The 72,089-nt window shown below is 34.1% G+C and overlaps 3 protein-coding genes across 3 annotated transcripts; 1 reads left to right on the forward strand and 2 right to left on the reverse strand.

Annotated features, from left to right (window-relative positions):
• Nucleotides 1-25,055: 25,055 nt before the first annotated feature.
• Nucleotides 25,056-29,893, reverse strand: LOC143544356 (histone deacetylase 14, chloroplastic-like). Its single transcript, XM_077036483.1, has 9 exons — nucleotides 29,828-29,893; nucleotides 28,934-29,085; nucleotides 28,728-28,802; nucleotides 28,532-28,633; nucleotides 27,953-28,024; nucleotides 27,775-27,831; nucleotides 25,837-26,088; nucleotides 25,554-25,735; nucleotides 25,056-25,476 (listed from the first exon to the last, which is right to left on the reverse strand). The coding sequence occupies exons 1-9, from the start codon at nucleotides 29,856-29,858 to the stop codon at nucleotides 25,176-25,178; spliced, it is 1,224 nt and encodes a 407-aa protein (XP_076892598.1). The 5' UTR covers nucleotides 29,859-29,893; the 3' UTR covers nucleotides 25,056-25,175.
• A 24,519-nt stretch (nucleotides 29,894-54,412) lies between these two features.
• Nucleotides 54,413-61,805, forward strand: LOC143544367 (mitogen-activated protein kinase kinase kinase 3-like). Its single transcript, XM_077036493.1, has 11 exons — nucleotides 54,413-54,933; nucleotides 55,583-55,942; nucleotides 56,987-57,074; nucleotides 58,401-58,463; nucleotides 58,967-59,127; nucleotides 59,197-59,272; nucleotides 59,348-59,407; nucleotides 59,902-60,009; nucleotides 60,104-60,340; nucleotides 61,189-61,280; nucleotides 61,360-61,805. The coding sequence occupies exons 1-11, from the start codon at nucleotides 54,443-54,445 to the stop codon at nucleotides 61,634-61,636; spliced, it is 2,013 nt and encodes a 670-aa protein (XP_076892608.1). The 5' UTR covers nucleotides 54,413-54,442; the 3' UTR covers nucleotides 61,637-61,805.
• Nucleotides 61,806-61,873: 68 nt separating this feature from the next.
• LOC143544378 (NAD(P)H-quinone oxidoreductase subunit O, chloroplastic-like) lies at nucleotides 61,874-63,427 on the reverse strand. The gene is made up of 5 exons (XM_077036500.1): nucleotides 63,196-63,427; nucleotides 63,057-63,112; nucleotides 62,256-62,363; nucleotides 62,114-62,173; nucleotides 61,874-62,038 (listed from the first exon to the last, which is right to left on the reverse strand). Exons 1-5 carry the CDS (start codon nucleotides 63,422-63,424, stop codon nucleotides 62,009-62,011), a joined length of 483 nt encoding a protein of 160 aa, XP_076892615.1. The 5' UTR covers nucleotides 63,425-63,427; the 3' UTR covers nucleotides 61,874-62,008.
• Between the last annotated feature and the right edge of the window lie 8,662 nt (nucleotides 63,428-72,089).

Raw genomic sequence — 72,089 nt, forward strand, 5'->3', positions numbered from 1 at the left:
TTATATGTATGAATGCGATAAAGTTAATAAACGAAGGAAAGGCATGGTTGTATGTTCACGAAGAGGGACCAGACCCTAATAATATCTGTGATGTTATGGACCAGACCCTTATAATATCTGTGATGTTAGGGACCAGACCCTAATAATATATGTGATGTTAGGGACCAGACCCTTATAATATATGTGATGTTAGGGACCAGACCCTTATAATATCTGTGAGGTTATAGGGCGAAAGGCTCTTTAAAACGTATGATTATGTATGTAAAGAAAGTATGAAGGTAAGAATGAAAGTATATGCACTTATGTGCGTATGAAAGAAAGTTAAGAGGTTAAGTATGAAATGTAAGAAGGTATTGTATGATTATGTGATTAACTAGAACTCACTCAGCGTAGCTGACTTTTAGTATGCACGCAGGTGAGTAGAATGGGGCAGCTGGCTTGAGCGGGGACACATGGTGGTAGAATAAAGAAGCTGGCATCTGAAGATCTATTTGTTATGTTTTGAACTGAAAGACATGTTTAAGTTATGTTTTAAAAACAAGGTTATGAATGTTTGTAATGACTATTGATGTTTTATGTTATTCCGCGAAAGTTTTAATTCACTCTGATATTTAGGACTGTGTTTATGAGTAAATCCAACACGAAAGTAGGGCTACCGGTAACGGGGCCTTACACTATTATAATCTGCTTAGTAAGGTTATATTAGGTTTTTAAGCTTCAATTCAGTAAGTAGTTGTTAAATTATGGGTTTGGGCTGTTAACAATGGGTTCAAGGCTTTGATTTGTTAACATTTAATGAACGTAATCAAGGAATTAACTCATCAAAAGTCACTTGACTGCACTTACTTTCCTTTGATATTGTTTTGATGTTCGTCTTTTGTAAGCTTATCTTATTTTTTAATAATATTGTTTCCCAAGCTTATCTAAACGAAACTAATCAACTAAGGGGTGTTATTCCAGTATTTTATCGGGCTCTGGGTTCCTCGGATCAGGTTCTTATGATTTTAGCTTAGTGAAAATATTTAACCGACAAATTTTTTTGTTTATGTCCGTTCGTTATGAAAATGTTTGGATTCGTTTATGTTAACATTAACAAGTGGGTTAGTGGTGGGTTACTGACATGTTTATTATTTCTCAAAATTATAAAATGACATAGCTAAATGGTTTAAGCGAACATAAAGAAACAAACAAACGCAAATAAACGAACATATAAGTTCTCAAATACTCAAGATGATGGGATAATGAGGTGTGGGATTTATAATGTTTTTTCTTGAAGTTTCTAAATTATAAAAAAAATAACTGATTTGTATGTTTTTTGCTTCTGGCAGTAGTTATGGCTTGATTTCTTTTCGAGTTCAGATAAACAAATGCCCTAGTCAGGTAATCATTTTTAGGTAAATTCTGATTACAAGTTTGTTTTCTTTTGCCTGACCTCAAAGACTACATCAACTGGTAATTGTAATATATGTTTTATTAATCACACGCACACATAAAATTAAATAAGCATACACATGTACTTACTGGAAACAAAGTTGTTACTTCAACCTCTCTTCTGCAATATTTGAGTTTGATAATCATCGAATCAACATTTCTGCAAGGTATGTATCTACAAATTGTTATCATCTTCACTTATGTTATGTCAATCACAAATTTACAGTTCGTAATTAAGCTTAATTCCTTTTTTTACAACAATTAAATCTTAAGCCTGTCTTTTTATGTCATATAATAACTTATCTTTCTCTTTTGGATATGCTCTTGGCGTAAGTGTTTTCTATTTGGTTCTTCGACCCCTAGATACTGTTGGTATGTTCTGTTATCTCTATGAATAATTATGTATTCTGAGTCACTTGAAGTTTCGTGACCTTTTTAATCAAGTAATTTTGGTTTTTACCTTTTGGGCATAGGATGATACCATGGTTTTAGATACCAATTCTAATGGAATGTCATAGGTCGTATCTATAATACTGATTGGCATTTTGAATGTGAATACTTTAGCTGTTATTTTCTTTGTTTACCTCTCTAATGTAGTGGCTCATAATCTTTGGAACTTGAATATAATGTGATCTTCATTTGCTCAGGTTGATAAAAATCAATCTTAAATGACTCTTATTATGTGAGAGCTCAGATTTGATAACATTTTTTTGTATGCATGATGGATGAAACTCTTAAAATATGTTTTTTCTTAATTACAAGAAGTTAGATATTTAAAAATTGAGTTTTTAGAACATCTATAATGGTGAAGGATAAAAACAGTTACAGAATTAGTCGACCGTGAAAACTAACCGGACTAGAAACCGGTTGGTTCGCTTTTGCGTGAAACAAAGATAGGTTGAGAGTGGGATTGGGTCTATAATTTATGATATGATGTCCCCAAATTAGAGTTTGTTAAGTTTCACGAAATAGTTAATAGTTGATGCGTTTATTAATGGGTTGGTCTCGGGCTAAATGTGAAGTACCAGCCACGTGTTCGTAGTGACTGACTGGTGGTAACAACCAACTAAAGATTTTATTGTATATTACTTTGTGTAATTTTGTTATTGATTAGAATAGAGTGTCATGAACTACAAAACCAATCGTCCACCACCACTTAGCACACAGATATGCCCGCCAAACAATGGATTTTATAGTTTAAACAAATTTTACATAGAACAAAATGAAATTTCACAATACCAAAAGTTAATTGAAAGAAATTGAGAGCATATACCATTAGAGGTGTTTATTATTTGATTAGGGCTCACTCCAACCCAACTCAATTGAAAGAGCTTAAACATTAAAAAATATAACGAACGTAACAACTTAATATATACAATTAACCTTAAATTAAAGCAACTCCGTTGCAAATAAAACAAAATATTACAAAAATTAAAATAGCAAGGCGATTAAAAATAAAAACCTAAATAAACCCTGTAACACGGGGCTAAAAGCTAGTTATTTTATAATTTTGGCCGAATTCCTCAAAGCTGAAACCTTTTTCTTTAAACAACATTTCATATTTTACTCAACCACAATTCAGAATATTTCTAAGCCAATATTAAATTTCTTATGTAACTATCTATATAATTGCCTACTATAAAATCCTATGTGTCGCTCTCAGGTTGTTCCCCCCATTCTCTAGAGCCACCAGATTGCTTGATTTCTAAATGGAGGCTTCTCATGCATTTGACCCGAATTCACGGGTATGGGTCTTACCAAACCCGGATAGTCTTTAAATGGGTTATAACATCTCATATATTTATGAAACTCTTTCATAATCAAACAATAATTTTTGCGGGTCATGGGTCTCACCAAACCCGGATAACTCCTAAACATGTTATAACATCTCATTTATTTGTGAAATAACCCATTCATCATCAAAGAATAATTTACACGGGTTATGGGTCTTACCAAACCCTAACAGCCCTCAAATTGGTTATAAGATCTCATTTATTGGTAAACACTAACATTAAACCCTAATTTAATTTTCTCATTTACATGTTCTCTATTGTTGGTCTATCATCTTCATCGCCGGTTAACTTCCGATACTACCCACCATTGTCAACTACATTAACATCCCCTTTTCATTAGACAAATATTTGTGTTCATGTTTGTTCATTTAAAAAATCAACATGCTCGTGTCCGTTTATGTTTGTTCGTTAAACTCCCGTAACACGGGAGGATCAAACTAGTTTTTGGATATATTCCTCAAATCCCTTTTTTTATGTTTTACGATTATGATTATGGTTTTTGAAGTTGTAACATAGCTGAACTTGAATCAAATCGAATTTATTTCGAGCTTCAAATAAGAATCGAAACAAATTTCGAATATGACATATAATATGAATATGAATTTGAATTGAATAATTTAACTTATAGAGTATGTTTGACAGGAAGCTTTTATGAGCTTTTAGTTTTAAGCTTTTAAGAAAAAGCTCATACTCAATTAAAAGCCTTGTTTGGTTCAATGAGTTTGAAACATTTAAGTTATGAGAAAAAACCTTAAAACTTCTACTAGTAGCGTCTAGAAACATCAACAAGCTTTTATTATTTTAATTTGCTTAAATAACCTTCAAAAATAAATAAATTTACCATTATTGTTTTTAATTATGCTCATTTAGTAATTTTATACATTTTATCTCTAAGAAACATCCAAATAAATCTAAAAATTACCGCTGCCAAATAACAGTTTTAAGCCACCAGCTTCTAGTTACGTCTAGTTTTTCCAAGCATGCCCTATCAAATACGAAGATCAGGAAAATAATTATTCGATTCGATTAATCAAAAATACGACAGCAGATTAGTTGAGTACTAACACTTTCTTTTTTACACTTTACTCGTTTTTAAGGGCATCGTCTTCCCCTAACTCCTCTCTGTCTCTGACAGCCGATCTACCAAAATGGTCGGCAATCTTGGCTGAAGGGATCTATGGTTTTAGCAATCTGGCCGGAGGAATAGGGCTTCTACAATCGTCGCACCGACAACAAAACACCAGATCTTGACCTCTCTTCCGGCGGTTTGGTTGGACGGTAAAACAGACTAAGTTTCCGGCCAATTTTTTTCGACTGTCAAGTTTTCCGGTGATTATTTCCCCACTAGGGAAACCAGGTGCACTCATTTTAACTATAACTATAAATGCGTACATATTATATGCTGCTGAAACATTTTAATTAATCATAAATATCTGGTGCTTTATTTAGTCAGTACATTGCTTTTAATTATGTATGAATAAATAAATACCTGGTCGTCGTTTATGCAATTAATACATTGCCCATTCTCTGGTACATACTTACTGTAGTATGATTCTGGCTACTTTGTGTTCACTGTTATGTTGTTTATTTTCTGTTTCTAGTTGCTTCTCACGTTGTACCTTCTCTGTGTTTTATCGACTTATTGGGTGACTGTGTGTTAATCTACGTATTGTGTGATTTGCTGCAATCATAGACGGTGGAAGGCATGCTTCTTCCTTGAGATAAATGTCCAACGACCATGGGTGTAGGAAAAGGAAATAATAAACAATATAGTTTGCAAATAGCTTCTTGGAATGTAGGAACACTAAACATTAAATTGCTAGAGGCGTAGAGTAGACATAAAATGCCTAGGTGGAAGGGTCATATAGAGGAGGAGAGCGAAATGGATATAAGTTGTTGTACGTGGGGTTTGATGGAACCATGAATGAGGTAGGCTTTTTAGTGGATATAGAATTGTACAAAAAGGTGATTGAGGTGAGAAGACACAATGATACCATTGTGGTGTGGCAGGTGGTAATAGGTGAAGAAGTAGCATTAGTGGTTTGCGCGCATGTAGCACAAGTGTGATTAGGAGATATGGAGAAATGAGATTTTTGGGATTACATAGACTGAGTACTGAGGGCCATACATAGGGAGGATAGAATATGTATAGGAGGTATTTTAATGGCTACATCAGTAAGTATAGCGATGGGTTTTAGTCACTTCATGTGGGTATTGGTTTTGGAGATAGGAATGAAGCAGGCAAGGATCTTCTAGACTTTGCGGTGGCACATGACCTAGGTATTTTAAACTCATTCATTGAAAATAGGGTATGACATTTAATCAATTTTATTAGCGGTGGACATAACACGCAGATTGACTATCTTTTGATGAGGTGACTAGAACGAACAATGTGGAGGGAATGTGAGGTTATATGGGGAGACTTAGTAGTGACAACACTGCTTACCAGTAATAGATATAGACTTGATGCATAAAAATACCAAGGGGGCAAAGAATTTCGACCTAAGATGCAATGGGGAAATCTAAAGGACAAAAAAGTTACAACGTTTAGAGAGATTGTCATCTCACTTAAATTGGCTAGAGTTGATAGCGACACAAACCACATATCACATATGGGAGACTATGGGTCTACCATTACGCACGTGGCGAAGGAGACCCTCGGGTCATGACCGTCTAGGGATAAGGAGTCTTGGTGGTGGACTAAGGAGGTCTAATGCAAAATAGGGTATAAGCATTTGAGGTTTAGAGAGTTGTGTAGGTGGACAAAGGTCAGAAGAGGAGAAAGTGAGATTGTGAGAGATACAAAATGGCCAAAAGGAGGTGAAGAAGGCAGTGGCAAAGTCAAAGAACGCGACCTATAAGAAGATTTATACAATACTGGAAACAAAGGGATGGGGCATGAGATATTCAAGATTGTTATAACTAGGGATCGTACATAGTTATCAAATTGCGTTAGGCGCACTAAAGGTGCATAAGCCTCGCCTAGGGCCTAGGCACAAGGCGTAAAAAAAGCGAGGGTATGAGGAAAAATAAGCGCGCTTAAATAAAACATTTAAAATGTATTATGCATATGAAAAATAATATTGTTCTTCAAGTAAAAAAAAATAAACAAAAGCTATTATATAACATTTAATACCATCTAATTAGTACCAAAAGTTTTAAATTAGTCAAGATTCAAATGTGATTCCAAAACTTGAACAGCAAAATGTATCAATATAATGCCTTTGACAATGCGGAAGCGCTCGCCTAGGAATTAAAAGCACACTTATTGAGCCTCGCCTGAAAAATGGGCCTAGACGCAAGAAACGAGGGCTTTTAATAACTATTGGACCGTAGGAGGTATGATTTACGAGTGGTGAAGTTATAAAGGGTGAGGATGGTAAGGTGTTAGTCAAAGAGCAAGACATCATGTTGAGAAGGCAAATTTACTTTCATAACCTTTTCAAAGGTGGGAGGGTAGATCTCGAAGTCCACGAGAACTCAAAACACTCATAGAAGACAGCTGAACAATTCTTACTGTAGGTGTATCACACCGGGAGAGGTGAGGACAACACTTAGGAAGATGGGAAAGGATAAGGTACTTGGTTTGGACAACATACATATTGAGGTGTGCAAGTGCTTGGGAGGAATCCAATGGTTAACTACTCTTTCAATCTTATTTTCAAACTTGAAATAGGGGTGTTCAAAAGAATCTGAATCAAAATTCGTATCCAAAATTATTAGAATGCCCGTATCTGAACTAACGAACATTTCGGATATCCAAATCTCGATATCCGAAAATATTGGATTCAGATATTCGAAAATTCATATTCGAATAGCAATTCTGGGTTTTATTGGATTGTACGGATATCCGAACTATCGGATATATTAAAATTTACATTTCTAAATTTTATTTTATATAACTAATAGGAAATGAAACCCTAATTCTAAACATACGCAAAGCTAGTCTCCAGTCTTCATCTTTGTGCTCCCACTTTTGGTGATTCCTGCCTCGAAGAGACACCATCGTCGAATCTGATCTATCCTCGCCGGATCGGATCGACCTTTTCCGGCTTTCCCCGCTAATATGTGGTTGCAGACTCGCCCTTTGATTCTATTAGTTGGGTCATTTCAGGTTCTTAAATTTGAAGGAACAATTGATTTGGGTAACAGTGGTTCTAAGATTGATTTTGGGTTGTAATTGATTAAAAAATTTGGCTAACATACTAGCAATTTTGTTGGAACATGTATTAGGCCCTTTAACAACTTGAAATGATAAGGTGAACTTTGGGAAATATCCATTTCTTGAATGCTATTTAGGATTACGGATGTCCATTTCACTTTCCGAACGGATATCCGAAGTATTCAGATAGTGAAATCCACCATTCAAAACATTCAGATATCCGAAGTTCAGATATCCGACTTTGAACACCCTTACTAGTGGAGGAGTGGCATTGCCCCTCTATATAAAAACAAAAACAAAGGAGACGCTTAATGTTATGGGAACTATATGGGGTTAAGTTGCTAAGTCATACTAAGAAACTATGGGAGAGAACATTTGAGAGTGGGAATTATAAAACAAGTATTGTGTTGTAAAGTTATATGATTAAGCATTCCATCACTTAAACACATCTATATTCTATACCTAATGTGTGTATTAACACATAAGACAAACACCATTATGATATAACATATCACAAGCTGATTGAAAAAAAACACATGATAAGCAAGTATAGCATTGCAACTTGCCGTCGCATCAGCATCCTTCGGACACCCTACTAGTATAAATTAAAAGTGGTATGAATGATTCTCATAGCCACATTTCAATTTTTAAGGACAAAATTATTCATCTAAATTAGGATTTAAATATAATGTCTGAAAAGTTAACTTGTGAAATGGTATGAATGCTCGCCATGTAGAAGTCATATGATTACATTTAACACACTTTTTAAGTGTGAAAAATAAGATTGATTAAAATAGAATGACTCAACTTTAATAGTTGATAACCTTTATAAGCAATTTTTTTATTATTTTGAGTCTCCACTTAATTAAACGTTAAAAAGATTGAAATTTGCTTAAATTGCCAATATTTAATTATTCTAACACGCGTCTTTGATTCCCAAATAGAAGTAACATAATTACATTTAACAAACTTTTTAAGTGTAAAAAATAAGATTGATTAAATAGAATGAGACAACTTTAATAGTTTACCATTATAAGCAAATTTTCATTCTTTTGAGTCTCCACCTTAATTAAACGTTAAAAAGACTGAAATTTTCTTAAAATTTCATATTATTAATTAATCTAACATGCATCTTTAATTCCCATACCTAACAGTTAAATTTTCACTTTATGACTCATTTTAGAAAGTGAATGAATCATAGTCACATAAATCGCCAACGCCCACAAATTTTGTAATTGTACGTGATGTACAAATTTTGTATTTGTACTTGATGCACCTAATCCGAATTCATCCAAACACATTGTTTCATTTCACTTTCACTAACATACTTTTCTAGTTCATATCCAATTTCTCAAATGGCTTTCGGAAGTAAAAAAAAAAAAACAGTAGATGAAAGCGAGACACATGTAAGTGAGACTCAAGGTACTTACATTGACCTTGAGGATTATGAGGCTGTTCAAGAATCATTAGCAGCAGCAGCAAGTGGAAGTCAATCACAAAAAAAAAAGTTGAAGAGAAAGATCCATCTAAGCCACTTAAATTGACTTTGTAACTTTGTTCATGTACGGTAGTACTTTCACTATATTAGTAATGTAGATTTTGTTTAGAAGTATGAACTTTTTCCAGATTTTGTTTGTATTTCAATAGGCATAAGAATATATAAGACATATATCGAACCGGACTATGTGGTACACCGTACCGTTTTGTACTGAAATGAACCTACTCCCCTCCGTACCGAATTCGTCTAGCCTAGGGAACCGCGTACCCGTATTGGAGCATACCGCGATTTATGTGACTATGGATTGAGTCGATTGAATGAAAAGCAAGTATAAAAAAGTAAATCAATCACTTTCTCAAATATGAGTCCGAAAGTGAAAATTTAATTGTTAGGTATGGGAATCAAAGATGTGTGTTAGATTAATTAAAAATAGGCAATTCAAGCAAGTTTTAGTCGTTTTAACATTTAATTAGGTGAGGACTCAAAAGAATGAAAAATTTGCTTATAATGGTTATCAACTATTAAAGTTGCCTCATTTAATTTAATCGATCTTATTTTTCACACTTAAAAAGTTTGTTAAATATAATTATGTGGCTTCTATATGGGAATCAAATATGCATGTTAGATTAATTAAAAATAGGCAATTTTAAGTAAGTTTTAGTCTTTTTAACGTTTTATTAGGTGCAGACTCAAGAATGAAAATGCGCTTATAATGGTTATCAACGTTAAAGTTGCCTCATTCTATTTTAATCAATCTTATTTTTCACACTTAAAAAGCTTGTTAAACGTAATCATTTGGTTTCTACGCGACGAACATTTAGACAATTTCAACAAGTTAACTTTTCATACATTATATTTAAATCCTAACTTAGTTGAAATATTTCATCTTTGACAACAACAATGTGGCTTTGAGAATTATTTATACCACTTTTAATTAATACTAGTAGGGTGTCCGCATGATACTGTAACGATAAATGGCAATGCTATACTCGTTTATGTTGGTTTATCAATCAGCTCATGTTCAACTCATAATGATATGCTATATTATTATGTTGTTTATATTATGTGTTAATGCACAAATTAAGTATAGCAAATAGATGTGTTTAAGTTATGGAATTCTCAATCATATAACTTTGTACAAACAGTTGATTGAGTCCCAAACTCCCAATACTTAGAAGGATTTTGATTTACACGATTTGTTTGAATTTTTGAATAAACAATTGTCGTAAATATAATCATTGTTTATTGAGGGATAACAAAATAAAGTACCTGAGAAGAGCCTTTAAGGCTCCAGATAAGCCGAGGCTGAAGCGATACCGAGCCCATTATTTCAAGGGCTAGGAAACAAGACTGTCAAACCTTTTGAAGAGTAAGCTGCAGCTAAAACGTATAGGGTTCTGTTATATTTAGGTTTCCATTGTTTATGTAGTTTGCTATGATCTAGTTCTGAAATGTAGGTTTCCATTGTTTTTGTAGTTTGCTATGATTTTAGTTCTGAAATGAAATTAAGAAACTTTGAAATTTGAATTTATCATGTTCAGTTCGACCAACAATTCAATATATAATGAACTTGAGTCTTGTTAGTGCAATAGCCGTAGGTAGTGAACATAATAATTGCTGTGACTCTGCAAATTATTGTGGAACTGGGTTCATTTGGATTGAAATAATGGCCGGCTCAAGAGGAAATAATGGCCGGCTCAAGAGCATCGACTGTATTTCCCTGTCTTCTTTTAATCATCTTCAGTTATTCCGTAAGCTATAAAATCCCAAAGTTTTCTTATTTTTGGATTTATGAAATGGGATTCTAATCTTATTCTCGATGTTTTTAGGATTTGAAATGACTTCGAGCAATCAAAAGCTGAAAAGTCCACCTGAAGACACCAAAAGTTATGACTTTATACGGTTTGTGAAGTGAGACTGTTGAGAACAAAAGATCAAGGGTACCATTCCTCTTTTCCAACCAACGCGTTGATCTCCAAGTTTGAACGAGCACGCCTTTGTCACAGCCATGGTGTTCCCAGCTGTCTATTGCTTAGTGTCGTACTTCGAGAAAATGAGCGAGTCGGATCGCCCAGACCTTGACACGCCTTTCTAGGCTATGTGTGTATGATGGAATGTGTTTCGGATGCCTTGAAGCAAAGGTCGAGCACCCTATTTTAAAATAGGGCAAAATTTCTGACTATTGAGTAGTACGATGAACTTATTACCCCGCCTCTGAATATTATAATCCGTCGCGTATCACGACGGATACTAGGGTTGGCCGGTGCGTAGCACGACGCCACCCACTAACCTTATTGTGTCGACATGTAGACTTGCCACGTGTCGTCACGTGGTGACATGTGGCTTGTCCCGTGTTGACACGTGGTTGGATACGTGTCACGCTTCCTTAACCTGGTTATCGCGTATCGTGATGAACAAAAGATTTAGGCAGTCGTGTAGCCCGACACCGTCATTTTTGGGGCAATGTGAAATACCTATCGCATATCATGATGGGTGAAATTCAAAATTTTCATTTCAAGTCCTTTGATTTTTGTAATTTACCTTTTTGGCAAAAAATTTAGAGATGTTACAATAAATTTGTGAGTATGGCGTTACTACGTGTTTATTTTTATCTATGTCACACAGTTAAAGACAAGAGTTTTATTCGCAATAAAGTATATAAGTTTCGTTGAATATGACCTATTCACAATAAAGTACCTTTTTTTATTGTAAATCGATATCGTAATGAGCTGAATCGATACCGACCAAGTTCTTTTGAGATTTAGATAAATTTTTTTGTTGCGTCGAAGTGATAGTCGTTACTATGTGTTTGTATATACGTATACTTATACTCAGGACTGTTGCTAAGTTTCCCGTGCAACACACGCGGGGTACACACAAGCTCCATAAAAACTTAAACATTACATTCAAATAGGATTTAAGTTAAAAACAACAAACAATTAGTTGAGCGTAGTAAATGTTTGAAAACAAAATACTCTAGTGTAAGTTGCTCAATCTTTAAAATACATGGACTCATTGGCAACATATTGGATTACACTCAAACTCTAGTGTAAGTTGTTCCTAGGTATGTTTTTTTTTTCTTTAATTAAATCCAATTGATTACTTGGCCGAGAGTACTTCCCGATTAGGCCGAGTACTCGCAACTCTCCCAATCAACCGACTTGATCCATGGCAGAAACCTTAATAAAATTTAATTAAAAACATAAAACATACTAACTTTAAGACAGAGAAAGAGCCTTTTGTTTTGCGTTTTCAGATTACAAACCCACACGTTGAAGTTTGAGAAAATATTTATCAAAAAGTAAAATTAAAAGTCATTAGCTTGCAGATTGAGTGAATGAATTTAAGGGGTACAAATTGAAGGTTAAGGTTGCAGAATTAGGTATTGAGGGTATTTTGTGACTTACGGGGCACTCATAGTTAACAAGGTAACAACAATGTCCCTAAACATCCCACATCCAGAATCAACGTACAGCTTCGCCTTCCACCAGGTAAAAACTCAATGCTTATCTCAATTGAACATAAATGGAACCCATGCACATGAAACCAAAACAATAGAAACTAGAGTTATACCTGTCCGGTGGACGGGAAGTTTAATACTTTAATTCGTAAACATAGAGTATTAAATGCAAACACTAGGGTCGTGCCCAGTCAGGAATTTTTTCCTATGAGTTTGGAATTTTTCGGTGTTCGATTTTATTCCGAGTCCGTCATTCGACCACATAAATTAAATGCAATATCACAACCATAATAAAAATACAGCGTCAACATTAAAATAAAATTCAAAGTCAAATTAAATTAAAACGTTTCATATTATAATTGTTCCGTACAAGTTTCATGTATTGAAAACGAATCATAACATCTTTGATCGCGGCTATCAGAAAGAACTTATTTTCAATATAGAAAATGCAAGCATTGCTCATATAATCGCTACACATCCAATTAGTTCGAATATTTTTAAAGTGATGATAGAAGAAATCAAAATTAAAGGAGTATGCTCTCACGGATAAAAAATAAGGGGCGACAAGAAGAACTTGATTGGTTGAGTTTTTGTAATTGTACATTTTAAAAAAATTGATGTTTGGTGGTGTACGTTCCTCCGTTTCAAGCTTCTTGCTAGGCATTGGAGTTTTTTTAATAATATTCTAGTCGTTCAAAATAATAAAAATAATATAGATGAATGATGACGGCCATTAAACAAAATACGGTGCTACATTTATTATTATAATTAAAACAATATTTCTCTGAACGTATATTTTGTGAGTGCAAAGAAATTGACAAGACTCCTCATACCATCTCTCCATTGACGCCCTAAAGTTAAAGGACATGCACTCAAAGCTAACGAAAACAACATCGTTATCTCACTCTTGGTTTAAAAAAGCGTTAGGCGAGACAAGGCGTTTTGTTCCCGGAAAATAAGGCGAGCGCCTTAAGCGCAATGCGAAAGCTTCACGTAAGCAAGCTGCGGTGTATTATATAAAATTAATTAATATGTTTAAAATACTATTTGCTATGATTTAATTACTTAAATACCAATAATGCATATATAACATAGAACTATAATTAATAGTTTGTAAGTTTTTATTAAAATATTATACTTTAGCTATAATTTATGAAAGGATACTAACTTTTTAGTTATAATTTATTTATTCAAAGTAAACTTAACTTTTAATTATAATTTATTTATGAAAGGAAACTTAATTTTTAGCTATAATTTTTGAAAGGAAACTTAATTTTGAAAAAAAGAAAAAAATATCCCCTCACCTTTAAAATAAAAGGTATCTCCTCAATTATAGGAGATAATTGATATAATTTTTTCTAAAAGAAGGAAACCTAATTATGTATTATAGTTAATTAGGGTTTCATATTCCAGCCGACAACCCAACTTCTCCCAAACTTCATCTTCTCCAAAGTTCCCAACATTTCTTATCCACGAATTCTCCATTTCCAAGTAAGTAAACAATAAATCTGCCCCTGCTACGACCGCTTTCTACATAAAGCGTAGCCTGAGGCGAAGCGCCACCTCAGGCCGCTTCATGTAAATCTGCGCCTTACGTAAAATAATTCTAGTCGCCCTGACCGCCTCACGCCTTAGGCCTGAGGTGCGCCTTTTTAAACCAAGATCTCACTCTTAAAAATCATGTTTTTGTTTTTTTACCGGCGAACAATGAAATCTTTCTAGAGATTTCGTGACACTGGGTTCGCTCGCCGAAAAAAAATTGGTTTAAGTTACATATAAAACCGTAAATGGACCGGGTTCAGCCGAACCCGGTGACTTTTATGTGGCTCCGCCATTGGCCGTGGCAATAGCAGTGCTATCCATTTTCTGTGTAGCTAGACAATGCATCTTTTGTAACAAGCACCAACTAACCAACAATAACCGCCAAAATTATCTTTTGTAACCAGCATACCAAATCGAGACATGTATGAAGCATATAAATGAAGTGCCATGATCACTTAGGTTAACGAACTACCTATGTTGTATGAAGCATATAAATGAAGTGCCATGATCACTTAGGCTAACGAACTACCTGCACGCCGTGATGCACGGGCAAAAAAAATTGTAATAAAATACTAAGGAGCCATGATGATATTGTAGGTATTCCCGACATTTTGTTCTATGGGTAGTATTTAATTTAAATAAAATATAAATCAAAAACCTTGATAAAATGATTACAATTAAATCTTTCATAGAACAACCCTAACTTGGTAAACATGTATTTGTAAACTCAAGCAAACTTGCTGACAAAAAGAACTAATTAATCCCTAATTATCTCTTAAACTCTGAAACCTAGCTACTTGTTATTAGAGTTAACACGGGTGGGCCCACCAACTTGTTAAGGATTTACGTTACGAGTATGATATAATTAGAAGTGCTCCATGAGTAGAATTTCGGTTTTCTACTTTTCATAATATTGAGTTAAGTCATAAACGTTGCATTAGTGATGTATTAAGACCGAATGTGATGGGTTTAAGTGAAGGGTGAAAAAAATGCATGTTGAGATAACTAAGGAATTGTTTCGATTACCAGTGACAACGACAAAGACTCTTAAAACACCCAAAGGTCTTGGGTTTAATATATAGGATGTAAAAGAAATTTGTCTTTCAACGTAACATGTTTACAAGTTTGTGGGTTTACGATTTGTGAGATTTACTACTTTTATAGGTTTGGGAGTTGAGAAGTTTTAAAATTTATATGTTTGCGAATTTACAAGCACATGAGTTTCATGTTGACGAGAGTATATAAGTAGTAGTTTTAGACTACACCTTTGCAAGTTTAAAGTTTATGAGTATATGAGTTCTACAAGTTACAACTTGGAGATTCCATTTTACAACTTTATATGTTTAAAGTAACGAGCACTAAAACCAAATTACCCGGCGAGATTATAATTTAATCAAGCTACAATATTAAGCTACTTTAATCAAAGCTTAATGGCTACTAGCCTACTACAATGATGAACCATCGGCATATGACGCTAACCGATGAAATATTCACTCAATAAGGTATTCAGTTTTTTTTCAAATTATAAATAATACAAATGTTTCGTACACCTAAAAGTTCTTATCAAATTGATATTGATGGTTTTAAGTAAAAATGGCATAAGGAATACAATTATGTGTCCGAAAACACAAATGAAGTATACATGAAAGAAAAGTCAAAATCTGGCAATGAGGTCCAATTTTCTTACCGATCGTAACATCATCATGAACATTCCTAACCTAACCGGTGTTAAACTAATAGAATGTGCCAGTTCGGGCCAATTTATAATCCACTTTTCACAAGTTTCCTCGGGAACTTAGTTTAAGCAATTCTTCACAAGTTTGCTCGGTAGCAAACCTTACTTGCTCAAGAACATTCCTTATTTGATAAAGTGTAGTCTGCTCGGACTAAACACTTGGAAGATTTTAGATGACTATCCTGCTCGGTGTAGAATATCTTGCTAGGAGTGCACTGCCTTACTCGGAATCCACACTTAGCCACTTCTAAAGAGGTTGAGAACATTTCAATTATTCTTCAGACCCTACAATCTCCCCCCTTGAATGAAATAAGCTTAGATGCACCAAACATACCCAGAATGCATAAAGGAAATGGATTACATTTTCAAATTGAAACCAAACACTTGTCAAAATTACACATCAAATCCTGAAAAACGTAAATTACATTCCATAAAGGAAATGGATTACATTTTCAAATTCTGCCTCATGGGCGTTACACGTCAAAATACAAAGAAAAAATAAAGTTACATGAAGAAAAGAAAATATAAAAGACATAACAAATAATCTTCATTGTTCATGTCTATCATATATCCTCTTAATTTCTCTTTCATGCTCGTATCTTTTCTTGTTTAAAACATATGCACCTCTCTATTCAAACATGTCTAATTCAACATGAAAGTTATGAGAGATAGGAAGCTCGATGTCGACAATGTCTTGTAAATCACCTTGTTATTAGAGTTAACACGGGTGGGCCCACCAACTTGTTAAGGATTTACGTTACGAGTATGATATAATTACAAGTGCTCCATGAGTAGAATTTCGGTTTTCTACTTTTCATAATATTGAGTTAAGTCATAAACGTTGCATTAGTGATGTATTAAGACCGAATGTGATGGGTTTAAGTGAAGGGTGAAAGAAATACATGTTGAGATAACTAAGGAATTGTTTTGATTACCAGTGACAACGACAAAGACTCTTAAAACACCCAAAGGTCTTGGGTTTAATATATAGGATGTAAAAGAAATTTGTCTTTCAACTTAACATGTTTACAAGTTTGTGGGTTTACGATTTGTGAGATTTACTACTTTTATAGGTTTGGGAGTTGAGAAGTTTTAAAATTTATATGTTTGCGAATTTACAAGCACATGAGTTTCATGTTGACGAGAGTATATAAGTAGTAGTTTTAGACTACACCTTTTGCAAGTTTAAAGCTTATGAGTATATGAGTTCTACAAGTTACAACTTGGAGAATCCATTTTACAACTTTATATGTTTAAAGTAACGAGCACTAAAACCAAATTACCCGGCGAGATTATAATTTAATCAAGCTACAATATTAAGCTACTTTAATCAAAGCTTAATGGCTACTAGCCTACTACAATGATGAATCATCGGCATATGACGCTAACTGATGAAATATTCACTCAATAAGGTACTCAGCTTTTTTTCAAATTATAAATAATACAAATGTTTCGTACACCTAAAAGTTCTTATCAAATTGATATTGATGGCTTTAAGTAAAAATGGCATAAGGAATACAATTATGTGTCCGAAAACACAAATGAAGTATACAAGAAAGAAAAGCCAAAATCTGGCAATGAGGTCCAATTTTCTTACCGATCGTAACATCATCATGAACATTCCTAACCTAACCGGTGTTAAACTAATAGAAAGTGCCAGTTCGGGCCGATTTATAATCCACTTTCCACAAGTTTCCTTGGGAACTTAGTTTAAGCAATTCTTCACAAGTTTGCTCGGTAGCAAACCTTACTTGCTCAAGAACATTCCTTATTTGATAAAGTGTAGTCTGCTCGGACTAAACACTTGGAAGATTTTAGATGACTATCCTGCTCGTTGTAGAATATCTTGCTAGGAGTGCACTGCCTTGCTCGGAATCCACACTTAGCCACTTCTAAAGAGGTTGAGAACATTTCAATTATTCTTCGGACCCTACAATCTCCCCCTTGAATGAAATAAGCTTAGATACACCAAACATACCCAGAATGCATAAAAAAAATGGATTACATTTTCAAATTGAAACCAAACACTTGTCAAAATTACACATCAAATCCTGAAAAACGTAAATTACATTCCATAAAGGAAATGGATTACATTTTCAAATTCTGCCTCATGGGCGTTACACGTCAAAATACAAAGAAAAAATAAAGTTACATGAAGAAAAGAAAATATAAAAGACATAACAAATAATCTTCATTGTTCATGTCTATCATATATCCTCTTAATTTCTCTTTCATGCTCGTATCTTTTCTTGTTTAAAACATATGCACCTCTCTGTTCAAACATGTCTAATTCAACATGAAAGTTATGAGAGATAGGAAGCTCAATGTCGACAATGTCTTGTAAATCACCTTCATGTAGGTACTGAAGATCACTGTCATTTTCTATTACTATACGGGTCTTCCCCTCACCAAGTAATGCTACATAATCAGTCTTTTGATCATATTTGATCCCAATAATTCTTCCATATGGTATGACTTGAGCGTTTGACCTTGCCATGAACCTTGACATGAACCTTTTCATCATGATAGCTTCCATAATTGACCAACTAACGATGGTATTGCAAACGTATAGACGAAAAAAAGAACATAGCCTTCGTATGATCCCTTTCTAGTACCCTATCATTGCAAACGGATAGACGATGGAATGTTTAATGATGAATCATCGGCATATGACGCTAACCGATGAAATATTCTCTCAGTAAGGTATTCAGTTTTTTTTTCAAAACATAAATAATACAAATGTTTCGTACACCTAAAAAGTTATTATCAAATTGATATCGATGATTTTAAGTAAAAATGGCTTTGAGCAAATTGTATTGGCATGTGAGTTTTATTTATAAACCACATATATGAATCTTATTAATATACACAGGTTCGGTTAATTAAGTCAGTTAACCGGGTCACATATTTACCTGTACTCGAACCCGTAGGACACCATAATCTAACCCATGAGCATGTAGTCACGTCCCACTGCATGTTATTTTAAAATTACTTGTTTTATTATTGTTTTCTTAGTTTTAAATTTTTGAATGTTACTTTCTTTTTTATTGTTGTAGTTAATTTATTGGAGTGATAGGTAGTTTTCTAATCTCTTGTACTTGCATGTATTAAAAGGAAATAGGGGTGTACGTGGACCGAACCGGACCGGAAGAGAGCATGTCCGTGTCTGTCTGTTAAGCTTTTAACGGACAAACGGACGGTTCACGAACACTGTACCGAACGAAATTCATGTCCGTGTCTGTCCGTTTATATTGTAAACGGACGTTAACGGACAATAATGGACAAACGAACATTAATAGATATTAACGGACAAACTAACATGTGAACATTAATGGCCAACGAACACTAATGGACAAATATAAATGGTTACGTATTAATATCAAACATAAATCTAAACAACTTCACCTACAAATTTGGAAGTACACCGTATAACATTCAAATATACTTAACACTAAATATATTAACATAAAGTGGATCACTATAATATAAGAGACATTAGACGTGTGTAGTAATACAAAAGTGTGATTTATAAAACTAGAAATTTCACAATGATATTACAATAATGGATAGATCTAAATACTAACGATACCGGACGAACATTAGCTGACTTAATCGGACAAACATTACCGGACGCTCATGAACACTATCGAACGGACTTGGCCCTTGTCCGTGTTTGTCCGTTAATCTTACCGAACGAAAATTTTTGTCCATGTTCTTCAGTCTTGATGGCAGTTAGTTTCTTTATTTATTACGTCGTTCAGTTCAAAAAGTCATTCTGGCATCTGCTTTCAATGCTTGCTAGTAAACAGCTGTTGTCTCTTTCCTCTCGCCCTTACTTATCTTATAACGTACTCTTTACAAGAGTCGATTCAACAAGAGGAAGAAGAGCTTCTCCCTCAGGTAACTTCGCTACTTTGAGAACAGCGAGAATCAGACTTTAAGCTATCAGGGCTGTTTGCCAGAGCTAAAATCGGCTCAGGGGAAGGGGTTGTTGAATAAGCAAAACAACCAATTGATGCCGTTCTAGAAGAATTTCCACCTATGGATGAGAATTTGGAATTAGAAATGGATAATGCTATTTGGACTCCTACCGAAGCTGGGACACAAGCCCAAGGCATGGATCTGGTTCTAGAAAGAGTGGACGAAGACTTGGTTGAGCCGGGTTCCAGTTCGTTTATTAAACGGACGAACATAAACACACTTCTTGCCAATAAACGACCGGACGTTCGGTTCGCTTACAACCCTAAAAGGAAATATTATGAGAAATGAAACATGGAGTTTATAATTATGAAAAGTTTTTTGGTTAATTTATCTCAATGGATTTTTGGAATAATTAATTTGTCTATGCTAGTCTAACCTTGGCAAGTTGTAAAGATATACAAAATACATGTTTTTGGACCCGACCCAGAACCGGTTCCTATCCGTACCCGACCTGCGTGTACGACATGATATAGGATTTCTCCCTAAGCCGTACCCGGAACCGGAAATAAACGATCAAAACCCGACCCTACCCAAATCCCGAAAAACCTCGGTCAAATATCCGACTATACCCAGAACCAGTTCCTACTAGATTCTGATTCTTGAAAATACCTTGTTTGTGCACCTCTAGCAAGTTCGATGGTGTTCTTAGATCCGAGTCTATAAGCGTGATGGTGTATTTGTATCCTTTTGGAAATTTGTTACCCTATTGTTTGTTTGTATGGTGTGTGTATCACAATCGGACTTTAGACTTACCCTTTTCAACCATTTAATTTGAATTCTACACATTTCATATCCATTACTAATTGATAAGCTACCATTTACGATATTAAAGGAAATTAAGGTAGTGTATTCAGTCTCACAATACATTTATAGCAATTAGTATAACAACAACGTAAGGTCCGTTATGACCCTTACGAAATCTTGTTTATCAAACTTTAATGTGCAATGTCGAAGCACGAAATGAATCTGACCTGATCCATGACGATGTTTCCACGGATTTTCGAGATGAACGAACCACGTCTTGATCTTCTTCTCCGGTTGCTTGAGACCTGCAATGGTTTTTCGGGGGTGTGGAGGTGACTGCTAAGAAATCTAAAAGATCTCTTGTTTACAGACACAAAAAGGTGGTGGTGGCTCTTATTGAGCATGACCCCTTAATAAGGAGGTGGAGACCTCCTTATATAGAGAGTCTCATGGCCACCATCATGGTACCCCAATGGGCCTAGCCCAGTTAGGGTTACCTCCACAAAACCCCCTCAGCCCAATAACATTGTATTAGTCCATATAATAAAATAAGCCAAACATAATAAATTTAGGGTCGTAAAACCGGGTTTAGTACCATACCCCTACAAGCCCCCCAAGTCCAGCGTTGCTCATGGGCGCGCAAGCGCCTAGGTGGAGCGCTGGACTTTATGAGGTGTGTTAGGCTATGAGGCGGTTTTTTCCCTTTTCTTTGGCCTTGTCTTTATTGTCTTTGAGTTTTGGGAGGTTTTCCTCATGATGGTGACATGTTGCGGTCCTTATGATAATGATGGTGCCCTGTCATAGATAAGATATAGCACGCATCATAGTGGCGCGAGGCCTGATAAAAGATGGAGCGCGCATCTCGATAATAATGTAACATAACTTGCGCGCGAGGCAGCTTACGAGTTATGAGAATAATAAAGCCTGCGCACCAGGCGACTTACGGATCTATAAGAATAATAAAGTCTGCGCGTAAGGCGACTTACGAGCTATAAGAATAATAAGGCTTGCGCGAGTTGCGGCTTACGAGCTATAATAATAATAAAGCTTACGCGAGTTGCGGCTTACGAGCTATAATAATAATGGAGCTTGCGCGAGCTGCGGCTTACGAGCTATGAGAATAATAAAGCTTGCGCGTGAGGCGACTTACGAGCTATAATAAAAATAAAGTCTGCGCGCATGGCGACTTACGAGCTATAAGAATAATGAAGCCTGCGCGAGTTGCGGCTTACGAGCTATAATAATAATGAAGCTTGCGCGTGAGGCGACTTACGAGCTATAAGAATAATGAAGCCTGCGCGCATGGCGGCTTATGAGCTATAATAATAGTGGAGCCTGCGCGAGTTGCGGCTTACGAGCTATAATAATAATGAAGCTTGCGCGTGAGGCGACTTACGAGCTATAAGAATAATGAAGCCTGCGCGCATGGCGGCTTACGAGCTATAATAATAATGAAGCTTACGCGTGAGGCGACTTACGAGCTATAAGAATAATGAAGCCGGCGCGCGAGGCGTCTTACGAGTTGTAAAAATAATGAAGCCTGCGCGCGAGGCGGCTTACGGATTTGAGAATAATGAAGCCTGCGCGCGTGAGGCGTCTTACGAGTTGTAAAAATAATGAAGCCTGCGCGCGAGGCGGCTTACGGATCTGAGAATAATGAAGCCTGCGCGCGTGGCGTCTTACGAGCTATAAGAATAATAAAAGCTTGCGCGCGAGGCGTCTTACGAGCTATAAGAATAAAAAACGTAAATTACATTCCCTAAAAGAAATGAATTACATTTTCAAATTTTGCCTCATGGGCGTTACACGTCAAAATACAAAGAAAAAATAAAGTTACATGAAGAAAAGAAAATATAAAAGACAACAAATAATCTTCATTGTTCATGTCTATCATATCTCATCTTGATTTCTCTTTCATGCTCGTATCTTTTCTTGTTTAAAACATATGCACCTCTCTGTTCAAACATGTCTAATTCAACATGAAAGTTATGAGAGATAGGAAGCTCAATGTCGACAATGTCTTGTAAATCACCTTCATGTAGGTACTGAAGATCACTGTCATTTTCTCTTACTACAGGGGTCTTCCCCTCACCAAGTAATGCTACATAATCAGTCTTTTGATCATATTTGATCCCAATAATTCTTCCATATGGTATGACTTGAGCGTTTGACCTGTCATGAACCTTTTCATCATGATAGCTTCCATAATTGACCAACTAACGATGGTATTGCAAACGGATAGACGAAAAAAAGAACATAGCCTTCGTATGATCCCTTTCTAGTACCCTATCATTGCAAACGGATAGACGATGGAATGTTTAATGATGAATCATCGGCATATGACGCTAACCGATGAAATATTCTCTCAGTAAGGTATTCAGCTTTTTTTCAAAATATAAATAATACAAATGTTTCGTACACCTAAAAAGTTATTATCAAATTGATATTGATGGTTTTATGTAAAAATGGATTTGAGCAAATTGTATTGGCATGTGAGTTTTATTTATAAACCACATATATGAATCTTATTAATATACACAGGTGCGTTTTATTAAGTCAGTTAACCGGGTCACATATTTACCTGTACTCGAACCCGTAGGCCATCATAGTCTAACCCATGAGCATGTAGTCACGTCCCGCTGCATGTTATTTTAAAATTACTTATTTTATTATTGTTTTCTTAGTTTTAAATTTTTGAATGTTTATCTTCTTTTTTATTGTTGTAGTTAATTTAGTGGAGTCATAGGTAGTTTTCTATTCTCTTGTACTTGCATCTATTAAAAGGAAATAGGGGTGTATGCGAATCGAACCGGACCAGAAAAGAGAATGTCCGTGTCCGTCTGTTAAGCTTTTAACGGACAAACGGACGGTTCACGAACACTGTACCGAACGAAATTCATGTCCGTGTCTGTCTATTAATAAATTAGTTTGTCCGTTAATATTGTAAACGGACGTTAACGGACAATAATGGAGAAACGAACATTAATAGATATTAACGGACAAACTAACATGTGAACATTAATGGCCAACGAACACTAATGGACAAATATAAATGGTTACATATTAATATCAAACATAAATCTAAACAACTTCACCTACAAATTTGAAATAACACCGTATAACATTCAAATATACTTAACACTAAATATATTAACATAAAGTGAATTACTATAATATAAGAGACATTAGACATGTGTAGTAATACAAAAGTGTGATTTATAACACTAGAAATTTCACAATGATATTACAATACTGTCAATCAATCAATCAATCAATCATACCCTGTTAAGTCCCACCAATAGCAAAGCTATAAGTTGGGTCTGTGGAGGGTGGGATGTAGGCACACCGTACCTCAATCCAACGGGATAAAGAGGTGGCTTTCAGAGGGACCCTCATCTCTGTAATACATATGTAAGAGGCAATATATAGTAAATAATAATAATAATAATAATAATAATAATAATAATAATAATAATAATAAAAGTAATAATAAGATAATAATAAAAGACCAAAATAAGGTCAATAAAAGCCTTAAGGTGCTCCTTTCTTCTTAAAAATCTTTAACTTTAATCCTACTTCTCTAATAATTCCTATATATGTAAGAGGCAATATATAGTAAATGAAATAATAATAATAAGTTTCCCCTTTTTTAGTTCATTGAAAAAATTGGGGGGGGGGGGGGGGGGGGGTGGTAAGAATATTCAGGTTATAATTTTCTTACCATGAGTTAGCAAGATTGAAAGTTATTTTTTGGGTTCCATTGTTTGCTATTACACTGAAATTTCATCCTTTGCAAGTGAATCGGCCATGGATTCCTTGAGTCTGAGGAGGATGAATCTGGCCTGCTTATTTTTAGCCTGACAAATCAAAATGGTTTGAAAACCCGTTCTACGCTTTTTATTTTTGACTTTTATTTGAAAATCCGATTTCTGTATAAAAAAACTTACAAAAAAGCTATTTGAACACCCAAAATATTTAGGACTTGTGGTATGTGTTGAAGAACGTGTATTGATTAGTTTGACTGATGAATTGAACTGGTGGGTTTTAACTTTCATTATTGATGTAGATGACAGAGAAGATGAAACAATTAAGCAAGAAATCAACAACCTAAAGACAACAGGTTATATGTCGAGAATTTTAGCATCTGTTTGTTCGCAGCTTTTTGCATAAACTTTCCATATAATCAATTCATTATGTATGTAAGAGCAGGGGAAGCAACTTTGTAAGCCTGTTTGTACAAATCTCTTTTTTGCAAACTTAAACCAAGTTTCATTGTTGGTATTCTAACTCACAAAGTCATCTGATTATATATTCAGCCATCTTGATTTGATAGATTGGTGGAGCTAGCTAGCTAGCTATAGCTCAACTGACATTTTGAATCCTAAATTGACAAAACACATATCTAGAATTTGAGAATGCAACATCTCAAAAGACGATCATGTGGCTGGAAAATTTCCAATAGCCTTTTCTGCTGGATGTGCCACTGATTGTAAATGAAGTTGTATCCTTGCTCAACAAATCCAAATCCCAGGAATAATTCCACTTACTCTCATCAAAAATGAAACCTTTTCGGCATTGGTGTGGAGGCGGGCATTGTTAAGAGACATGTACCCTCCCTTTCATTCACCTAACTTCTTTTGGAGTCGACATAAAGATACAAGTATATATACCGGGTAGCATGGGACAAAGTCACCAATGCCAAGACAAAATTTCATTTTCAAATTCAGTATTTTATATGCCAACATTTAAAAGTTTATCTATGCGCATTGGCCTATACATAACTAAACATGTACAAAACCACACCACTAGGTGAAATATATTAAAACTTTTTAAAGAGAATGCAAGTGTTTGATCTTCTGAATAGCTTGTTTAACTTTAAAAGACGGTTCATCGTACAAGTACCCAAGATCCTCAACTTTTGCCGCCATGCTTGGTTCCCCAACAAACGCACGAAAAGAATCTGCAACCGAATCAGACAAAGATTCCAGATTGTATCCTCCTTCCAAGAAAAACACACACCGACCACCACACAATTCTTTTGCAAGCTGCTTGATGTTTGATGCCAACATGTAATATGTTCCTGTTGTGAACTGGAAATTGGCCAGCGGGTCCAATACGTGTCCATCATACCTGAACAATATATCGTGTTAAAAGTCAAACATTGCAAAATATGTCAAAACGGGTTGGGTCAAAAGTCAAAAACATACCCTGCTGACACAAGAATTATGTCTGGCTTAAATCTTTGAGCCGACGGTACGATGACATCATCAAACACAGTCCGCATGGCGTGATCACCCGAGCCTCCTGCTAATGGCAAATTAAGTGTTGTCCCTTCACCATTCCCGGATCCTATGTTATCAATTTTCCCGGTACCAGGGTAACTTCCGTCCTAAAACACCATAAAATATAAAATTAATTTGTTAAATTGCACTTCGAAGTTAATAAATATATAAATAAATAAATAAAAATGGACGTTTGTTAGTCAGTTACTTGGTGAGTTGAAAGAAAGAATATGTCCGGATCATCATAAAACGCATCATTAGTCCCGTTCCCATGATGCACATCAAAATCGATGATGAAAACCCGTTTAAGCCCATGGACCCGTTGAGCATATCGGGCTGCAATAGCTACATTACCGAACACACAAAAGCCCATGGGGCCCGTAGGAACTGCGTGGTGTCCAGGTGGCCGTATTAAGGCAAAGCCAATTGGTGGGTTTTGCGTGATTTTCGATGCTGCCACCTACAAGTTTATCAAATAAAAAATCTCAGTAAAAAAACAATAATTTACTAATAATCGGGCTTGTTTAGGATTGCGGGCCTAACTAAGCTCGGTATCTAAGGCTCATGCTCGTTTATTAAAATGAGCTTCAATTTAGAGGTGGCAGTTTCGTCCCGTTACCTATAAAACCAGGTCGATTCAGGTTTTTTATTAATCTCAAACGGGTTAAATAATTCTTCTAAAAATGAGAATTGAGTCAAACAGGTCAAATTCGACCCGTATCACATAGCTTAGAGGTGTAAAGAAACTGAGCAACTCAAGATCAGCTCGCTGAAAGATCAAATCAAGCCGAGCGTCAGCCCGAGCCTAAATTGAAGCTTATTTAATGAACAAGCACAGGCTTCATATATCGAGCTTGATTAGGATTGCAAAGCCTAAACAACGCCAATTATTCATATAAATAGAATAACTTTTATCTGGTAACATATATTACATAATAAACACTAGTATATAACTATGAAAAAAAAACTACAACAATATATATCATCTTGTATATAAAATTTATAATTAAAAATACATATAAAAAATTATATTATATGCATGTGTATAAAAAAGCGCAAATACAATAAAAAACCAACATACTTTCCGTTTTTCTCATAAAAGTTCCGCAACAATTTTTTGCACATAAAAGTTCTTGTACATGTTAATTTTGAACACATTAATGAAAAATAATAATTTAACTTAAAAGGGATTTAGTTGTCATTTACTTGAATGAATGAACATGCACACATTTTTTTTTCATTCATTTATGTTTGTGGACGTTCGTTTATGTTCATTTATATACGTTTGTTTGATTTGAATAAACGCATAAGTAATTATATTCATATAAATATAAACATAAATATATATGTTTGGATAAATTGTGATGTATTAAACTTGTTCGTTTGTGTTCATTGATGCTAACTTATGTTCGTTTGTGTTTGGTCAATTATGTTCTTCTGTATTCGTTTTTGTTTGTTCAAAAATGTTCATTTAAATTTTTTTGCTTTATGTTCATTTGTGTTTGTTTATGTTTGTGAATTGTTCGTTTAGTTTTAAACGAACATGAACAAAAACGAAAATGACCAGTCTCTAAACGAACGAACATGAACAAAATAATTCGTTCGATTATGTTCTTGTGTTCGTGTTCGGTTAAAGTTATATAAACGAACACCAACACACCCCCGTTCATGTTCGTTCGGTTCGTTTACAAGCCTATGACAATACCAAAATGTTAACAACTATGATTCACAATATTGGTACCAAACTTTAAATCCAACAAGGAAACTCAATATTGTAAAAATTACTTGCATCCTATCATTTGTAATTTTAATATGATGTCTTTGAGTTATATGAAATAGTGGTTGGTTTAAATTAAAAACAAAAAATCATGAGCAGGTTCAAAAGTAGCATGTACATAGACTTTTATGTGCAAAAAACTGTTTGAGGGTGGGTCATTTATGAGAAAACACAGAAAGTATATTGGTTTTTATGGTATTTGCCATATAAAAAATAATTAAATTACAAAAGAGCCAAGCATGGACAGAGCTCAAGCTTGAAAAGTTACGAGCCAAGCTCAAGCTGAACTTGGAACACATTTAAAGGAGCCGCACTCAAGCTCGGCCTGTCTCGTCTCGTTTACTACCCTATTGTTGGTTGAGATATTACCACATGATCAACCAAGGATAAGCCTGCTCCAGCAGCAACTAACGACTCCTGAAATGTCTGCATCGTTTATGATATTCATATGATCATTACAAGCATGCTTTGGTTATAAAATTAACATGATCAGCATATATGTGCATGCAAAGCAGTTTAAGGAGCCACATTTATGGCATTCTCTTACTGCGGCAGTCGCGTATGTGGGCCCGGAGCCGTCAATGTGTATAAAACCCTGTTCTGAAACCTTCTCCATTGCCTATAGAGAGAGATTTACAACGAACAATTAATTAATGCTAATATACACAAAAGAGAATTTACAATATATGAGTACTTATAGCACATATTTAGATGGCGTATACATGTGAAAATGAAAAAAAAGTTTTAATGTTAAACGAGCTTAAAATGAGAAATTTCATAGCATAGGTAAACAAATATCTGAAAACAAAATGGGTTGACCGGGTCAAAGCGTCCAAATTAGTTGGAATGGATTTGGACAGATCAACAATTTTCTCCTTTTTTCTAATATAATTTGCCTTTTTAAATAATCTACAAATAAAAAAATGTAAATAAGATTATATTGTTAAGATAATAATCAAATGTTTCTTTTAATAATTTAATTTGGGTGACTTTTGAGCTGTTTGACCAAGTCAACTCATTTCCTATTTAGGTAAGTTTTTTAAGTTATTCCCACTGGAAATATATACAACACACTCTAATAATCAGTATCTGTGCTTTTTATGTATGTCAGCATAGCATGTATTACCTTCTCAAGGCCAACAACATAAGATTTGGAATGCACGCTTGCAATATCTTCCACTGTTGCAATTCTAAAATCTTCAAGTTGAATGATCTCAGACCCTCGAAACTGTAAGCATAAAAATTGCATATCAGTATAATGAAATTTCAACTTACTGTGAATGATCAAAGGCTGAAAATCCATAATAAAAGTAAATGATTACCTTTGGAGTGAGCTCCAGCTTTTCAAGAGCGGTGACAATTGCAGGAACCCTTAAACTGCATTCGGGATGTGCATCCTGTCACGAATATCATGTCAACTCTCTCCAATACACATTTTCTATACAAAACAAAAACAACTAAATTTAAAACTGAAAAACGGACACTTTGTTACGACCGACCCGCTGCAAATAGGACATAAGTTTGTTACCTTGTTATGACCCATTGCAGGTGCGACGCTATAAATCACTTTTGCACTGCTCTCGTTTAACGAGCACGAAACAGAAACTTTCGAACATTTCTGGAATAATCGACTTCTCGTTAACGAAGCCGCACGAGGTCCCAAAGGAAGCCGCACTCCACCTACCAGAAAGATTGAAAATCCATATTATTTCTTTCATTTTGGTACTGTAAATGTTATGAGATCCATAAAATCATTATTATTTTCAAATGAAATTTAATTGAGGAAGTAAGATATACAATCTAATTTCTACTCAGAGGTTACTTTAGATGTTTTTATAATACTTTATGCATGATTCCTAAGAAGTCAGATGCTAGCAGGGAGCGCATTTTGGTTTGCTTTCTGTTATAAGTATTTTACACATAACGAAATCAGATGTCTTTATATTGTTTCTCACATAACTATAAGAAAATACAGATTTTCCTGATAGTGTTCACTAACATGAAAATACCCGAAACCGAAAATAACCAAACCAAAACAAACTTCCGGTTGTGGTTTTGCATGTAATTATAACCGAACTTAATAGAGTTTTATTTTAAACTTTGAATTTAACATACAGTGTCACCCACCCATAATGTATAATAATAATAACTAAGAAAAAATGTTAGCCCTAAATTCAATATTTTTAGCCAATTTAGTTTTTCGGGCCAAAATTTTGAAACCCACCCGAATGGCCGATGGTTTTGAACATTGAAGAAGCGAAATTTGGTTTTTTGCTGGGTAAGTATTACAATTTACAATAATCAAAAAATAAAAACTATGTATGTATATTCGATCAAAGTTTATACATAGATTACAAGCGGATTGGAGAAGCCAATGATGATAAGATAAAAGTTAAGAAAGTAAAAGAAGATGTTAATTTACCTCGGAGAAATGAACGATCTTGAACCTCCATTTTACTCACCAGTCTCAAACACACAAAATAATAATAATAATACTAATAATAATACAAGATATAGGAAGGAGTAGGGATAAGGGGTGTTTGGTTGGGGATTTTGTGGGATTTGTTGTTGTTTAGTAAATAGTGAATCGGGTCAATGATCTATTAATCTCTTTTGTTTTGCTAATGAATGTAACATTTTTTATGGTGTTTGCCCTTAATAGGTGAAATGTTGTGTTCAAATCCTAGCAATTCAAGGTTAGGGGGTTAGTTGGAAATTATTATTGTTAAAACAAATGCATCGAGGACATGTAAAATTAATATATCTTGTTCACATGATGCTTGGGATTGAGTTATGTTATTTATCGGGACTAAATAAGATTTGTTATATATGTATGCGGGTTTTAGTAAAATTATTTATACTTGATGTAAAAAATCTTCTTATAATGAAACCATATAGTCTAAACAAGCTACGTAACGGAGCTAAATTAGGGAGTTAGTGATTTGGGGAAGAAGACATATATAACAAGTGTTGGGAGAGGTATCAGTGGAGAGTAATGGTAACTCTGTGCGTGTGTGTGGGGGGGGGGGGGGCTAAATTAATTGGGCTACGTAATGGAGCCAAATTAATGAGTTGGTGATTAGGGGAAAAAGACATTGTATAAAATGCGTTGAGAGAGGGAACTGAGGAGAGTAGCGACAATTGTAGGGGACGCAGCAAATTGAAGTTAATGCGAAACCATGTTAAAAAGGTTAAATAAATCGTCTTTTAAAAGAAGTAGTTTTGGCAGGCAATCTAATGATCCAATCTCGAGTTTTTGTGTTAGTTATGAATTCATGATGTAGGGTGATTAAATCTGAAGTTTATGGTTACATGGGTTAGAAACATATCACATAAGTATATGATCTAGTCGAAAATCATAAGAACTCATTGTTGGCAAAGAATCGTGCATCAACACTAGGGATTTGGAGCAAACCTTTATGTGGGAGATTCATGGTGTTATGAGCTAAAGAGTAAAGACATATCATTAAATGTATATAAATTGTTGGAATTAACTAGACATGTAAAGTCAAATTCAATATGTGGCTATGTAGGTTTTGGAAGAATTAACCATATTTGAAGAATTTGGAGGTTTTAGTTGACAAGTTAGTCACTTGGAGCTGAGTGAAACTTGTTAAATATACCAAATACATGTCGTTTTGATTCAAAACATTACTTGAGCAATGATTATGATTAATTAAATGTGATTGGGGGTGGAGGGTACTTGCATGGTTTTTCATAGTTTAAACGTCTTAAAAATGTATTCGTGTTATATTGGGTTATCATAGTTGTGTTGAGTTATAAAGATGCTTGAATATGAAAACACTAAAAAAAATGTTTTGTAGGTGTCGTACCATATATCTTGGAAATCATACGCACATAGCTGGTATTATATGCGAGCATCAATGAAAAGCTTAAGACAAATTTTACAAGTTAGAAGATGTTACAGATGGTTAGTTGCCATCAGAGCAAGTACAATAATCCGCTAATGGTTAATGTGATTCTATGGTGAGTTGACATCGGAGTATGCATAACAACCCAGATTACATGTTGCAAAGAGAGAAACGTGATTCGTTATAAAGGCTAGTTAACAAATATAACCGGTCAGAAGATGATGATAAACAAGTCCAACATGAACTAACACAATGTGCTTCCTAATAAAACATAATAGGGCTCTCAAGTAAAAGATAAATATGGGGTTGGACTCTATAGCCCACATTAAATTGACACATGGGCGTGCCACGTCAGCAAATCATTAACGGAGTTAACCTCCGTTAGTCGCGGTCCGTTTAAAACAAATACCTTTTTAGTTGGGACCGCCGCCAATCAAGTTTAAAATTAGGACTGCTATTTACTATTATGACATAGTTTGAATTATTTAAAACCAATATTCCAAATATAAATCGGGAATGCTCATTCTCTCTCTTATAGTCATGTGTAGAGATTGCAAAATGCATGTTTTGTATTCACGTGTCTTCACCCTCCACCAATAAAGATTTGTTTTTCTTTTCTACTATGTATGTAGTTTTCTATAATGCATTTTCCTTTATATATAAATACAAACAACATACAGATGAATTATACAAAAATTTAGAGTGAATTATACAGTCATTTATTTAACGGTCAATTGAATCACTATAGGACTAATGACTCATCCACATCATCTCCATTCTCTGTGTACAGAAATCGTGGGGAGTTATGTTGTCATGCCCCAAAGTGAAGCTGGTACCTCACCCCCCGCCCCCAACACACATACGGAGACCACCGTCAGAATTAGACTCCGACTGGCCCAACCTAGACCCTTATATTTTATCATGGTTGAGACTTGAACCCAACCATTGTCGGCCCAATAGCTTTGGTGCCTCAAGAAAGGGCTTGAGGCCACACATTTTATCGAGGCCCCATATTTTATAATAAAACTAATATATTACAATATTATAATTAATACTTATTATATCACTGCATCCGTTTTCTTTTTCTTCCAAAGCTGGATATAACATAATTTGACGTTAGTAACTACTTATCAGTTTATCACTTTATAATCTGTTAATACAATAATATTTACACTAAAAGTGTCCTAATGATCGCTCAATTTGCATCAAATATAATTAGAAAGGTAAATTTTATATAAACATTTTCTTTACAAACACAAGATATAACTTTAAAAAAAAGAATAAACTCCGCCAACTATAAACATTTTAGTTTATATATTCGGTCTCGAGCTCGGGTAAAGGAGGAATCTTTATATAAACTGTTTTTTAAGGTCCATAACTTAATACTTAGCTTAAGGCCTCTGAAAACTTTGGGTCACTCATCCGAACACCTCCTCATTTTTCAATGAAGTATATAGATGTCATCAATCCAAATCTCTTCCTTTTAATAGAGGTGAATCAACTTTTCTTCTTTTATGTACTTGTCTGGTTCTTATACATTAACATTTGTTTTGAGTTTTAGTGTTTGTCAAAAATATTGAGAGAGAGATAGAGAGAGAGATTATATAAGATTCATTTGAAAACCAACTTGTACTCCCCTATAGAAACCCGTCATTTAGTCCTTTGATAAAAGCCTAAAAGGAGATGTCGACTTCCAATGAGAACAAATGTGAGTTGAGTAAAATTCCTAATTGTATATGCACCCGCACGTGTGATAGTCACACACCATCGACCAATATGTAATTGTAAAGGCCATTCACACCTTCGTAAAATAAAATATTTTTCTATTTGTTATTGTATAAATGTATAACTTGTAAATCAAGTGTTTGTTTTATGTGTTAAAATGCTCTCTTTCTTTTTAAAAAGTTACACTTTGGCATTACTTTTCTTATTTGAATAAATCGTTTATGAAATTCGTTTCCATGTTTGGAAATGTTCAAGCTAAAACACGTTCGCAAGTATCATGACTTTGAACCAAAACACTCTTTGATTGAACCAACTTGAGAACCTGTGAATATAAAAATGAGTTAGTTCGATGATACAGGTCGGATAAGGTTCATCAACTATTTTTGACAATTGCATACTTCCATTCCAAAACATACCTAATCGCATATATACCCACTCTTATTCAAATTTAACAAATTGACAAGATGTCCTTGAAAATTAAAAAGAAAAATTCCTAAATTAGATATCCTCAAGATTGTCCATCATAATCATAGAACTCAACGGCTCATCGTCACCATCGCTAGCCGGAATGGCCGCATCCTCTACCTCATCTACCGGCCCACACAACACCGACAGAAACTCGGTCATGTTCGTTTCACGGAATTTTTTCAAGGGAATTGAAATTGGAAAGGGAACATAATGTTTCCAATTCACATCATGTGTTTGGTTGATTAATATGTTGATGGAATTAGAATTTCTCTATTCTCTTCATCTCCCTTCAATCTACAAGCATTATAACAAAAAATAAAAAAACTAGAAAAAAAAACTAAAAACTAATTAAAAATTTTAAAAATAAATAAAAATTGGAAAATTAATTAAAAAATAGACAATTTTTTAAAAAATTAAAAAATTAAATAAATAAAAATATAAAAAAAATTAAAAAATATTTATATAAATAATAAAAAATCTAAAAAAATTTAAAACTTATATAAAAAAATCTGGAAATACTCAAAAAATAATAAAAAACTAACATATATGTTTTTATGTTTGTCACACAATAACATATCATAACAACATCATAAACAAACATTTGGTTCGGATAAGTCAAAAGACACTTATCACCCATTTTCATCATATATGTCTAGACCAAAATAAATTTAGCATGTTGTCACACCAACTAATTAAATCATATTATTTTAAAACCAATGTTCAAACATATGATTATAAAGTTTTCAAAATGCAAATAAAAGTCGTTCCAACATACGACGACAAGTTGTAAACACCACTAAACAAAGTAGTTCTAAAATACGAACATATGGCATAGACAAACTTTTACTTTGACAACAAAAACCTTATCCAATCCTCTCTTTCTCCTTCACCAAAATCTCAAAAGATCGACACCCTATTATAGTCACTTTTGATTTATTAAATAGCTCTAAACTCTTCCAACTGAGACAAAGATGCCATTTCTTTAGGGAGTTTATCAATTATTTGACTACCAACATGCAAAGTGAGAGCATAAGCAAAGAAACAGTTGTAATAAGTTGGCTCCACTATGCCAAAATCAATGTCGTGTTTCTTTGGTTACGTTTCGATTTTGTAAACTAAGTTGAGCCATTTCCTATTTACACGTTACCAACACACAATGAGTTAAAATTTGTTGAAACACCTATATTATGATAATTTATATATAACAAATTATATCCAAGTATTTCATCAAGCACAAATCTGGTTGAAGCATTTCATCAAACAGTCGACGTGTTATGAACATTTGTTAAAAATTGTTTAAAAGCTTAAAAACTTTTGATAACCCAATAAGGACACTAGACATAAAAAATGGATTTGAAATCAACTTTTATATAAAATCACAACACTAATAGCCAAATTTAGCTACAAAGCCATATACAGTATGCAAGAAATCATACAAGAAACATAAATCAAATAAGTATTAAACAAGAATTTAAACACTAAACTTCTGTTAAAGTATAAAAACCAAGAAAACCAAAGTTGTGGTGGAGGAGAACGGTGATGGAAAAGAACGACGGTGGAAGTAGATGAGCAAGACGGTGGTGGAGAACGGCGGTGGAGCACAGTGGTAAAGAAATGATGGCAGTAATGGGTGAAATGTGTTGATCTGTGAAAAGAAAGGGAAATAAAAGAAAATTTTCTCCTATTCTATTTTCTTTTGTTATATCATTTTCCTCTTTATTTTTTTTTCCTTCAAAGATTCAAATTCACTTATTTTACTCCTCATATATCTCCTCTCCTCTTCTTTTCTTTTCTTTATTTAAACGAGGGAACACCTCTTTTATATTTTTCTTCAACAGAATTAGAGATAATGTCCTTTATGAGTGAACAATATGGTTAAAAGGTCTCGTCAGAGTTCAGACGTGTCAGGAATTTTACTGTTCACTTCCACTATGCCAAAATCAATGTCGTGTTTCTTTGGTTACGTTTGCGAGTTTGTAAACTAAGTCGAGCCATTTCCTATTTACACGCTACCAACACACGATGGGTTAAAATTTGTTGAAACAACCATATTATGATAATTTATATATAACAAATTATATCCAAGTATTTCATCAAGCACAAATCTGGTTGAAGCATTTCATCAAACAGTCGACGTGTTATGGACATTTGTTAAAAATTGTTTAAAAACTCAAAAACTTTTGATAACCCAATAAGGACACTAGACATAAAAAGTGGATTTGAAATCAACTTTTATAGAAAATCATAACACTAATAGCCAAATTTAGCTACAAAGCCATATACAGTATGCAAGAAATCATACAAGAAACATAAATCAAATAAGTATTAAACAAGAATTTAAACACTAAACTTCTGTTAAAGTATAAAAACCAAGAAAACCAAAGTTGTGGTGGAGGAGAACAGTGATGGAAAAGAACGACGGTGGAAGTAGATGAGCAAGACGGTGGTGGAGAACGGCGGTGGAGCACAGTGGTAAAGAAATGATGGCAGTAATGGGTGAAATGTGTTGATCTGTGAAAAGAAAGGGAAATAAAAGAAAATTTTCTCCTATTCTATTTTCTTTTGTTATATCATTTTCCTCTTATTTTTTTTTCCTTCAAAGATTTAAATTCTCTTATTTTACTCCTCATTTATCTCCTCTCCTATTCTTTTCTTTTCTTTATTTAAACAAGGGAACACCTCTTTTATATTTTTCTTCAACAGAATTAGAGATAATGTCCTTTATGAGTGAACAATATGGTTAAAAGGTCTCGTCAGAGTTCAGACGTGTCAGGAATTTTACTGTTCACTTCCACTATGCCAAAATCAATGTCGTGTTTCTTTGGTTACGTTTGCGAGTTTGTAAACTAAGTCGAGCCATTTCCTATTTACACGCTACCAACACACGATGGGTTAAAATTTGTTGAAACAACTATATTATGATAATTTATATATAAAAAATTATATCCAAGTATTTCATCAAGCACAAATCTGATTGAAGCATTTCATCAAACAGTCGACGTGTTATGGACATTTGTTAAAAATTGTTTAAAAACTCAAAAACTTTTGATAACCCAATAAGGACACTAGACATAAAAAGTGGATTTGAAATCAACTTTTATAGAAAATCATAACACTAATAGCCAAATTTAGCTACAAAGCCATATACAGTATGCAAGAAATCATACAAGAAACATAAATCAAATTAGTATTAAACAAGAATTTAAACACTAAACTTCTGTTAAAGTATAAAAACAAAGAAAACCAAAGTTGTGGTGGAGGAGAACGGTGATGGAAAAGAACGACGGTGGAAGTAGATGAGCAAGACGGTGGTGGAGAACGGCGGTGGAGCACAGTGGTAAAGAAATGATGGCAGTAATGGGTGAAATGTGTTGATCTGTGAAAAGAAAGGGAAATAAAAGAAAATTTTCTCCTATTCTATTTTCTTTTGTTATATCATTTTCCTCTTTATTTTTTTTTCCTTCAAAGATTCAAATTCTCTTATTTTACTCCTCATTTATCTCCTCTCCTCTTCTTTCCTTTTCTTTATTTAAACTAGGGAACACCTCTTTTATATTTTTCTTCAACATAATTAGAGATAATGTCCTTTATGAGTGAACAATATGGTTAAAAGGTCTCGTCAGAGTTCAGACGTGTCAGGAATTTTACTGTTCACTTCCACTATGCCAAAATCAATGTCGTGTTTCTTTGGTTACGTTTGCGAGTTTGTAAACTAAGTCGAGCCATTTCCTATTTACACGCTACCAACACACAATGAGTTAAAATTTGTTGAAACAACTATATTATGATAATTTATATATAACAATTTATATCCAAGTATTTCATCATGCACAAATCTGGTTGAAGCATTTCATCAAACAGTTGACGTGTTATGGACATTTGTTAAAAATTGTTTAAAAACTCAAAACTTTTGATAACCCAATAAGGACACTAGACATAAAAAATGGATTTTTAAATCAACTTTTATAGAAAATCATAACACTAATAGCCAAATTTAGCTACAAAGCCATATACAGTATGCAAGAAATCATACAGGAAACATAAATCAAACAAGTATTAAACAAGAATTTAAACTCTAAACTTCTGTTAAAGTATAAAAACCAAGAAACCCAAAGTTGTGGTGAAGGAGAACGGTGAAGGAAAAGAACGACGGTGGAAATAGATGAGCGAGACGGTGGTGGAGAACGGCGGTGGAGCACAGTGGTAAAGAAATGATGGCAGTAATGGGTGAAATGTGTTGATTTGTGAAAAGAAAGGGAAAGAAAAGAAAATTTTCTCCTATTCTATTTTCTTTTGTTATATCATTTTCCTCTTTAATTTTTTTTCCTTCAAAGATTCAAATTCTCTTATTTTACTGCTCATTTATCTCCTCTCCACTTCTTTTCTTTTCTTTATTTAAACTAGGGAACACTCCTTTTATATTTTTCTTCACAGAATTAGAGATATTGTCCTTTATGAGTGAACAATATGGTTAAAAGGTCTCGTCAGAGTTCTGACGTGTCAGGAATTTTACTGTTCACTTCCACTATGCCAAAATCAATGTCGTGTTTCTTTGGTTACGTTTGCGAGTTTGTAAACTAAGTCGAGCCATTTCCTATTTACACGTTAGCAACACACGATGGGTTAAAATTTGTTGAAACAACTATATTATGATAATTTATATATAACAAATTATATCCAAGTATTTCATCAAGCACAAATCTGGTTGAAGCATTTCATCAAACAGTTGACGTGTTATAGACATTTGTTAAAAATTGTTTAAAAACTCAAACTTTTGATAACCCAATAAGGACACTAGACATAAAAAATGGATTTTGAAATCAACTTTTATAGAAAATCATAACACTAATAGCCAAATTTAGCTACAAAGCCATATACAGTATGCAAGAAATCATACAAGAAACATAAATCAAATAAGTATTAAACAAGAATTTAAACACTAAACTTCTGTTAAAGTATAAAACCAAGAAAACCAAAGTTATGGTGTAGGAGAACGGTGAAGGAAAAGAACGACGGTGGAAGTAGATGAGCAAGACGGTGGTGGAGAACGGCGGTGGAGCACAGTGGTAAAGAAACGATGGCAGTAATGGGTGAAATGTGTTGATTTGTGAAAAGAAAGGGAAAGAAAAGAAAATTTTCTCCTATTCTATTTTCTTTTGTTATATCATTTTCCACTTTATTTTTTTTTCCTTCAAAGATTCAAATTCTCTTATTTTACTCCTCATTTATCTCCTCTCCTCTTCTTTCCTTTTCTTTATTTAAACTAGGGAACACCTCTTTTATATTTTTCTTCAATAGAATTAGAGATAATGTCCTTTATGAGTGAACAATATGGTTAAAAGGTCTCGTCAGAGTTCAGACGTGTCAGGATTTTTACTGTTCACTTCCACTATGCCAAAATCAATGTCGTGTTTCTTTGGTTACGTTTGCGAGTTTGTAAACTAAGTCGAGCCATTTCCTATTTACACGCTACCAACACACAATGAGTTAAAATTTGTTGAAACAACTATATTATGATAATTTATATATAACAATTTATATCCAAGTATTTCATCATGCACAAATCTGGTTGAAGCATTTCATCAAACAGTTGACGTGTTATGGACATTTGTTAAAAATTGTTTAAAAACTCAAAACTTTTGATAACCCAATAAGGACACTAGACATAAAAAATGGATTTTTAAATCAACTTTTATAGAAAATCATAACACTAATAGCCAAATTTAGCTACAAAGCCATATACAGTATGCAAGAAATCATACAAGAAACATAAATCAAATAAGTATTAAACAAGAATTTAAACACTAAACTTCTGTTAAAGTATAAAACCAAGAAAACCAAAGTTGTGGTGTAGGAGAACGGTGAAGGAAAAGAACGACGGTGGAAGTAGATGAGCAAGACGGTGGTGGAGAACGGCGGTGGAGCACAGTGGTAAAGAAACGATGGCAGTAATGGGTGAAATGTGTTGATTTGTGAAAAGAAAGGGAAAGAAAAGAAACTTTTCTCCTATTCTATTTTCTTTTGTTATATCATTTTCCTCTTTATTTTTTTTTCCTTCAAAGATTCAAATTCTCTTATTTTACTCCTCATTTATCTCCTCTCCTCTTCTTTCCTTTTCTTTATTTAAACTAGGGAACACCTCTTTTATATTTTTCTTCAATAGAATTAGAGATAATGTCCTTTATGAGTGAACAATATGGTTAAAAGGTCTCGTCAGAGTTCAGACGTGTCAGGATTTTTACTGTTCACTTCCACTATGCCAAAATCAATGTCGTGTTTCTTTGGTTACGTTTGCGAGTTTGTAAACTAAGTCGAGCCATTTCCTATTTACACGCTACCAACACACAATGAGTTAAAATTTGTTGAAACAACTATATTATGATAATTTATATATAACAAATTATATCCAAGTATTTCATCAAGCACAAATCTGGTTGAAGCATTTCATCAAACAGTCGACGTGTTATGGACATTTGTTAAAAATTGTTTAAAAACTCAAAAACTTTTGATAACCCAATAAGGACACTAGACATAAAAAGTGGATTTGAAATCAACTTTTATAGAAAATCATAACACTAATAGCCAAATTTAGCTACAAAGCCATATACAGTATGCAAGAAATCATACAAGAAACATAAATCAAATAAGTATTAAACAAGAATTTAAACACTAAACTTCTGTTAAAGTATAAAAACCAAGAAAACCAAAGTTGTGGTGGAGGAGAACAGTGATGGAAAAGAACGACGGTGGAAGTAGATGAGCAAGACGGTGGTGGAGAACGGCGGTGGAGCACAGTGGTAAAGAAATGATCGCAGTAATGGGTGAAATGTGTTGATCTGTGAAAAGAAAGGGAAATAAAAGAAAATTTTCTCCTATTCTATTTTCTTTTGTTATATCATTTTCCTCTTTATTTTTTTTTCCTTCAAAGATTTAAATTCTCTTATTTTACTCCTCATTTATCTCCTCTCCTATTCTTTTCTTTTCTTTATTTAAACAAGGGAACACCTCTTTTATATTTTTCTTCAACAGAATTAGAGATAATGTCCTTTATGAGTGAACAATATGGTTAAAAGGTCTCGTCAGAGTTCAGACGTGTCAAGAATTTTACTGTTCACTTCCACTATGCCAAAATCAATGTCGTGTTTCTTTGGTTACGTTTGCGAGTTTGTAAACTAAGTCGAGCCATTTCCTATTTACACGCTACCAACACACGATGGGTTAAAATTTGTTGAAACAACTATATTATGATAATTTATATATAAAAAATTATATCCAAGTATTTCATCAAGCACAAATCTGATTGAAGCATTTCATCAAACAGTCGACGTGTTATGGACATTTGTTAAAAATTGTTTAAAAACTCAAAAACTTTTGATAACCCAATAAGGACACTATCCTCATTTATCTCCTCTCCTCTTCTTTCCTTTTCTTTATTTAAACTAGGGAACACCTCTTTTATATTTTTCTTCAACATAATTAGAGATAATGTCCTTTATGAGTGAACAATATGGTTAAAAGGTCTCGTCAGAGTTCAGACATGTCAGGAATTTTACTGTTCACTTCCACTATGCCAAAATCAATGTCGTGTTTCTTTGGTTACGTTTGCGAGTTTGTAAACTAAGTCGAGCCATTTCCTATTTACACGCTACCAACACACAATGAGTTAAAATTTGTTGAAACAACTATATTATGATAATTTATATATAACAATTTATATCCAAGTATTTCATCATGCACAAATCTGGTTGAAGCATTTCATCAAACAGTTGACGTGTTATGGACATTTGTTAAAAATTGTTTAAAAACTCAAAACTTTTGATAACCCAATAAGGACACTAGACATAAAAAATGGATTTTTAAATCAACTTTTATAGAAAATCATAACACTAATAGCCAAATTTAGCTACAAAGCCATATACAGTATGCAAGAAATCATACAGGAAACATAAATCAAACAAGTATTAAACAAGAATTTAAACTCTAAACTTCTGTTAAAGTATAAAAACCAAGAAACCCAAAGTTGTGGTGAAGGAGAACGGTGAAGGAAAAGAACGACGGTGGAAATAGATGAGCGAGACGGTGGTGGAGAACGGCGGTGGAGCACAGTGGTAAAGAAATGATGGCAGTAATGGGTGAAATGTGTTGATTTGTGAAAAGAAAGGGAAAGAAAAGAAAATTTTCTCCTATTCTATTTTCTTTTGTTATATCATTTTCCTCTTTAATTTTTTTTCCTTCAAAGATTCAAATTCTCTTATTTTACTGCTCATTTATCTCCTCTCCACTTCTTTTCTTTTCTTTATTTAAACTTGGGAACACTCCTTTTATATTTTTCTTCAACAGAATTAGAGATATTGTCCTTTATGAGTGAACAATATGGTTAAAAGGTCTCGTCAGAGTTCTGACGTGTCAGGAATTTTACTGTTCACTTCCACTATGCCAAAATCAATGTCGTGTTTCTTTGGTTACGTTTGCGAGTTTGTAAACTAAGTCGAGCCATTTCCTATTTACACGTTAGCAACACACGATGGGTTAAAATTTGTTGAAACAACTATATTATGATAATTTATATATAACAAATTATATCCAAGTATTTCATCAAGCACAAATCTGGTTGAAGCATTTCATCAAACAGTTGACGTGTTATAGACATTTGTTAAAAATTGTTTAAAAACTCAAACTTTTGATAACCCAATAAGGACACTAGACATAAAAAATGGATTTTGAAATCAACTTTTATAGAAAATCATAACACTAATAGCCAAATTTAGCTACAAAGCCATATACAGTATGCAAGAAATCATACAAGAAACATAAATCAAATAAGTATTAAACAAGAATTTAAACACTAAACTTCTGTTAAAGTATAAAACCAAGAAAACCAAAGTTATGGTGTAGGAGAACGGTGAAGGAAAAGAACGACGGTGGAAGTAGATGAGCAAGACGGTGGTGGAGAACGGCGGTGGAGCACAGTGGTAAAGAAACGATGGCAGTAATGGGTGAAATGTGTTGATTTGTGAAAAGAAAGGGAAAGAAAAGAAAATTTTCTCCTATTCTATTTTCTTTTGTTATATCATTTTCCACTTTATTTTTTTTTCCTTCAAAGATTCAAATTCTCTTATTTTACTCCTCATTTATCTCCTCTCCTCTTCTTTCCTTTTCTTTATTTAAACTAGGGAACACCTCTTTTATATTTTTCTTCAATAGAATTAGAGATAATGTCCTTTATGAGTGAACAATATGGTTAAAAGGTCTCGTCAGAGTTCAGACGTGTCAGGATTTTTACTGTTCACTTCCACTGTGCCAAAATCAATGTCGTGTTTCTTTGGTTACGTTTGCGAGTTTGTAAACTAAGTCGAGCCATTTCCTATTTACACGCTACCAACACACAATGAGTTAAAATTTGTTGAAACAACTATATTATGATAATTTATATATAACAATTTATATCCAAGTATTTCATCATGCACAAATCTGGTTGAAGCATTTCATCAAACAGTTGACGTGTTATGGACATTTGTTAAAAATTGTTTAAAAACTCAAAACTTTTGATAACCCAATAAGGACACTAGACATAAAAAATGGATTTTTAAATCAACTTTTATAGAAAATCATAACACTAATAGCCAAATTTAGCTACAAAGCCATATACAGTATGCAAGAAATCATACAGGAAACATAAATCAAACAAGTATTAAACAAGAATTTAAACTCTAAACTTCTGTTAAAGTATAAAAACCAAGAAACCCAAAGTTGTGGTGAAGGAGAACGGTGAAGGAAAAGAACGACGGTGGAAATAGATGAGCGAGACGGTGGTGGACAACGGCGGTGGAGCACAGTGGTAAAGAAATGATGGCAGTAATGGGTGAAATGTGTTGATTTGTGAAAAGAAAGGGAAAGAAAAGAAAATTTTCTCCTATTCTATTTTCTTTTGTTATATTATTTTCCTCTTCAATTTTTTTTCCTTCAAAGATTCAAATTCTCTTATTTTACTGCTCATTTATCTCCTCTCCTCTTCTTTTCTTTTCTTTATTTAAACTAGGGAACACTCCTTTTAAATTTTTTTCAACAGAATTAGAGATATTGTCCTTTATGAGTGAACAATATGGATAAAAGGTCTTGTCAGAGTTCAGACGTGTCAGGAATTTTACTGTTCACTTCCACTATGCCAAAATCAATGTCGTGTTTCTTTGGTTACGTTTGCGAGTTTGTAAACTAAGTCGAGCCATTTCCTATTTACACGTTAGCAACACACGATGGGTTAAAATTTGTTGAAACAACTATATTATGATAATTTATATATAACAAATTATATCCAAGTATTTCATCAACCACAAATCTGGTTGAAGCATTTCATCAAACAGTTGACGTGTTATGGACATTTGTTAAAAATTGTTTAAAAAGTCAAACTTTTGATAACCCAATAAGGACACTAGACATAAAAAATGGATTTTGAAATCAACTTTTATAGAAAATCATAACACTAATAGCCAAATTTAGCTACAAAGCCATATACAGTATGCAAGAAATCATACAAGAACATAAATCAAATAAGTATTAAACAAGAATTTAAACACTAAACTTTTGTTAAAGTATAAAACCAAGAAAACCAAAGTTGTGGTGTAGGAGAACGGTGAAGGAAAAGAACGACGGTGGAAGTAGATGAGCAAGACGGTGGTGGAGAACGGCGGTGGAGCACAGTGGTAAAGAAACGATGGCAGTAATGGGTGAAATGTGTTGATTTGTGAAAAGAAAGGGAAAGAAAAGAAACTTTTCTCCTATTCTATTTTCTTTTGTTATATCATTTTCCTCTTTATTTTTTTTTCCTTCAAAGATTCAAATTCTCTTATTTTACTCCTCATTTATCTCCTCTCCTCTTCTTTCCTTTTCTTTATTTAAACTAGGGAACACCTCTTTTATATTTTTCTTCAATAGAATTAGAGATAATGTCCTTTATGAGTGAACAATATGGTTAAAAGGTCTCGTCAGAGTTCAGACGTGTCAGGATTTTTACTGTTCACTTCCACTATGCCAAAATCAATGTCGTGTTTCTTTGGTTACGTTTGCGAGTTTGTAAACTAAGTCGAGCCATTTCCTATTTACACGCTACCAACACACAATGAGTTAAAATTTGTTGAAACAACTATATTATGATAATTTATATATAACAAATTATATCCAAGTATTTCATCAAGCACAAATCTGGTTGAAGCATTTCATCAAACAGTCGACGTGTTATGGACATTTGTTAAAAATTGTTTAAAAACTCAAAAACTTTTGATAACCCAATAAGGACACTAGACATAAAAAGTGGATTTGAAATCAACTTTTATAGAAAATCATAACACTAATAGCCAAATTTAGCTACAAAGCCATATACAGTATGCAAGAAATCATACAAGAAACATAAATCAAATAAGTATTAAACAAGAATTTAAACACTAAACTTCTGTTAAAGTATAAAAACCAAGAAAACCAAAGTTGTGGTGGAGGAGAACAGTGATGGAAAAGAACGACGGTGGAAGTAGATGAGCAAGACGGTGGTGGAGAACGGCGGTGGAGCACAGTGGTAAAGAAATGATGGCAGTAATGGGTGAAATGTGTTGATCTGTGAAAAGAAAGGGAAATAAAAGAAAATTTTCTCCTATTCTATTTTCTTTTGTTATATCATTTTCCTCTTTATTTTTTTTTCCTTCAAAGATTTAAATTCTCTTATTTTACTCCTCATTTATCTCCTCTCCTATTCTTTTCTTTTCTTTATTTAAACAAGGGAACACCTCTTTTATATTTTTCTTCAACAGAATTAGAGATAATGTCCTTTATGAGTGAACAATATGGTTAAAAGGTCTCGTCAGAGTTCAGACGTGTCAGGAATTTTACTGTTCACTTCCACTATGCCAAAATCAATGTCGTGTTTCTTTGGTTACGTTTGCGAGTTTGTAAACTAAGTCGAGCCATTTCCTATTTACACGCTACCAACACACGATGGGTTAAAATTTGTTGAAACAACTATATTATGATAATTTATATATAAAAAATTATATCCAAGTATTTCATCAAGCACAAATCTGATTGAAGCATTTCATCAAACAGTCGACGTGTTATGGACATTTGTTAAAAATTGTTTAAAAACTCAAAAACTTTTGATAACCCAATAAGGACACTAGACATAAAAAGTGGATTTGAAATCAACTTTTATAGAAAATCATAACACTAATAGCCAAATTTAGCTACAAAGCCATATACAGTATGCAAGAAATCATACAAGAAACATAAATCAAATAAGTATTAAACAAGAATTTAAACACTAAACTTCTGTTAAAGTATAAAAACCAAGAAAACCAAAGTTGTGGTGGAGGAGAACGGTGATGGAAAAGAACGACGGTGGAAGTAGATGAGCAAGACGGTGGTGGAGAACGGCGGTGGAGCACAGTGGTAAAGAAATGATGGCAGTAATGGGTGAAATGTGTTGATCTGTGAAAAGAAAGGGAAAGAAAAGAAAATTTTCTCCTATTCTATTTTCTTTTGTTATATCATTTTCCACTTTATTTTTTTTTCCTTCAAAGATTCAAATTCTCTTATTTTACTCCTCATTTATCTCCTCTCCTCTTCTTTCCTTTTCTTTATTTAAACTAGGGAACACCTCTTTTATATTTTTCTTCAATAGAATTAGAGATAATGTCCTTTATGAGTGAACAATATGGTTAAAAGGTCTCGTCAGAGTTCAGACGTGTCAGGATTTTTACTGTTCACTTCCACTATGCCAAAATCAATGTCGTGTTTCTTTGGTTACGTTTGCGAGTTTGTAAACTAAGTCGAGCCATTTCCTATTTACACGCTACCAACACACAATGAGTTAAAATTTGTTGAAACAACTATATTATGATAATTTATATATAACAATTTATATCCAAGTATTTCATCATGCACAAATCTGGTTGAAGCATTTCATCAAACAGTTGACGTGTTATGGACATTTGTTAAAAATTGTTTAAAAACTCAAAACTTTTGATAACCCAATAAGGACACTAGACATAAAAAATGGATTTTTAAATCAACTTTTATAGAAAATCATAACACTAATAGCCAAATTTAGCTACAAAGCCATATACAGTATGCAAGAAATCATACAGGAAACATAAATCAAACAAGTATTAAACAAGAATTTAAACTCTAAACTTCTGTTAAAGTATAAAAACCAAGAAACCCAAAGTTGTGGTGAAGGAGAACGGTGAAGGAGAAGAACGACGGTGGAAATAGATGAGCGAGACGGTGGTGGAGAACGGCGGTGGAGCACAGTGGTAAAGAACTGATGGCAGTAATGGGTGAAATGAGTTGATTTGTGAAAAGAAAGGGAAAGAAAAGAAAATTTTCTCCTATTCTATTTTCTTTTGTTATATCATTTTTCTCTTTAATTTTTTTTCCTTCAAAGATTCAAATTCTCTTATTTTACTCCTCATTTATCTCCTCTCCTCTTCTTTTCTTTTCTTTATTTAAACCAGGGAACACCCCTTTTATATTTTTCTTCAACAGAATTAGAGATATTGTACTTTATGAGTGAACAATATGGTTAAAAGGTCTCGTCAGAGTTCAGACGTGTCAGGAATTTTACTGTTCACTTCCACTATGCCAAAATCAATGTCGTGTTTCTTTGGTTACGTTTGCGAGTTTGTAAACTAAGTCGAGCCATTTCCTATTTACACGCTACCAACACACAATGAGTTAAAATTTGTTGAAACAACTATATTATGATAATTTATATATAACAAATTATATCCAAGTATTTCATCAAGCACAAATCTGGTTGAAGCATTTCATCAAACAGTTGACGTGTTATGAACATTTGTTAAAAATTGTTTAAAAACTCAAAAACTTTTGATAACCCAATAAGGACACTAGACATAAAAAATGGATTTGAAATCAACTTTTATATAAAATCATAACACTAATAGCCAAATTTAGCTACAAAGCCATATACAGTATGCCAGAAATCATACAAGAAACATAAATCAAATAAGTATTAAACAAGAATTTAAACTCTAAACTTCTGTTAAAGTATAAAAAACCAAGAAAACCAAAGTTGTGGTGGAGGAGAACGGTGAAGGAAAAGAACGACGGTGGAAGTAGATGAGCAAGACGGTGGTGGAGAACGGCGGTGGAGCACAGTGTTAAATAAATGATGGCAGTAATGGGTGAAATGTGTTGATTTGTGAAAAGAAAGGGAAAGAAAAGAAAATTTTCTCCTATTCTATTTTCTTTTGTTATATCATTTTTCTCTTTAATTTTTTTTCCTTCAAAGATTCAAATTCTCTTATTTTACTCATCATTTATCTCCTCTCCTCTTCTTTTCTTTTCTTTATTTAAACTAGGGAACACTCCTTTTATATTTTTCTTCAACAGAATTAGAGATATTGTCCTTTATGAGTGAATAATATGGTTAAAAGGTCTTGTCAGAGTTCAGACGTGTCAGGAATTTTACTGTTCACTTCCACTATGCCAAAATCAATGTCGTGTTTCTTTGGTTACGTTTGCGAGTTTGTAAACTAAGTCGAGCCATTTCCTATTTACACGCTACCAACTCACAATGAGTTAAAATTTGTTGAAACAACTATATTATGATAATTTATATATAACAAATTATATCCAAGTATTTCATCAAGCACAATCTGGTTGAAGCATTTCATCAAACAGTTGACGTGTTATGGACATTTGTTAAAAATTGTTTAAAAACTCAAAAACTTTTGATAACCCAATAAGGACACTAGACATAAAAAATGGATTTTGAAATCAAATTTTATAGAAAATCATAACACTAATAGCTAAATTTAGCTACAAAGCCATATACAGTATGCAAGAAATCATACAAGAAACATAAATCAAACAAGTATTAAACAAGAATTTAAACTCTAAACTTCTGTTAAAGTATAAAAACCAAGAAAACTAAAGTTGTGGTGGAGGAGTACGGTGAAGGAAAAGAACGACGGTGGAAGTAGATGAGCGAGACGGTGGTGGAGAACGGCGGTGGAGCACAGTGGTAAAGAAATGATTGCAGTAATGGGTGAAATGTGTTGATTTGTGAAAAGAAAGGGAAAGAAAAGAAAAGTTTCTCCTATTCTATTTTCTTTTGTTATATCATTTTTCTCTTTAATTTTTTTTCCTTCAAAGATTCAAATTCTCTTATTTTACTCCTCATTTATCTCCTCTCCTCTTCTTTTCTTTTCTTTATTTAAACCAGGGAACACCCCTTTTATATTTTTCTTCAACAGAATTAGAGATATTGTACTTTATGAGTGAACAATATGGTTAAAAGGTCTCGTCAGAGTTCAGACGTGTCAGGAATTTTACTGTTCACTTCCACTATGCCAAAATCAATGTCGTGTTTCTTTGGTTACGTTTGCGAGTTTGTAAACTAAGTCGAGCCATTTCCTATTTACACGCTACCAACACACAATGAGTTGAAATTTGTTGAAACAACTATATTATGATAATTTATATATAACAAATTATATCCAAGTATTTCATCAAGCACAAATCTGGTTGAAGCATTTCATCAAACAGTTGACGTGTTATGGACATTTGTTAAAAATTGTTTAAAAACTCAAAAACTTTTGATAACCCAATAAGGACACTAGACATAAAAAATGGATTTGAAATCAACTTTTATATAAAATCATAACACTAATAGCCAAATTTAGCTACAAAGCCATATACAGTATGCAAGAAATCATACAAGAAACATAAATCAAATAAGTATTAAACAAGAATTTAAACTCTAAACTTCTGTTAAAGTATAAAAAACCAAGAAAACCAAAGTTGTGGTGGAGGAGAACGGTGAAGGAAAAGAACGACGGTGGAAGTAGATGAGCAAGACGGTGGTGGAGAACGGCGGTGGAGCACAGTGTTAAATAAATGATGGCAGTAATGGGTGAAATGTGTTGATTTGTGAAAAGAAAGGGAAAGAAAAGAAAATTTTCTCCTATTCTATTTTCTTTTGTTATATCATTTTTCTCTTTAATTTTTTTTCCTTCAAAGATTCAAATTCTCTTATTTTACTCATCATTTATCTCCTCTCCTCTTCTTTTCTTTTCTTTATTTAAACTAGGGAACACCCCTTTTATATTTTTCTTCAACAGAATTAGAGATATTGTCCTTTATGAGTGAATAATATGGTTAAAAGGTCTTGTCAGAGTTCAGACGTGTCAGGAATTTTACTGTTCACTTCCACTATGCCAAAATCAATGTCGTGTTTCTTTGGTTACGTTTGCGAGTTTGTAAACTAAGTCGAGCCATTTCCTATTTACACGCTACCAACTCACAATGAGTTAAAATTTGTTGAAACAACTATATTATGATAATTTATATATAACAAATTATATCCAAGTATTTCATCAAGCACAATCTGGTTGAAGCATTTCATCAAACAGTTGACGTGTTATGGACATTTGTTAAAAATTGTTTAAAAACTCAAAAACTTTTGATAACCCAATAAGGACACTAGACATAAAAAATGGATTTTGAAATCAACTTTTATAGAAAATCATAACACTAATAGCCAAATTTAGCTACAAAGCCATATACAGTATGCAAGAAATCATACAAGAAACATAAATCAAATTTGTATTAAACAAGAATTTAAACACTAAACTTTTGTTAAAGTATAAAAACCAAGAAAACCAAAGTTGTGGTGGAGGAGAACGGTGATGGAAAAGAACGACGGTGGAAGTAGATGAGCAAGATGGTGGTGGAGAACGGCGGTGGAGCACAGTGGTAAAGAAATGATGGCAGTAATGGGTGAAATGTGTTGATTTGTGAAAAGAAAGGGAAAGAAAAGAAAATTTTCTCCTATTCTATTTTCTTTTGTTATATCATTTTTCTCTTTAATTTTTTTTTCCTTCAAAGATTCAAATTCTCTTATTTTACTCCTCATTTATCTCCTCTCCTCTTCTTTTCTTTTCTTTATTTAAACTAGGGAACACCTCTTTTATATTTTTCTTTAACATAATTAGAGATATTGTCCTTTATGAGTGATCAATATCGTTAAAAGGTCTCGTCAGAGTTCAGACGTGTCAGGAATTTTACTGTTCACTTCCTCCATTTCAAATGGTAGAAGTGAAACAAATGTATATGGGCAGGCTATAATGGGTAAAAGTGGTGTTCCGCCATTTGAAATGACAGAATACATAGTATATAAGTCACTTCTGTCATTTGAAATGGCGGATCACCAGAAAATCTCCAACTCACCAGACAATTGCTGACACACTCTGCAACCATTGTGGGTTCCGTTATTTCAAATGATGAAACACCTAAAATCTCAAAAATATATTCTCTCTTCTATAAACCATTTCAACCCTTTCATATTTCTCATTTCTAAACTTTTTTCGAACAACAAGCGAAGGGGTCAAATTGTTGGAAGCTGTTTACCAAGTCCTTACAAAAGTCTTGGTATTAAACTTAAGTTGTGGTATTTATATAGCTTTATTTTCATGACAACTGAATGACATACGTGTCATGAATTTAATATATGTTTTAATGCTATATTTGGAGACACACATCATTCATTAAGTATTTGGCTACGTGCAATTGTGCATTGAAATATTTAATTTTCGTGACAGCATTTAAATAGGACTAAAATTTGCATCTTAATGTAGCTACGAAAATGACAAATCGTGTGAAAATGGGATGTTAGCAATTGAATAGAACATAAATTTGAAATGTCGCATGATGCACTTGCAAATATTTGAATTCACAACCTTACATTTGTGAAGGGAACAACGTACCATTAGACGAATAGGTTATGGGTTAAGACATTACAATTAAGGAAAATAGAGGAGAATCAACTTTTTTCTTCTTCTGGTTTCGGATATTATGGACCACAATTTTGAATAAAAAAAATTTCTTATGCAGAAAAGGTCCAAGTTTTAGCATCCGTTTCAGAACATGTATAGCCCGGGTTGGTGAACGAAATAAGGGGAACACGAAAATGTAAGTGGGAAAATAGAAAGACATACAAGTTATATAAGACTTTACTTTTTAGTTCAACTAAAGTTTCATATAAATCAACTTTTACGTTGAAATAGAAGGCAAACGGACAACGAGCCATGTTGATAGCCCCATTTAAATTAGAAAACTAAGTCTTCTAAATGCTAAATTCATAAATCTTGAAGTCAAAACCCGTTGTACCCAGCTAAATAGCTCCGCAATGTCAGACACAAAACATGTGTTGTACTAGATTGCATTAGTTGTGCTACCATTTACAAAACCGCCATTAGTCATTTAGTCCTTTGATGGAACTTAAAAGCCTAAAAAGGAAACGTCGACTTCCAATGAGAACAAATGTGAGTTGAGTATTTCTATCAAAAATTCCAAATTCTATATGTACCCGCACGTGTGATAGTCACTAAAGGCCATTCACACTTTCCTAAAATAAATACTTTTCAATTTTTATTATCATATAAATATATAACCCGTAAATTGGGTGTTTGTTTTATGTGTTACAATGCTCCCTCTCTTTTAGAAAAGTTATTACATTACTTTTCTTATTTGAATTCAAACTAATCATTAACGAAATTCGTTTCCATGTTTGGAAATGTTCAACATAAAAAAACGAACCAAAACACTCCTTGATTGAACCAAATTGAGAACCCATGATCAAAGCCAACACAGATGGTCTTTAAGGAACTGAAACTGAACCGACAATTATAGGTGCACAAAGCAGGTGTTTTCTTTTGTACCCGGAACCAGGTTTTTTTACTTGGTACAACCTGAAACCGGTCCCTGTCAGAAACCAGGTAGGAACCGTACCCGGCCCGACCTGACAGACAAATATCAAAACCCACAAGAACCGAGTAGGATCCCGGGTATAGGTTGCACCCGAAAACCAGGTTTTTTTTTACTATTTAATGATCTTAAATGTTTTTGACCATTTGAAACTGGTTTTTCGTATTTTATATTCTTGATGTTTTTTTTCTCCACTTTAAAAAATATCATGTAACATTATTCTAAAAAAATTTAAACCCGCAGTAACGGTTTCATCGGCGAGCCCGTATTGAACAACCAAATTAATAATTTGAGCAAAACAGCGAGCATAAAAAAACTTTCAATAGCAAGGAGGTGTATAATTTGCCAACCGTCACGGTATTGTTTGAGGCGTTATCAAGATATATTGAAAATATTTTTTTTCTTAACTTAAAAGTTGTTATTATTTCATGTAGAATGTCAAACAATTTATCGACGCTATGTGGATATGGAAAATATTCAAACACGATGGTGCGTTCATCATTTGCCAAGATACTGGATCGATCCAATGAGCAGTGACACAAATGTATGATTCAATTAATTCATTTTTTGCGCATTCTCACAAATTTAAACAATAACGTCTATGGGTCATATGACTTACGTGTGTGTAGTGAGATTGAAGCGTCTCTTAAATCATGGCGGTTAAACGAGGGTTGCCAAAGTGGTTAAACGACAAGCCTTCTTGAATCACGAACTTTGTCATTCTATCATGAACTTTTTCATGTTGTAAAGAAATATAGTATCAGTCCACCTAATTCGGTTTGGTCCGCTTGCAAAATTTCTTTTTAACACCTTGCAAAATTTCTTATCAATATGTTTACTTGAAGTTGAGTTGGAATCTTGCTTTAAGAAAGTGTCATGATATTTGCAACATGCTTTTTTCCCCATCAACCAACTCCAACAAATCCCAATTGCATCATATCTCCCGGTTGCTGCGGTTATGAGATGACCCGTTCAACCTTGGGGTCGTGTACTGGGTCAATAAAAATGGATACAGAAGCTGTCTTCTTCTTGCCTTTTCTCTTGCTTGCACTTGCCATAACTACTTTAGTGGTGGCAAGAGTGAAAAAAATGGAGGTGTAGGTGAGTGTGAAACGAAGCTGAATCGAAACATTTTTTTGTTGTTTTTTTTGTGTTAATGTATTTTTGAGTTGGGTACTCAACCCGCTGATCCAACTACTATTTATACACATGGGGGTGGTCCAAAACCGGTTCCAACAATATATAGGCAGCAACAGTAATACTTGCTGAATCGCTTTTTTTTGTAGGAACCGGAACTGGATAGTAATTGATTGAAATGGTCCCATCGGGTCTAGACATGGAAGCAATGAAGGGTGGAAACGGTTAGGATCATATCTGGATCGGGTATTTGGCCCATCGGGTACGACTAGAATTAGTTTAGGGTCGGGTCAAGAACGGGATATTTTGTGCACCTCTACTGACAATGCGTTCTTATTATATCTTATTTAAACTGAACTGACGCTGCAATTAGTTATTCATGCTACAAAGAACCGCCACACAAAAGCAAGGAACCCTCTAAATGGTCACCACATGAAGTGATAGTCTAACAACCCTTGGATTGAACCCTTCGAAACGAACCATCGAATCATGCATGTCTGTATCAACTAAAGATATAACGACAAGTCTCAAGCGACTTACGATAACGTATCAAAATACCTTCTAAAACGCTTCACACCCTTTATACTTGTTTACAAGAAAATAACATCAAACCTCTTTTCTCCTTGTATTTCTATTTTTTGTCAAAAGTTATACCGAACAAAAGTCTCATGTTAGTATTAAGTTGGATGGTGTAAACAGGCCGAGTCAATTTACATTTACATTTACATTTACACAATCTAATTAAGTGGACAGACGGTGTATGAAACCAAAACTGTAGATTATTACATGATGGCGCACAAGTTGTAGCAATAATAATATCATGATCATCGTATGATTTGGGCAAATCCAAATTCCAAACCGCACTTGATTAGTAATACATTATCTTATCTCCTAGCGTAAACTCGGGTTTACCACACCAACGACCCGGCTCGCCTGCCTGCCTGCCTTACGGGCCCATCACCAGCTGTTGTTCACTGTTTGGGTCCCACTCTCCAAATACCCATTTATAATAATATTATTAATAACATCTATCTATCTCTCAGACCAGACCAAACCAAACCATGAAGTCAAAATTCATCGATAACATGCCTGCTTGGTTTGGCAAGAAATCAACCAACAAAGATAAAGACAATCATCATCGTAATCAGTACCACAATCATAATCATAATCATCAAGATAACCCCTTTTTCAGCAACAATTATCACACATCTGTTGCTGACAGGAAGCACAAGACTAGCTTTGACGAGGGCTTATTGCCTCGCGGATCGCCACGTGTCAGCCGTGATTACTCGCCGTCTTCTTCTTCTACTCCGGTTGGAACTGGGCCTGGGTTTTTAGGGTTTGATTCCGATCGAATTGCCCACCCGTTGCCACAGCCGTCGATTTCTCCGACAACATCGTTGCCGTCGATATCTCCGACCACCTCGTTTCCGGTGGATCACCATGGGTCGGCTTCCGTGTCGTCTAGCGGCGGCTCGTCGGTCTCGTCTGCAGATGACCATAATATTAATAATAATATGATTAGTGATCATGGTCAATTGGGGTTTTTCAGGTGGGTTTTATTTTTCTTGATTAATTAGGATTAGGGTTTGATTCAGTTTATAATTTGGGTTTTAAGAACTTAATTTGAATCAATTGTCAATCTTGAATATTTTGATAATATTTGAATAGGTTATGATTTACGAAGCTAATTTCAGTTCCATTTGAAACACCCTATGATCAAAATCAAATCTTTATTACGAAAGATTAACTATTTGGCTGTCTTAGAGAATCGTTAAAATTTTTTTAGCCGAATGCGAAAAAAAAACCTGGGCCGTAAGTAAAAGGGGTTTTTATTGGGTTTAAATAATTAAAATTTTAAAATGGGTTTACTTTGTTATGATATGAGTTATGCAAATTTTTTTTATATAAAAATGGGCTTAAATGAGTTGGGTAATCGGGTGTAAACATTAAAATTATATATAATAATTAAAAAAAGTCAGGCCTATCGGGTGATCGGGCCAGGGTCGGTCAACCTCCCCGCCACCCTTCATAGCCAGCCCTGATCATTTGTTCAAGTTTCTTTTCAGTATCACAATTACATATAATGAAAATGTGACAAATTAGTAGAAATTTGTTGCGTTTGACTTTAACATGTCTTGGAAATATTATTGTGTTCATAACATAATTTTGCTAATGACATTTGAGTTTTATGTGAACAGAGGTCACGGGGACACAAAGTTGAGTCCTCGATCAAGAAGTCCAGGTCCCGGGTCAAGGGTGGGGACCACTGCCGCATCACCTTTTCATCACCGGATGGCATGTACAAATTTGGATTCTCCTAATAGAAAACCAGATGATGGAAAGAACACGGGCCATCCCCTTCCCCTTCCGCCACCTGGCTCACCAACCAGCCCGTCTTCGGCTCTAAATTGTTGCTCGCCTACTAGTCCCTCTTCGGTTTTGTCGAATATGAAGACACTTAGCGTTGCTGAAAATTCGAGTTGTCATCCATCTAAGTGGAAGAAAGGAAGGTTGTTGGGACGAGGCACTTTTGGACATGTTTATCTCGGTTTTAATAGGTAATGTTTTGAAAGTTTCCATTTTGAACTTGAGCCAATAGACTAACAGAACGTTCAGTGAACTGTTCGGCAGCAAGTTTGTTTGTTTAATAGACGAACGACCATGAACCAAAATGTTGTTCATTTACGTTTGTTTATTTAAATTCGTTTGTGTTTGTTCATTTATGTTCGTTAGTTTATGTTTGTTAATTTGTTAATATAAATATATTTGAATTGTTGGTCCATTACAGTTTAATCTAGTTTTAATAACTTTTAGGCCGAACACATTGTTATTCTCATTTACTTGTAATTGGTTTTTGCTCAGTTATGTTCGCCCATGTATGTTCAGTTTTGTTCGTTCACCACAAAGTGTTTGTTTAAGCTGTTGGCGAACGAACTTAAACAAATACGAACAAGGAAACCTCGTCTGTTTAGCTGTTCGTGTTTGATCATTTGTTGGGTTAAAAGTTAAATGGACGAACACAAACAAGCTTTGTCTGCGTTCGTGCGGTTCGTTTACAAGCCTAGGTCGGGTTGGTTGGGCTGGCAAGTGATAGACAAGTTTTCTGTCCATTTTTCAAAAAATCCTTTTCTTAAAAATGTGTTTACAAAGGCTATAAATTTACAATAATACTTGAATTTACGAAAAACACGATTTACAAGGTTATGTGCATCAACAACAAATATACTGGGTGGGTTTGACCAACTTGATCTGTTTAATGCTATTTTTTAGTTTACTCGTTTAACATGTTAAAGAGATCAAACGTACTTTAATCTATCATTGCAAAATGTTTTTGGCACAAATTTTGATACACTACATTCCTGTTTTTGGTCATCACTGAGGTTCATATTAGATGTTGACTAATAGCTTGACTGGTGCGATTACTTTTACTTGTTTTGTTTTTTAGCAAATATCTAAAGTATATCGCGATATATTTATCTATGTACTTTTATATGGTAAAGAAAGTTAGTTATTTGTGAACTAGTTTAAAGATTTTGCATTTTGATTTAAGTTGAAAGTTGCTTAAGAAACTCTGGTGGTATCTCTGTTTATGTTTTTAATAGTGAGAATGGTCAGATGTGCGCAATAAAAGAAGTAAAAGTTGTTGCGGATGATAACTCTTCAAAAGAATGTCTTAAACAGTTGAACCAGGTATGCTCTCTCTTTACAAACACACACACACACCAGGCTTGTAAACGAACCGAACGAACACAACAAAGCATGTTTGTGTTCTTTAAGTTAACTGTAACGGAACAAACAACGATTGAACACGAACAGGGTTTTCTTGTTCGTTCGTTATGATAATGGACATGCTCATGTTCGTTTGTCAATAGTATAAACTAACTGTTCATGAACGTAACTGAACAAACACCAATTAAAAACAAACACCAATTAAAAGTAAACTGAACATCAATCTATTGACCCTACAAAATTAATAAAACTTCACTTGATAGTAATGGGTGATATCTTAATTTCATTAACTAGACTAAATTAAAGTGGGCCTAAAAAATAAAGTGAATATATAAACAAACATAAATGAACAAACGTAAACAAACATTCACCAACTTAAACTAGCGAACGCGGCATGTGTTCATGCTCGTTTGTTTATTAAATAAACGAATATACATGCCTCACACATTCACACATATATACATGTTTATGTATATATTTGTGTGTGTACATTGTTATTTATTAAGAAAAGGGGATTGACCCCATTATTTTCAAGCTGAATCTTGTGTTTCGCAAGGCTAGACCGAATAAGAAACGTTGTGTTTCGCGAGAGATTAGGGGTGGCGAACATAGCAGACAAGATAAGAGAGTGGAGATTGAGATGGTTTGGACATGTAAAGAGAAGACAGACGACGAATCCTGTTAGATCCGTAGAAAACATTACTATAGAGGGGAGGAGGGGTAGAGGACGACCGAAATTGACTTGGGATGAGAGGATTAGGCATGATTTGATAGACCTAAACCTCTCCGAGGACATGGTTGAGGATAGGAATTCGTGGAGAAGTAGAATTAAAGTTAAGGATTTTTAGAGAGAATTGAATACCTTAGGGCTTAGACTTAACTTATTTAGGTCACATACCATAATGGTATTTCCCTTACATATATTATTATTGTTATTATAATTATTATTAGCTTTTATATAGCTGTTAAACTGTGATCTTATTATTAATATTATTATAATTAGTAGTAGTTTTTATATAACTGTTAAACTTTGATTTCCTTTATTTTGCTTCATACACATGTACTTAGAGCCGAGGGTCTCTCTGGAAGCCACCTCTTTATTCCTTTGGATAGAGGTACGGTGTGCCTACATCCCACCCTCCCCAGACCCTACTTATAGCTTTGCTGTCGGTGGGATTTTACTGGGCATGATTGATTGATTGATTGATTTTCAAGCTGAATATTTTTGTGTAATTCTTTTCTTCAATCTGTGTTATTCTTTATTTTTCTTTATGCTTTTTTCAACAGGAAATTGCTTTGCTAAGTCAACTTTCACACCCAAACATTGTTCAATACTATGGAAGTGAACTGGTACTGTTCCTTTTTTGTCTTGCTTTTTGTTGGTTGACTAAAAACTCAAGTTTGACTTTGTGATTCTCAAATTGGTTGTATATGTGTTCAAATTATTGGTATTTATTTAAAGAAATTTAGATTTAATGATGCTTTAGAGGTTAACAAAAAATGAAAATAGCATAGAGGTGTTTGAATGTGCATGTTCGAAGTGATTATTCTGATTTCAACAATCAGAATGATAATAAATCGTTTAAATTAAGATAATAGCCAATGTTACATCTATGCAGATAATTAATTTTCTTATGGTAAATGATTAAAAAATCAAAATCTTAATTACTTTTTGCCACACAGTTAAAACTGTTTGTAATCAAACACAACTTAATTACCTGGTTTGAATAGATGTGGCAGCTTAGACCCGTTTACCTTCATATGGGTCGATTTGGGTAACAGGGTTATGCCTTTTCTTAAACGGCTCAACTTTGGGCGTGTAAAAAAGTCAACTTTTGTTATGGGTTTTTCAGGGAGACGAAACCTTATCCGTTTACTTGGAATATGTCTCCGGTGGTTCCATTCACAAATTACTTCAAGAATATGGCCCGTTTAGAGAACCCGTAATTCAAAATTACACCCGTCAAGTTCTTAGTGGGCTTGCTTATTTACACGGAAGAAATACAGTACACAGGTAATGCATTTCTTAAAATGTTAATAATATGCGTTTCTGTTAATAATTAATATGTGTACTTTTTCGCAGAGATATAAAAGGGGCAAACATATTAGCGGACCCTAATGGTGAAATCAAGCTTGCTGATTTTGGCATGGCAAAACATGTAAGTCTCTCACCATTGGTCAACGGAGAGAGAAAGTACAAACATTTGACCCATTTGTCTACTTTCTGTTATTAGATAACAAGTTGTGCTTCAATGCTTTCTTTCAAAGGAAGTCCTTATTGGATGGCGCCCGAGGTACTTATTCTCCTTTATAAACGTCGGTTTATATACATTTATATTTTAGTAAATTACACTTTTTCGTTCTTTAGGTATATAGCAAGTTTCAGGTTTTGTCCTTAACAGTAAGGAAATAATAAGAATCAGCCTTTATGTTCACCAGCGGGTGCTAGTTTTATTCTTTTAAGTTCAGTCATGTATTATGCACATGAGAGTATTTCGTCATTTACGTAGTTGATTTTCATGAATTAATAAAAAAAAGTTAGTTTATTGACCCCACTTATTTTTATTTAATATAATTGTTTTTTATAGACAAGTCTTTAATGCACAAAGTACAAACTCTTTATAAAACACAAAGGACCAAAATCGAAATTTGAAACGTGCAAACTTTATAAAACGTAAAGGACAACTTCTGTTATTACCTTGGTTTAAGGACAAAAAGGGAAATTTGCTAGACGAAAGTGTAAATTGCTCTTTATGTTTGTATACTCATCAAGTTTATTTAACATAAGGTTGTAATGAATACAAATGGTTACAATCTTGCGGTTGATATTTGGAGCTTGGGATGTACAATTCTTGAAATGGCAACATCAAAACCTCCATGGGGCCAATACGAAGGGGTATGACGTGTCATTTTTTTTAAAAATTCGAACTTTTGATTCTTGTGGTTGTTAGGTGTTTAGAACCCCATTCGGGCTTGTGTTTTTGTTCCAGGTGGCAGCAATATTCAAGATTGGAAATAGTAAAGACATGCCCGAAATACCTGATCATCTTTCGAATGATGCAAAATCTTTTATAAAGCAATGTCTACAACGGGACCCGTCTTTACGACCCTCAGCTTCAAAATTATTGGAACACGCGTTTGTTCGGGACCAATCGACTTCAAGAGGAGCCAATTTTAACCTAACCAAGGAAGCGTTTCCTTTCACCTTTGATGGAAGTCGTACCCCGGTAAAAATTGTGTAATTTGTTTAATTTCAAGAAAATAATTTTTCCTAATTGAATTAGTGGAAAGATTAAGGAAATTAGCTAAACTGCCACTCTAACAGGATCCCTAAAATAAGGAACAATTTTAGGGAAGCTGACACTGATTCCCTAAAGATTCACTATTCATTCCTTGTATCTATTCCCCTTATATTTTGTGAGTGGAAGAAAGAGTATGTAATAAAAAGGAATAATTATTAAGTATTATTAAATTGAGAAGTGATTGATATGGGAAATAGATATGATAGGTTTTTGAAAGATAAACAAATTTTAGGGATGAGGATAGAGAATCTGATGTGAAGTGGCATGTCAACGAACCGAACAAACGAAAATGGGCATGTTCATGTTCGTTCGTTAACTTTTACCGAACAAACATGAACAATTAGACGAACGAAGTTTTGTTGTTTGTGTTAGTTCATTAAGAAAATGAACGTGGCGTGTTCGTAACATGCTAAACTAATTGTGACTCCTTGAACATAAATCTTTTGGGCCAATAAAGGTTACAAAACTAGACTAAATTGTAATATTTATATTTTAATTTCATAAAACAAGACTACATTTTAATAGCCCTAAAAATTATAAATGAATACATAAAACAAACGAACTTGACCAAATGTAAACTAATGAACATAAACGAATTTAAATGAACGAAGTAAACAAACGCTCATGAGTGAACGAAAATCTTGTACATATCCATTCGCTTATTAAATAAATGAATAATTCACCGAATGTTCGGTTCGATTACAGGCCTAGATGTGAATGCTCTAGATGATATAACACTAAACTGATGTTTTACGATACTTATTTTGAAACAGACGGCCTCGGAAATGCACTCCAACAGAACACCCATGAGTTCATTTGACGGCCCCGTGGTGACATCATCTAGAGGTGCAATGTTGAGTCCAAGGTATATTGGTCAAACCGTTAAAAGTTAACGTTTTTACTGTGTAGTTTTGACTTTTCTAAAGATTCATGTATACGTGCAGGAGAAATACAAGAACGATTACTTCTTTGCCTGTATCCCCAACTTCAAGCCCGTTAAGGCAATACGGGTCAGCGTACAGGAGTTATGTTTCACCCCCTCACCCATCTTTTACCATGATCGGGCAAGGTCAAAGTCAAAGTCAAGTCAACTACAATTTGAATGATGTGTTGGCGGTTCCATCAAGACACAATGGCAAGACCACATTTGACCCGCGATATGAAGTCAATCAGGTCAAACCCCAAACGCCTGTTAGAACCCCAAGATCACGGATCATTTGACGCGGGTTAATGACCAATAAGAGTTTGATGTATGTTTTGATTGTCATATGATAAAACACAGGACAGAGATTGTAGGGAATTATTCGCCTCTGTAATTTGTTGTAAATAAAACTGGCTAGTATGGTTTTATATTATTACTGTATACAAAGACTGGTCGGGTTTTCGTATCTTTGACTTTTTAAAAGTCAACATGATGAGTCAAAGTCAAAGGAGCTAACAAAATAGTGAAAACATATGTGCCAAAAGAAGGTTTATACTTCATATAAACTATAATGCCACAAAAATAGAACTGCAAATACTCATTTGGAACTAATGATCATCAAGGGTTTGACTAAAAGTCAAATGCTTGTTTCTTGAAGCGGTGGATTCTGGTCATATTCTTTCATAATCGAGCTTGTCGGACTGCAATAACGAGTACACAATTACATGATAAGGTGGTTAATAGGTTAATAATGTTAAGGTTTAAACAGCGGTCACCTTGATTAGCATGTCGGTTGGAAGCCAAGCAGGTGCGGTTGGGATCCCGACCCATGCAATCTACAACACGGGTTGCTTGTTATGTGAGTTTTGTGATGTGAAAACAAGATTAGAAAATAACATTACGAGTTATTGAACTTACAAGTGCATACTCTCCTGTTTCAAAGATACGAATATCCAACACCTCACCACGGTCTTCGTATATGTAGTCCAACCCTTTATAATAAGGCGGATGTCCAACTGATAGATACTGTAGTGAACCGATATCGGTTTTAATGCAAACTCAAGTATGAAACTTATATTACTGATGAAATATTGTTTGTACTAGAAGTGTCAATCGCTAGCTCAATAATTGAACCTGAACTCGACTAATATGCTTATTTGTATTAAAGATACAACACCAACCGAGTCAATTGTGTAACCCAAAATGACCCCGTCTAGCCCATTAATCTAAACGAGTCAAACAAATTTTCTGGGTTGTTATTATAAAATGTATTGAACAGGTTGGATGGTTGTAATAAATTGATTATAAGGGTTGATGGGTCAACTTTTTTAATTACACAGGTTGACCCAAACATGACCGGTATAGTTAAATGGATTAAACATGTCAACCCAAACATAACCTATCTATGTAAACGAGTCAAATATGTTTCTTGGTTTATACAGATTGTAATCAGGTGGTAAATTAAATGGGTTAAAGAGGTTGACCCGAGCATGATCGACCCGCTTAGTTAAACAGGTTGAATAGGTCAACCTAAACATGAGCCGTTTAATTCATTTACCTAAACCAGTCAAAAGGGTCTCTTCGCTTGTAAACATATTTAACAAGTTGAAAGGTTGTAATGAATGGGTGAAAAGGACCGAGTTATCGTCCTATTTAATTATTAAGCAGGTCAACCTGAACACAAAGTGTTTGTTCATTAGTAATACATTGGTGACTTACATTGACGCTATTTAGATACTTTTCCTTGTCTACTCTAACAATCTGCCCTTTTTTCACTGCCAACAAAACATAAATATACAATTCATTCATATAATAAAAACTTGAAAGTTGATTACCAAAAGCAAGAAATACTACTAACTTGAAAAAACAGGCTTCTTGGGTGGTTTTGAAGCAGCAGGGGCTTCAGTAGCAGCTGCAGCTGGATCAGCAGACTCAGCTTTGATACAGAAATAAAGCCGACCACCACTGACATGACGACCACCGCCACCCGGCACCATGCAAGGTTTTGTGGTTGTGGTTGTGGGTGATGAGGTATGTGGTTTTGTGTATGTAAATGAAGAGAATGATGAAGAGTATGCCATTGCCATTTTCTTTTTAATGTTAGCCCCTAGCTTCTTTTTATTTGTTATGTTTCTATATATGTATAGATGTATAGATAAGAAAAGATTGGCCATCCATCTTCAACATGCTTCTTTTATTTCTTTGAGTAAATTACAGAATTGCCATTGAGGAATTGTTCCATTTATAAGTTTAGTTTTTGTAAATTTTTTGTTTTCTTGCCATTTTGTTACAAAATTAATTTATGATAACACTATGTATCCCATGACGTTAATTTTTTTTTTCAATAATAAACTTCACACATAATAATATTATACGCAAATCTTGCGTTGTTTAGTTTTATCCAAAACAAAGATGCTAACAATTAATAACGCCGCGTCTTAAATATTACCAACATATTTTGTGCGCAATGATTGTGGACGAGATGAGAACTTTGCAATTAAGACTGTGTTGTCACTGAAGCCAGACTCTGAATTCATCCAATAATATTGTACCATGCAGTGCTGATTGGACACTCGCTGAAGCCGCCTGAGCCTATTATGGTTCATGCAAATTTCTGATTTTTTTCTTTATTTTAATATAATATAATAATATAACTAAAAAACTCATTTATATAATAAAAAACCTTAAACATCCTACAACTAAAAAAATACAAAAACAAAATAATAATAATAATAATAATAATAATAATAAACACCCTAAAAATATAAAAAAAATTACAAATTTAATAAGGAAAAGACAAATTTATTCCTCATCTCCGCCGCCTCCTGCTCTTCGCCTTCGTTCTTGATTTGCTCTTATTTCCTCAAGAACAAGCGCTTGTTCTGGTTCGAATAGTTCTCAACGCATGGGATCAAGGTTACTAAAGTCCTTGGTAAGAAAGTCTAACTTACTAATATGCTTTTTAAAACTTTCGCCCCGACCGCTGCTTTAATACTACTCGATATTTTGTGGACGTCTTCAACAAATTCTGGGTCGACCTCGGTACTTGTGGTTACTTTTTTTCGCCGGTCCATTCCGGGTGGTCGACGTAGGACTTATGGTTGATCTTCTTCTCCAGGCACGTTTAAGTCGAACCCTACATGAGCATCCGGGCTACAAGATGAGACATACACACCAGTCAAAGTAGTTTTTGTACGCTTTGGCATTGAGTCACCATCATGGTCCGGTTTAACTAACTCGACCCATTTCGAGCACAGCTTGATTATGTGCCACAACTCGTCCTCGTCCCACGTTTTTACCGTTCCGTACTTGTTCAACACTTCGGCTTTCTATTCGTCGCATGTGAATTTGTAGACTTGAAGATCATCGCCCTCGCTCACTTGCATTCGACGACTGTTTCTATTATGTAAATTTGTAAAAAGTCCGACAAATTTGCGATTTTCGGACCCTCATCTTGATAAATATTTTCAGTACGGTCTGTATTTCCAACCATCCTATAAACAACTCTCTCACTTTTTCCTAAAATATACAGTGATTTTGATAGCCCGCTACAATTAAATAAAAGTAAGTTTCAAACATATTTTTAAAATTTCATACGAAACAAAAAAAAGGTTAAAAAAAATACCAGCTTGTTGATCTCCGGATATTTTAACCCAAGCACGACACAAAGCATTTTTCTCCTCTTTGTCGAAGAAGTTGTTTATCTTTTTGGAACGACTTCCTCAGTCGCTCGGCTTAAGACTCCCGCCTCTCCTTGGTTCTTCTTTGGGTTCGTTTGCCCTTGGCAGCCTCTTTACGAACCTCTTGTGTCTCCGGAACAAAAAAGTCGGGAGATGGGGGTGGCATTTGACTCAAGTTATGTTCCATCTCGGCGGTGCCAAACACATTGTCGTCGTCTTAACCAGAAGGCATTTCCGTTCAGTACACCCACCCCACCGATCCATACTTTTTAAAATAGGTATATGAGTAATATGATATATATATATATATACATATATTATATATATATTCAGGGCCGGCCCATAGGGGTGGCGGGGTGGTCGACGGCCATGGGCCCGACACCCCCGTTAGGCCCGAATTTTTTTTAAAAAAAATTATATTTATTTTTATTAAAAACAATATGTATATTTAATGTTTAAACTTAATTACATGACAACTAGTTTGGTCTAGTGGCAAAAGGGTATTGCTCTCAACCAAAAGGTTATAGGTTCGAGTCTCACTTGAGACATGTTTAATTATTTTTTTATACAAAAATTTTTACACAACCCAAATTATAACCAAGTAAACCTATATAAATATTTGATTGTTTAAACCAACAAAATACTCCTTTTTAATTAAGGCCCAAAAAAAAAATTTCGCCTCCGGCCTAATATTTTTTTTGCTTTCTCGGAGCCGGGCATGTATATATTGAATATATATATATATATTGAAGTAGTGTAGAGAGAATTGAGAGTGTTGGTAAATTTTTTGAAGTTTTTTTTTGTTCTACCAAAGCCCCAACAGTCATATCACCCATCCCCATACTCATCGGTAGCTTTATCCACCGCGAGCCGGCTCACGGCCGCTTGCTCATGAGACCGGTCGCGGGAGGCTGTTGTGGTGTTTGTGGCCGACGTGGCTCGCGCTAGGCTACTTGCTAGCTTCAATATTCGATAAACCAAAAAAATGTGACATGTTTTCCGGTTTCCATGATTACACGAGCAAGGTCATACATTCCACCTAATTTTACAAATTTACTATTTTCCTTTAAAGTGTGATAAAAGTTCGTAAGATCACCCGATATACACCCTCTTTCTTTATTACTAAAGTCATTTGGATACATCTAAGAAAATGTCACTATCTTAGATATGTCAAACCTAGAAAACGAGTCACAAGGATTTAAATCAGACATATTTTCTATTAAACTAGTTCATACCTCACTAAATCAATTTTCAAGTTCTTGAATTTGCATTTCCAAAACCGTATTAAAAACTTCAACATCAAAATGATGTCGCTTATTAGTGACATTCTTTCGGTTTCTTTGATGACTATAACTTACCGTCATATTTAACATCTTAATCTCGTTTGTTTCACAAAAAGATGTCATCCTATCCAACATCTTTTCAAACTAATTATATATATTAAACCATAGTTATTAAAAGCGCATTGGGCGCACGCCTGGGCGCTAATTTAAGGCGCAGCGCAGGTAAAGCGCCTGGTGGCGATCGAGGCGCGCTTCCGGCCAGATTCTTGCTAAAATCTGAAAATTCCGACCAGATTCCGGCTAAAACCTGGAAATTCCGGCCTGAAATGGAGGAGAATTACCTGAAAGGAGGAGGATGAAAGCCTTTTTGGTGTTCTCATTTTCTATACATGGGGTTTAAAGTATAGAAAAGCTGCAACAAACAAGTTCATTATGTTTTATGCTATAAAGTAATACTGTAGCTGTAGCTGTGCATTGTTTGCACTTTGCAGCTCTCTGCTGCCACTACAGCAGTTTGCTACAGTAAACCTAAGATTACTTTTTTTTATAAATAATGACAGGTTAATTTAAATAAATGTTTAATTTAAAATATTTATTATTGAACTATTAAAATAATATTTGAAGGTTTTATGAATCTTTTTAGCTTCCTAATCCCTATATTTTAAAATTTTTTAACTTATTGTTTAATTTTTACATTTTACGCGTATTACATAATAGCTTTTCTAATATATCATATTTTTTTATTTTTTTCATTTAAGTGCGATTTTTTTTCTTAGGTCCTCGCTTTTTTTGCGCTTTGTGCCTAGGCCCTAGGCGAGACCTATGCGCCTTGAGTGCGCCTAGCGATTTTAATAACTATGTATTAAACCATTTTATATTAAAACGTCTCCGTCCAATATAATAGTTTGTCAATTTGAAATCATGACCTCATGGTTGAAAAGCCTTTTAGAAGATACACTATTCTTATGCTATTTATTTGATTAGGTTGATAACTAGCAATAGGTGGTCTATTAGAAGCATCAGAAGGAAAATCATTCAAATCGATTGTTGAACGTATTGAAGGTCTTGAAGCCGAATGAATATTTGGACCAATATTATTATTTTCTTGCATATCATTAGTTGAACTTAGACCGATATCTTCATTTTCTTGCATATCATCAACAATATTTGAACTTGGAGTATGAATATTTGAACTTGGTGTTGGACCGATATCATCATTTTCTTTTCTTTTTCGTTTAAAAAAAGATTGCTAATAAGACTTTGTTTACTCATCTTGCAAGTCCACTAAACAAAATTGTAACATCCTACTTTTAAAATAATAAATAAAAGAATTTTGTTTACTAAATGATGTGTTATTATTTAATTAGGTTGAACAATAGTAATAGAGTGTGGTCTTGGAAAACAAAAGATGTAATAAGGGATGGTGATGGGCCTTAGGTCCATGGGCTTGGGGGCATTTAAACACTCTTACACCTCCCCAAAACCCTAAAAATCCTCATTTTCATAATCTTGCCTCCCTAGAAACAAAAAAACACACACAAACACTCTTCTTCCAACCCAGATCAGATCTGAATAAGAAAAAGGGGGTAGTTTGCAACCAGTTTCCATAGACAAAACAAGAGTCATAGCCATATTCGAGTGTCGAATCAGATCCGAGTCCATATCCACATCTAGGCTCGAACCCGATCTGGTAAAGTTTGAGTGTTTGAGGTCGGTTTTCCACAAGGTTCGATTCCAAGGAAAATTGGACCTTATCATCTAAGAAAAACCCAAACTTTTCCATAAACGGGCTGTTGGGTGCGATTTGGGATGAACATGTGATGTTCGGACCGTGTAAGAGCTGATGGGTGAAGTTGTTGAGACCGGGAACCCGTTATATTGATAAAACAGTCATAAAGGGTTTAAAGAAAACGTTTATAACGAAAAATTAGGAAAACCCGGTTCGAATCGAATTTATGGAAATTTGATTATTTTGGATTGACAGAATTCGATTCGATTCATTTTCCAGAATTTGATTCGATTTGTTTTCCGGATCTTGATTTGATTCGTTTTCCCGAATTCGATTCGATTCGTTTCCCAGAATTCGATTCGCTTCGTTTTCTAGAATATGATTCAATTCGTTTTCCAGAATTCGATTCGATTCGTTTGCCCAAATTTGATTCGATTTGTTTTTCTATGATTTTTTTAATAAATACTTATTAACGAAAATAAAGAATAAAGGTGACGTTCGGACCCTGTTAAAGCGAAAATGTGAAGTTGTTATGACCCATAACTCGTTGTAGTAGTAAAACAGGCCTTTAAGGGATGAAAGAAAAAGAAGTATAGCTGAAAGACATGAAAACCAAATTCGAATCGCATTCGGAGGAATGCGATTTGATTCTTTTAAAAAGTCAATTCTGATTCGTTTAAAAATTCTATTCGATACGATTCAAAATTTAAATCGTTTAAAAAGTCAATTCGATTTGTTTAAAAAGTCAATTCAATTGATTTAAAAACCGTTCTAATCATTTTACAAGCTGACCTGGCAGCTTCACCCCAGTCATGGGCTCTACCCCTTGGACCTAGCTAGGGGTTGCCGCCCCTAGGACCCCGCAATCAGGGGCGCTGCCCCCGGACCCCTGTTTGTTAGGGGCTTCTCTACCCTAGAAATATGATCTGGTTAGGAGAAGTTAAGTGATGCTTGTAATTCTTATGCAGTTAGTTGTGCCCAGATGGAGAGAGGTGTGACCATAAGCTGGAGAGAGGAACATGATTCAGATGAGTTTCTAGCCCATTCTCTTTGTTTCTGTTTTCGGGGCTGTGTACATACTCCTATGTGTTTAGTTAATACACTTACCTTAAGTGGTAAGTGTATGCGTTATGAATGTTAATTAAATAACGTAGAAAGGGTAAGAGTATGTATGTAGATATGTGTATTATTATATATAAAGAAATGTATGGACGGTTGTATGGTTGTACGGAAAGAAGCGTGCCAGACCCAAATAATATCTGTAAAAGGGTGACAGACCCTAATAATATATGTGAAGTTATAGGGCGAAATACTCTTTAAAACTTAGAAATAATTATATATGTATTAGTAGGCTAAAACAAGAAATTATGAAAGAATGTATGTATGAAAGTTGGTAAGTATGAAGTATGAATGTATGTATGTATGAAAGATAAGCAGGTTAAGTGACTTATATGTGTCTCCGAATACATATAAATACGTATGTGAATGAAATGCATGTTGCCTGATTAACTAGAATTCACTCAACGTAGCTGACTTTTAGTATGCACGTAGGCAAATAGGATGAGGCAGCTGGCTTGAAGGGGGCACATGACAGAAGATTAAAGAAGCTGGCATATGACTATTTGGAGTTATGATATTTGTGATGTTTGAACTTAGAAACATGTTTGAATGTTTGTTTAAAATTAAGACTTATGTAACGAATGGTTGATGTTCTTATACTCCGCGAAAAGTTTTAATTCACTATGATATTTAGAACTGTGTTTATGAGTAAATCCAACACCCAATGTAGGGCATCGGGACCGGGGCCTTACAAAAATTTAAACCATAAACCCAAAATCAATTCCAGCTTACACATAAACCCTAAATCCCTAATCAATCCAATTTAGACGTATACCCTAAATCGCTAATAAATTCCAATTTCCAATTTATATCGTCCAAAAATTCAATAAACCATAATTAATCATTCAAGTCAATAAAAAATTTCAAAATATCAAAGAATTTATATAAACAATTATAATTTTAGTTATAAGTAAGAATACATAAATTGAGCACCGAGCAGAGTCGAACCGTTATGGTGAGTGACTGAGTGGTGACTGGAGTTCTGATGACCGGAAGAGGAGGGCGGACCTGGTGGTGACTGGTGGTGTGCCGGAGTGGTGGCGTCATGAGTGGTTCAGGTTGGTGGTACAGTTGTGTGTACTGGTGGAGTGAATGCCGACACTGTTGATTGTTTTAATAATTAAAGAGTTCTTTTTTTTATTTATTTTTTGTTTTTTTAAAAGGATTACGGAGTTTAATTTGTTTGTGCTTTACACTTTGCTTGAGCTTTAGTTTGGTTGAACTTTTAAATTGGTTGGGCTTAAAACACATAAGGGTAACACTATTATTTTCCGGGGTAGCGAAACTCGAAAAATCAACCAATTTTTTTTTACGTTATCGACGAAAAGTTAGACAACCCCTGCTAATACTCTATGTCCACCCCTGGAGTAAGTACTTCCGGTATAAAATGATTAAATGAGATAGGTTTTATATAGGTTAAAAGTTATTTTTTTATTAATATTAAACGTTAATATAACTTCTTAACATTAAAAAAATATTATATATATATATATATAGGGTGAGTATCATTTAGGAACTAGTAAATTTGATGAGAACTTTAAAAACTAATCTTAACCATTGGATGATTTGATCAATGACTAAAAACTATAATAGCATTTTTGTTAATATGTACAAAATAATGGATATTAATTAAAACATTAAGGGTATTATCGGAAGTAAGACATATGTTTAACCAACTACCTGTGCCTCTCTCATCTCCTTAAAATATGGGAATCTCCATTTTTCTCTCAACCACAAATCTCATCGAAAATGTGTTAACGTACTCACGTTTATACTTTTTTTTAAATCACATATAGCCTTCAACTTATATACAGAACTTTAGTTTATAGCGGTGTCTACTGTCTTGACCAAATAAATTTTGACTCAATAATAAAATATTCAATATTCAATATAATAACACATGTGTAAATAATTTATTTATTCACACGTTGTGTTGAATATTTACACATATGTATATACTAGACGGGTGCTCGCGCGATGCTGCGGAAAACCAAAATCTTAGTAATCATGTAACAATTACGAATGTTCAAAGTTCGTTTGAAATCTTGAAAATGTTTATGTAACACCCTTGGTAAACACAACATCGTCTCACTCTTAGGCCATCCCACATCGGCCGCGGACAAGAGAGATCCTTGGTTCATAAGTAAATGTCATGCCTCTTCAATCACCAACGCGTTTTGGGCAACCAAAAACAAATCCGTGAGCTTTTCGTGGACAGAACGGACAATTTGGTGGTACGAGAGGCTGGGATATTACAGGTGGTATCAGATCCACTCTTGTGCCATTCGGGATGATGGGATCTGAATGTTCAAACCATAGAAAACAGTTCGGTTTACGGTTTATACCAAAAATAGGCCATATAAAACCGGACCGGACTTTAAACTTATTAGTGAAACTCAATGCATGAAACCAAACCATTAGTAACGATCCAGTTTAAATTTTCGACGCTTTAGTTTTCGTTTTCAATGAAAAAAAATCCAACCAACGGTTTAGCTCACTATTTAACTTAGAAACCGTTAAAACTGAATTGTGAACGCCTATATGTAACATGTTAATTTTTTTAATTGAAAAAGCTATAGCAATACCATACCAAATTAAAGACAATAAAATGCTCATTTTTATGATGTAATTTTTAGAAAAATGTATTAACGTATGAAAAGGTTACGGCCGTTGGAAAATCGTTGGTGGGAAGTTGGTTACAATTAAACTAAAAAAGAATACATAGTTAATGATGAAGGTTGAAAGTTGTAATAAATTTTAAAACATACACAAGTTGAGTAAGATGAGGGGGCAATGTTGTAACTTTTTTCATGTATATTTTCTAATGGAATAGTTTGTCCATATCTTACATGCTATAGAAGATGTACCTTAAGCTTTACAAGTTGTGAATTACTTAAAATGTAGGTGTCTTAATCTGCCCATGTTTCATACATTATATAGC

The sequence above is a fragment of the Bidens hawaiensis genome, unplaced genomic scaffold, assembly GCF_021521415.1.
Source record: "Bidens hawaiensis isolate Kalapana, Puna unplaced genomic scaffold, B.hawaiensis_p1.1 tig00000888_1, whole genome shotgun sequence".
NCBI lineage: Eukaryota > Viridiplantae > Streptophyta > Magnoliopsida > Asterales > Asteraceae > Bidens > Bidens hawaiensis.

Excerpts from the sequence above, each read along its gene's own strand:
- LOC143544378 (XM_077036500.1), bottom strand. The coding sequence starts at position 63,424 with ATGGCAATGGCATACTCTTCATCATTCTCTTCATTTACATACACAAAA. Across the intron at positions 62,174-62,255 it reads AAACAGGAGAGTATGCACTT|ATTGCATGGGTCGGGATCCC; the intron begins GTAAGTTCAATA and ends CCCGTGTTGTAG. Across the intron at positions 62,039-62,113 it reads CAACCGACATGCTAATCAAG|TCCGACAAGCTCGATTATGA; the intron begins GTGACCGCTGTT and ends TCGTTATTGCAG.
- LOC143544356 (XM_077036483.1), bottom strand. The coding sequence starts at position 29,858 with ATGGAGGTTCAAGATCGTTCATTTCTCCGAG. Across the intron at positions 25,736-25,836 it reads TCTTTCTTTCAACTCACCAA|GACGGAAGTTACCCTGGTAC; the intron begins GTAACTGACTAA and ends ATGGTGTTTTAG. Across the intron at positions 25,477-25,553 it reads ATAATTCTTGTGTCAGCAGG|GTATGATGGACACGTATTGG; the intron begins GTATGTTTTTGA and ends TATATTGTTCAG.
- LOC143544367 (XM_077036493.1), top strand. The coding sequence starts at position 54,443 with ATGAAGTCAAAATTCATCGATAACATGCCTGCTTGGTTTGGCAAGAAA. Across the intron at positions 59,128-59,196 it reads GGAAGAAATACAGTACACAG|AGATATAAAAGGGGCAAACA; the intron begins GTAATGCATTTC and ends ACTTTTTCGCAG. Across the intron at positions 60,010-60,103 it reads CATGGGGCCAATACGAAGGG|GTGGCAGCAATATTCAAGAT; the intron begins GTATGACGTGTC and ends TTTTTGTTCCAG.